The 60,948-nt window shown below is 47.2% G+C and overlaps 1 protein-coding gene across 4 annotated transcripts; it reads right to left on the bottom strand.

Moving 5' to 3' along the window:
• Positions 1-1,080: 1,080 nt before the first annotated feature.
• Positions 1,081-57,689, bottom strand: LOC119974748 (BICD family-like cargo adapter 1). 4 transcript variants are annotated; one of them, XM_038813940.1, is made up of 10 exons: positions 57,183-57,689; positions 48,762-48,977; positions 26,482-26,598; positions 21,666-21,812; positions 18,112-18,297; positions 17,782-17,940; positions 14,612-14,743; positions 13,186-13,316; positions 7,987-8,107; positions 1,081-2,258 (listed from the first exon to the last, which is right to left on the bottom strand). In XM_038813940.1, exons 1-10 carry the CDS (start codon positions 57,423-57,425, stop codon positions 2,079-2,081), a joined length of 1,632 nt encoding a protein of 543 aa, XP_038669868.1. In that variant the 5' UTR covers positions 57,426-57,689; the 3' UTR covers positions 1,081-2,078. The 4 variants fall into 4 exon arrangements, with proteins under 4 accessions (XP_038669868.1, XP_038669869.1, XP_038669870.1 ...); XM_038813941.1 differs by having other exon boundaries at positions 14,612-14,734; XM_038813942.1 differs by having other exon boundaries at positions 18,112-18,282.
• Between the last annotated feature and the right edge of the window lie 3,259 nt (positions 57,690-60,948).

Genomic DNA, 60,948 nt, shown 5'->3' with positions numbered 1-60,948 from the left:
CTTGGAAATATATTGTCCTTCCTTTATTAACACTGGGTCGAAGTCCTGGAATCCATGCCTAACAGTTGTCTGGGTGTTTCTACGGCTGGGTGGACTGCAGCCGTTCAAAGAGATAACTTACCACCACCCTCGCAAGAACAATTAGGGATGGGCAATAAATTCTGATCCTGCCAGCAATCCCCACGTCCCCATGAACAAATGGAAAATACATGCTTGGCATTCCTGAATAGTGAAAGCATCTGGCTTCAATGTTTGTAGCTCTTTCAGTGCTTTGTTGTGTTGAATTTGATGTGACCCGATGGCTAATGAAAGTCAGGCAAAGTCTAATCTCATCATGGGTGTGCACGTCGAAACTTTGTCATGGAAACTTGGCTCCACTCCATAGGTTTTTACTTATTGACTTCCTCATACTCGTCATTGCCTTTGCTTTTTTGAAAAAGCAATGTACGTGACTACCTGTTATAGACAATGAATATTTTAGATGCAGTGTTACAGATTTTTCTTACAGGCAGTATATATGGGTTTTCAATGATAGTCAGTGTATAAGTCTAACACTCGCAAACATTTAGATATAAATGTTAAGTTCTTTCTTTCTACACCAATATTTATTAAAAGTAATAGTCTTCCTTGTCACAAGTAGGCTTACATTAACACTGCAATGAAGTTACTGTGAAAAACCCTGAGTCGCCACATTCCGGCGCCTGTCCGGGTACACAGAGGGAGAATTCAGAATGCCCAAATTACCTAACAGTAATTGTTTCGGGACTTGTGGGAGGAAACCGGAGCACCCGGAGGAAACCCACGCAGACACAGGGAGAACGTGCAGACTCCGCACAGACAGTGACCCAAGCCGGGATTCGAAGCTGGGGCACTGGCGCTGTGAAGCTTCAGTGCTAACCACTGTGCTACTGTGCCACCCTTCATCCAGTGCATATGGTTGTCTTTCAAATTTAGAGCATGTATATGAGTGTCTGCATTATGTACTGTGTATATGGTTGACCATGGATATGTGACATACCAGAAACAATAATGTGTTTGTGTTTTTTACTCATCACTTAAGAATGCGATAATTGCACTTTATTATAAAGTAATAAATAACATTTTATTCAACAAACATTATACACCATCGAGTTATTAGAGAATTTGCAGACTGTGCTCTCAGCTCTTATCAAATATATATAACACATATATGTACTTATATATATTACAGTTTAAATAAAAAGGAAAAACTTCATATGCTGGAAATAAAAAAAACAGAAAAGGTTAAAAGGCCAGAACAAATTTGTCACACCTGCAAAAAGCAGTACAGGCTGGTAATTTGGGTACTAGCCTCCCTGTATAACACTTGAGTTTGGTTGAAGGTTCTTCACCCAAAATCTGTGATGTGGAGATGCCGATGTTGGACTGGGACGGGCACAGTAAGTAGTCTTACAACACCAGGTTAAAGTCCAACAGGTTTGTTTGGAAGCACTAGCTTTCGGAGCGCAGCTGATTCACCTGATGAAGGTGCTGCGCTCCGAAAGCTAGTGATTCCAAACAAACCAAAAATTTGAAAGCCCACTTCTTTACTTTTTACAGAAACCTTCATTAATCTCCGATTATGGAATTAAGTATTGAGCATCTCATCAGCTTCTCCCAGCCTGTCACAAAGCTGGGTAGATAGTGTTACATTGTTGTGTAAAATGAAAGCTTTTCATGTCCATTGCTGACTTTACAGCTCCTCCACCTCCTGCTGTTTAATAGTTTCTTTTGACACTTCTGCAGATCCCAGCCTGCAGAATCTCGGCATCACTTTTATTCAGTTTTAGTCTTTTTACATTTTTGCTGATTTTTTTTTTCCATTTCTTCTTTTCAAAGTAATTCTGCAAATTGCAGCCTGCATTTCTGGTTTCACATTTTCTCTTGATCAATAACCTCTGACAGGAAACTTAATGACAATATTCCATTGATCAATCTTGGAGACAGTCGTATTACACTCTGTGGAACAATCTTCCAGCCTCTCAGTCACATATTTTACAAGTGTTCAGGAAAGGCTGATAACAATTGTAGTTGGGAAAGATGTCTGAGGCAACCACTGCTCACCTCTTAAACAATGAAAGGAAGCCTTTCCCTTCGAGAATTGGACTCCTGGTCCTGCGAAGAAAGGAATGGCGAAGGTTGGAATCCGTAAACCCGTGATTTTGGGAGGATGCATTCCAAGCCTGTTCAGTCTGCTGCTGGGTTTTGAGTTGCTGGTTTATCACAAATTGCATGTCATCCTTTCAATAATAGAACAGAAATGGCAACAGTAAATCCTTTTGCCCATTAAGAAGCCAACAATCAAGCTATGTGTATCTATCAGTTCATAAGGTCTCTGAACCCATTTTTTATCAGTCCATCTCCATATTTATCAATCAAATCATCTATCAGTCTATCTAGCCAATATGTCAACACCAGCCCATAAATTATTTTAAAAGGGAATTCCTTGAAAAAGACAAATATCAGTGGAAAAGGAGTGAGATTAGAGTTGGTGTCTCGAGGAGAAAAACACCCAACCAGACTTGATAGATTTTGGTAATTGATGAGTTGGTGAGAATATTTTGGTCTCAATGGTTCCTCACATTACATTACTGAGGCGCCTGCGGCGATTCTTCAAGTGTAACTGGCGAGTTCCCGACGGCATGGGTCTCTCATGGTCCCACCCGTTGGGAACTCGGCGTGGCGATTGCGGACTCAGTCGGCGGCCTCCCTGGTGGGGGGGTGGGTGGTTGGATCCTTCACGGGTGGGCTCACAGACGGCCAGGCTATCAATCGGGGCCACCAATCCGCGGGCACGCGCGATGCCGGGGGCCTATCTTTTTGGTGCCCCTCCGCGGTATGGGTACGCCATGTCGCGCGTGGCGGTCAAAGCAGGCCGCCGCCGCCCGTGACATGCGCGGACCCCTAAGCGAACGTGCAGGGCCGCGTATCGACAGCCGGAGCTGCGAGGGCTACTCTGGGGCCCTGCTAGCTCCCTCCAAGTAGAAGAATCACTCTGGACTTTCTTCAGGAAAGTCTAAGTGATTCACCCGCGTTTTCACACGGGAGTGGGCACATAGCCCCATTATTGGAGAATCCCACGCTATACCTATGTTGACAGTAATAATTGTCAGTGCTGCACCGATCATCAATATGTCTGGAACAAGAATGACAACGAGCAGGACTCTCTGAAAATGGGGCTATGTCCCCACGACAGCAGGAAAACCGCCGCCAAGCACTCCGACGTCAACAGCCCACAAAAGTGAGGAATTCTCCACTTGCCCGGGGGCTGGGTAAATGCCGGAGTGGTTGGTGCCGCTCCAGCATGCGCGGACCGGCTGCTGTATTTCCACGCATGCGCGGGGTTCCCTTCTCCGCGCTGGTCCCCGGGCAATATGGCAGAGCCCTACAGGGGCCCGGCGCAGAAGAATGAAGGCCCCCCCACAGAACCAGCCTGCCCACCAATCGGTGGGCCCCCATCGCGGGCCAGGCCACCGTGGGAGACCCCCTCAGGGTCAGATCCCCTCGGCTCCCCCCCCCCCCCCCCCCCCCCTCCGACCGCCCTTGCACACTTACCTGCCAGGTCCCGCCATGTGTGAGGTGAGTAATTCATGCCGGTGGGGGCCAGGGCAAAAGCTGACGGCCACTCGGCCCATTGGGGCCCAGAAAATCACCGGGGGGGGGGGGGGGGGGCGCTGTCAACAGCCCCCGACTGGCGTGGCGGGAATCCTGACGACCCAGAAAAACGCTGCCGGAGAATAGGGAAGCCAGCGTCAGGGGAGGATTTGCGCCTTCCCCTGGGATTCTCCGACCCGACGAGGCGTCAGATAATCCCGGCCCAGAAGTATATTTCTACTACTGTAAATAAGGGCAGTGATTGTAGCCTAATGGTTTATGGAAGAGCGTCCTCTTTGTACCTTTTGTTTGTAGAAAATAATCAACAAATGGCAGACCAGGCCCCAAGTGGTATAGGCTACTTAGTAGAAATGTTACTGCTTATATAACACTAGTACAGAGTACAAGTGGTTCCACTTGCATCAAAAATATCACGGGTCATACAGAAGGAATGTTATATGTAATATGGGGACTAGAACCACAGATTATCTTCTGTTCCTCCATGATCTGAGTAGCTCAAATTAATGGTAAACCACTGATGTATACTCTGTTTATACAATACATAGGTGCGTACATCAGGAAAGCCCCAGCACTTACAGATCAGTCAGTTTAACATTACTAATGGGCAAGCTTCTAAAAACTATTATTCAGGATAGAATTAGTAGTCACACGGAAAAAAGCAGATTAATTAGCGAGAACCAGCATGAATTTCAAAAGGGAAATCATGTTCAACTAACTTGCTGCAGATTTTTGAGGAGGTAACAGGAAGGGCCGATGAAGATAATGCTGTTGATGTGGTGGATATGGATTTTCAGAAGACATTTGATAGTGACACACAAAAGATTTGTGATTTGTGAGATAAGTTATAGCTCATGGAATAAAAGGAGCAGGAGCAATATGGATTCAAAATTGGTTGAAAAATAGGAAGCAGAGAGTATAGGCCAATGGATATTTTTCAGCATGAGTTTTTGCCAGGGCGGTGTGGTGGCACAGTGGTTAGCACTGCTGCCTCAAAGTGCCAGGGTCCCGGGTTTAATTGCCGACCTTCGGTTCGGTTTGTGTGGAATTTGCACTCCTGCCGTATGTGCGTGGGTTTCCTCCAGGTGCTCTGGTTTCCTCCCAGAGTCCAAAGATGTGCGGGTTAATTGGATTGGCAATGCTAAATTTCTCCTTAGTGTCCAAAGTTTAGATGGGGTAATGGAGATAGGTGGGGGCGTGGACCTTGGTAAGGTGCTCTTTCGGAGGATTGGTGCAGACTCAATGGGCTGACTGGCCTCCTTCTGCACTGGAGGGATCCTATGATCCTATCCTATGATTTGTAGCAGTGTTCCAAAATTGGGACCTTTGATTTTCCTGATATTAATGACCTAGATCTTGGTGCGCACAAAACCTGGAAGTATTGTAAACTGTGAAGTGGAAAGTGCAGAACTTCAAAAGGACATAGGCAAGTTGGTGGAGTGGGCAGATAGGTGGCAGATGCAGTTCATAGTGGAGAAATGTGAAGTGAAGCATTTTGAACATAGAACATACAGTGCAGAAAGAGGCCATTCGGCCCATCGAGTCTGCGCCGATCCACTTAAGCCCTCACCCACCCTATCCCGGTAACGCACTAACCCCTCCTAACCTTTTTTTGGTCACTAAGGGCAATTTATCATGGCCAATCCATCTAATCTGCACATCTTTGGACTGTGGGAGGGAACCGGAGCACCCGGAGGAAACCCATGCAGACACGGGGAGAATGTGCAGACTCCGCACAGACAGTGACCCAGTGGGGATCAAATCTGGGACCCTGGCGCTGTGAAGCCATAGTGCTAATCATGTGTGCTACCATGCTGCCCAAGGAAGAATATGGGCAGACAATACAAAATAAGGGGTTAAATTCATAAAGCGATGCAGGAGCAGAGGGCCCTGGGTGTATATGTGCATAGATCATTGAAGGTGACAGGACAGATGGAAAGAGCAGTTTATAAAGGATATGGTATTCTGGGTTTTATTAATAGGGGCAAAGAGTACAAGACCAAGGAGGTTATATTGTACTTATGCAAGACACTAGTTAGACCTCAGCTGGAGTATTGTGCACAGTTCTGGACACTACACTGTCAGAAGGATATGAATGCATTAAAGAGAGTGCAGAAGGGGTTTACAGGAATGGTTCCAGGGATGAGAAACTTCAGTCGTGAGGATAGACAGGAGAGATTGGGACTGTTCCCCTTGGAGAGAAGAAGGCTAAGAGGAGATTGATAGAGAAATCCAAAATCCAGAGGGGAGTGGACAGAGTAGATAGGGAGAAACTGTTCCCATTTTTCAAGTGGTCAACAATGAGAGGGGGCAGATTTAAATTGATTTGCAAAAGAAGCAAATATGATGTGAGAAAAAACATTTTCACACGAGTGGTTCATGGTTGGAATGCAGTGCCTGGAAGTATGGTGGAGGCGCGTTCAATGAAGGCATTTAAGAAGGCATTAGATGATAACATGAATAGAAACAATGCAAAAAGGCAGGCGAATGGCACAAAGCCATGGTGTTTGCTTGGAGAGCTGGTGCAGACACTATGGGCCTATTGGTGTCCTTCCATGCTGTAACAATTCTGTGATTCTGTGACATGTTGCAGATAATGGCCTGTTTATCAATATTTAATCTTACTTTCTTCGGTTTACCATCCTAAATTCAGGGTGATTTGAGTGCTATCTATTGGCTGTTCACACCGGCGCACAGGTTTCCCGGCAACGAGGGGTACTGTCACTGGGAAATCCAGTTGACGATGGCAATGTTGGTAAATCCCACTGGTGTGCTACCTCTGCTGCCGGAAAACATGCGGCTGGATGGTCGGTAAATCCTGCCAACGGTCATGTTTTGTTCTTTCCTTCAAGGACTGATTGTCAGTTGGAGGCTAAACATTGGAGGGCGAAATCACTGTGCAGTTGTGAGGGGAAATAAAGATACCAGCATCTTATTGGCATTTCCCAAGCATTATATCCTGTTTGGGTTTCCACTGCTGAATCCTACTTTTCCTCTCCTCTCAATTGTCTCACTATCATTGTACTAAACAGTGCTTTCTTTCTGCTTTCTGCTACTGTCTTGCACTGTGTTGCTCTGTTCAACTTGACCTTTCCCTTGTAATCCTGCCTGGTCTCCTCATCTAACACCTTACATTCCTAATCGCTGTCCTTTCCACCCACCAACCACGTTGCTGTCCATACCTTTCCCCTGCTCGCTCCAATTCAACGCAGTGGAATGTAGGGCTGGATTCTCCGGTTCCCCAGCCGCATGTTTCTCGGCAGCATGTCGTTCGCTGGCGGTGCGATCCACTACTCCCGCCGCTGGTTAATGGGATTTCCCATTGAAGCCACTCCACGCCGCCGGTAAACCCATGGGCGGGGGGTGTGCTGCCGGTGGGAACAGGGAATCCCAACGGCATTATCTCATTCTTTGCCCCGTTTCTTGTTGGGACATTCTGTACCCGTGTGTTCAGTATATCATGGGACTATTATACAAGTTATGTAATGTGAACAACCATTGAGCACATTTTGGTATTTGATGAGTTGGAGAGAATTTTTCTATTAGGTCTGAGTCAGTGTTTTTCTCCACTAGGCACCAACAATAATATCACTCTCCTGCTCATTTCCTATATTTATTAATATTTCTCTTTTTCAAGGAACTCCTTTTTAAAAGAATTTACGAGCGAGCATTCTTCAAAAGTTTGTCGCCAGGAAGTCCACATTCTAACCATCCTCTGTGGGGAAAATAAACTGTTTTCCAAACTCTGCTTTGAATTCCTTTATTTTTTATTTTTTTAAATTTAGGTTACCCAATTATTTTTTCCAATTAAGGGGCAATTTAGTGTGGCCAATCCACCTACTCTGCACATTTTTAGGTTGTGGGGTGAAACCCACGCAGACACGGAGAGAATGTTGAATTCCTTTATGATTATGATTCCAATTCTCTTCCCACACCTGGTGCTGCTCCAAGGCAGACTTCCGTCTATTTCCATAGCTAGTAATTCCCGGAACAGGTCATTAGTTTGTTGCCAGGGGAAGCTTAAAGCTTGAGGGGCTTCATTGCACATCAAGTGTGGCTGACCAGGAGTCTGTACCATTCTTACCGCCAGCCATTGGTGTGTTTGGATCTTTAGGTTGACATCAACCTGTTTGGCTGCCTTATGAATGCACCCTCTTTGGCCATCAAGCCCTGGGTTGGGACTCAACGCTGGAGTTTCTGGCTCAGAGGCAAGTGCGCCAGCCACTGCATCAAAATACTTCCCTATCCTTACATCTACCCTCTCTTTATTACTCTAACAGCTAGTGGAAACTTTAAATCACTAGTTACTTTATCACAACCTTGAAGAACTCAATTAGGTATTAGCTGAAGACATGCCTGCCAAGCTTCCAGCTCCTGTGATAGGTACACTTTCTGTTGAATGGTCTCCAGAAGCTGGGAATTCAGTGACTTCATATCCATTTGACACTTGAGCAGCTCCACTTCTACAGCATTCTTCCTGTGAAAGCAAGAGCCGTTACTTATTGATTCTTCTGGGTTGAATGTTACAAGTTCAAGTTTCTCATTCATTCTGGTGTTCACTTAAATAGGCCTCTGCTCCTTTACCTTTCCTATGACAGTTGTGGTTCAGGTAGTGCCGCTCTTACCTCTTGATTGATATGGTTCCGTGTTCAAATCCCACTAGACTTGAACACAAAAATCAAGTCTGCCATTCCACTGTGGGACTGAAGGAGTGCTGCAATGTGGAGGTGCTATCTTTCAGGTGATATGTTAAACCGAGGTCTGCCCTCTCAGGAGGACATTAAGGATCATGCGGAGCTGTTTTGAAGCAGAGCAGGAAAGTTGTTCTGCCTGCCCTGGCCAATATTTATCCTTCAATCAAAATCATTAAAACCGATGATCTGATCATTATCACATTGCTGTTTGAGGGCTCGCTGTGTGCCTGTCATTTTCTGTGTTTCCTTTCTGACAACAATGACGATATTTCAAAACTAGAACATTGGCTGTAAAATGCTTTTGAGACATTTGGTCATTGTGAGAAACGCTGTCTGAATGTAAAAACTATTTCTTCTTTTATCTAATTCTTTTTTTTTAAATTTAGAGTACACATTTCTTTTTGTCCCAATTAAGGACAATTTAGCGTGGCCAATCCACCTACCCTGCACATCTTTCTTGGATTATGGGGGTGAGACCCACGCAGACACGGAGAGAATGTGCAAACTCCACATGGAGAGTGACCCGGGGCCGGAATCGAACCTGGGCCCTCGGTGCTGTGAGTGCTAACCACCGTACTGCCCTTTCTTTCGCCTAATTCTATTGGCCACATCTATATCAACATGACTTAAAAACAGCACAGCCTCGCAACTAAAACTCAATAAAAACCATCTTGGGATTCGACTTCGGGCAGGGGAGGAGAGCGGTCGCGGGCAACATTGCTCTGGTAATCGCGTCCCAATCCCCAAGGAAAAACGCGCAAACTGGCCGGAGTGCCCCCACTCCCCCTGCAAGGCAGGACTAAAGCGGGGGCCGAGCCAGTGGCGAGGACCGACTCCCCGGTGGCGACCACGAGGCAGGCGGCAGAACAAAGGAGGACTTCAGGCCCGACCAGAAGCCTCTCTCTCTTCCGACCCTCCTGACCCGGTGTGTGGGTGAGTGAGGGGAAAGGAACTTGCCCCCCCCATCCCTTTGTTTTAGAAAAAAGACGTTTTGCAAACATTTTGAAAAGAAAACTTTTAAGGAGAAAGAATTTTTTCTCTTTCTAATTTTTTGAAAAAGGGGTTTAAGAGAAAAAAAGTGTTCAACGAGAGAAGGGAGGGGGAAAGAAAAGGAGGAAAAAATGGCAGAAGGCAGCCAAAGCAGACGGAGAAACGGCACCAGCAGCAGAAGGGGCCGTGGGCGAGCCCGTTCAGGCGAGGTAACCGGCGCACGAAGCGGCGGAACGGAAGGTTCGCCGCAACATAAAAAACTGGACAGACAGGAGCATCTAGTCTTGGGCCAGGGGGGAACTGGAACTGGAAGGCAGCCTTTGCCGAGACGCTGAGGGAACATCAGCAGGAAAACAAGGCAGAGGCCAGAGCAGACATGGAGGCCGCAGTACAGGCAGCAATGGCCAAGGCCCTGGCAGAGGTGCAGCTCGCCCTGGGCGCCCAAGAGAAGAAACTGGAAGCCCAAGAGGTGACCATTAAGGAGCTGGAAAAAGCCACGACTGACAAGAGCGACCGGATCACGGCCCTGGAGAAGGAGGTGGCGAGACTGGGCACAACACAGGGGAGCCTGAAGGGCAGAGTGGACGATCAGAAAAACCGCTCGAGAAAACAAAATGTCAGGATAGTGGGCCTGCCAGAGGGGATCGGGGGTAGAAACCCCACAGCAAACGTGGCCGAGATGCTGGGCAACTTATTGGGGAGGAAAATTTTCCCCAACCCACCAGAAATGGGCAGAGCACATCGGTCGCTGCGCCCGAAGCCCAAGGCAGGGGATCAACCGAGGGCAGTAATAGCTAAACAGCACTGGTACCAAGACAGGGAAACAATCCTGCGCCAGGCCAGGCAAAACAAAACCTGCAAATGGGAAGGACACTTCATTAGAGTTTACGAGGACATTGGGGCAGACCTATCCAAGAGACAGGCCGAATTCAATGGAGCGAAAACAGCTCTTCACAAGAGCGACGTGCGTTTTGGTATGCTGTACCCAGCAAAACTCTGGGTCACATAACAAGAAAAAGAATACTTCTTCACAGCCCCCGCCGAAGCAAACAAGTTTGTCGAGGAACATGGGCTGGAAAGTCGACAACGAGGCTAGAAATAAGGGGCTCCTGGCAAGGGGCAACAGCACGCCAACAGGGGGTGGAGGGGTAAGGCAATGCCAGGCCTCCACACCTCCCGCCCCCCCCCCCTCCCCCACCCCCCGGCAAGCGCACCCTGAACCAAAAGCAAACTACTACCCGAGAGACCGCTTCAGGTGGGAGACCAGGCCCCAGCACGAGGGAACGAGAATAGCGGAGAAGGGAGAGCAAGCGAGAGCAGTGCAAGGTATGACGGGAGAAGAGCGGGCAGAAAACCACAGAGGTTGGGCGAGGGAGAAACGAGGCAGTAACCCGCATTAGCAGGAAAGCTAGCGCCGGAGGCATGCATCAAAGGAGGGCCGCAGCATGCCCCCAACAGGGGGGGGGGGGGGGGGGGGACCACTCAACAGAGGTGGGAGAGCAAACAGGGATAGGAAGATAGGAACAGGGGAAAGAGGAACAAAATGGGGGTATACGGGAAAGGGGGGAATAGGGGAGAAAGGGGTTTAACCGGGGCGGGGGGGGGGGGGGGGGGGGGCAGAAGGAAGGAGGGACAAACAAGGCTACAAAGAGAATAACAATAGGGCTACAAAGAGCAACAACCAAGGGCTCGGATCAAGGAATCGCTGCACGCATCCACCCAGTACAGTCTCTGGGCGAAGGGAGACTCCAGTGTCCAGTACCCACATGGCGGACGCACAGTGGGCAGCCATGTCAGGTGTCCCCGGGGCAAAGGGAAACCCTGGAGCGCAAGGACTGACCGCGTGGAGAGAGCAGTGACAGCGGCCATCCTGGACGGACCCCTAACAAAGAGAAACCCCGAAGGGCAGGGGCACGTCCACCAGGTAAGTATGGTTAATCCCACAGGAGCAAGGGGGCTGATGCCCCCCACCTGGAACATAAGGGGACTCAGCGGCCCAGTGAAAAGATCCAGAATCCTCACCCACCTAAGAAATATGAAAGCTGACATAGTCTTCCTCTGAGAGACACATCTGAGAGAGCAGGACCGACTGCGGGTAAGAAAGGGCTGGGTGGGACAAATCTACCATTCCTGCTGTGGGACGAGGGCCAGGGGGGTGGCAATACTGATCGGCAAGAGGACGAAGTTTAGGGCGACAAAGACGGTTACGGACTGGGGGGACGGTACATTATGGTCAGCGGGGCCCTGGATGGGGCACCGGTAGTACTAGTTAACGTGTACGCGCCCAACTGGGACGACACAAGCTTCATCAAAAAGATCATGGCAGAAATCCCCGACATAGCGACGCACCGACTAATCATGGGGGGGGGGGGAGGGGGACACGACTTCACCTGTGTACAGGATCCATCGACAGACAGATCAAGCTCCAAAACGGGAAAAACCTCAAGCATGGCAAGGGAATTCGGTCACTTTATGGAACAGATGGGAGCAGTGGACCGCTGGAGGTTCACCCACCCAGGGGAGAAGGAGTTCTCCTTCTTCTCCCCAGTACATAACGTATACACCAGAATTGACTTCTTTGTGGTGGGGAAAACGGTGCTTCCGGGGATAGACAAAGTGGAATACTCCGCAATTGTGATATCCGACCACGCTCCACACTACATGGACGTGAAGCTGGAGATGGGCAGGGCCCAACGCCCCACATGGAGATTGCACATTGCCCTACTAGCTGCCGCTGACGTCACTGCCGGCGCATGCGCGGACCGGCGAAAGCTTTTCGGCCAGCCCCGTTGCCGGGGGGCGCCGGTCTTCTGGTCGCAACCGCTCTGGCGCAGGGCTGGCCCCCAAAGGTGGGGAGAATTCCCCACCTTTGGGGAGGCGCGACCCCTGAGTGCTTGGCGCCACTCCCCTACTCCGGGACCCTCCGTCACGCCGGGTAGGGCAGAATGCCGCCCCAGAATAGTGAAGTCCACAGGTAATAAAGCATGGGTGAGGGTTTACAGTAGCAGATGAGCTGAGATGGGAAGTGTTATGAAGGTGGAAACAGGTGGCATGAATATACAATCCCTACTGTGTAGAAGAAGGCCATTCGGCCCATCAAGTCTGCACCGGCCGACCAAAAGAGCACCCCACCTAGGCCCAATCCCCCACCCCATCCCCATAACCCCACCTAGGGGTAATTTAGCATGGACAATCCACCTAACCTGCACATCTTTGGACTTTGGGAGGAATCCGGAGCACCCGGAGGAAACCCATGCAGACACGGGGAGAATGTACAAACTTGACAAAGGCAGTGACCCAAGTCGGAATAGAACCCGGGTCCCTGGCGCTGTGAGGCAGCAGTGCTAACCACTGTGCCACCGTGCTGCCCCTAATGATTTGGTCTTGAGCACGGAATATCTGCTGACACTGTAAGTGCAGTACTGAGGGAGTGCTGTACTGTTGGGATGCTGCTTTTTGGTAAGCATGTTAATCTGAGGCACTATCTTTCCTCTTATGGAACTGTTTGAACATCCCATCCCCATAACCCCACCTAGGGCCAATTTATCATGGCCAATCCAGCTAAACTGCCATCTTTGGACTGTGGGATGAAACCGGAGCACTCGGAGGAAACCCACGCAGACATGGGGGAACGTGCAGACTCCACACAGACAATCACCCGAGGTCGGAATCGAACCCGGGTCCCTGGCGCTGTGAGGCAGCAGTGCTAACCACTGTATCATCGTGCCGCCCCAATCATAAGTGCAATTCAGAGTCAAATACAACACCAAGGTAACTCAGAAACACCTCCGATAATAACAAGGGGAAAAAAATCATATAACAGTGAGAGAATCTGTCTGGAAACTGAAAGAAATTAAGCTCTGACACTCACTTCATTAACGCTGTGTCCCGTTCACGAATTGCTTGTTGGAGGTTCCAATCACCAGAATCATTCGCCAGGCTGCTCCACAAGCCATCATTTTCCTTCCTGTGATTCGCGAGATCAATGCTCTGCAAATGCAACTGGAGAATTCAATCACATTACATTGTCGAATGAAAACACAACCTGGACTCTGCATGCATCAAAAATTATCTCACTACATCCATCCCAAACTAGATCATCATGTCAGCCTTTACCGGAAATGTACACTGCACCAAATGTACTCTACTACCTCAGTCAATCAGAAATTGAAACTGCTATTCAGTTTTTTTTTGTTTTTTTTATAAATTTAGAGTAGCCAATTCATTTTTTTCCAATTAAGGGGCAATTTAGCGTGGCCAATCCAGCTAGCCTGCACATCTTTGGGTTGTGGGGACGAAACCCACGCAAACATGGGGAGAATGTGCAAACTCCACACAGACAGTGACCCAGAGCCGGGATCGAACCTGGGACCTCAGCGCCGTGAGGCTGCAGGGCTAACCCACTGCGCCACTGGGCTGCCCTGCTATTCAGTTTTAAATGGGAGTGACTACCTGGTTAGAATCACAGAATCTCTACAGTGCAGAAGAAGGCCATGCAGCCCATCGAGCCTGCACCGACCCGCCAAAAGAGCACCCTATTTAAGCCCACTCCCCCACCCTATCCCCGTAACCCCACCTAACCTGCGCATCTTTGGACTGTGGGTGGAAGCCGGAGGAAAGTCATGCAGGCACGGGGAGAACATACAAACTCCACACAGTCACCCCAGGTCGGAATTGAACCCGTATCCCTGGTGCTGTGAGGCACTGTGCCACCGTGCCGTTAGAGGGACATTTCAGTAAGGACTTTTCATGGCCTCAATTTGAGACAAATATTACCGTTAAGAGTCCTGTGTTAAATGGCTTTACTCTTAATCTATTTCCATGCCCAAAACACAAAATGAAAGAATTAAGTCAGCAATATCATTGCTAGGTTGGTAACTGAAATGGAAAACTGTCACACTGGTGCAAAAGAGGGTTCATTTCTGACATTAATGCACGGTGAGCAATGCAATTGAAGCTTTAATCTATGTGTAGTTTAGTATTTTGGGCAGAAATATAGATCCATTCTTTTACAACAGTTACAATTTCACTAGAAACTGCACAAAAGCTGGAACTATTCCGAACAGTGTCTTAACTGTAGATTCTAGCTCTTCAGCAGAATAGTAAGTGAGAATAGGAACCCTGTATAGTTTTGTTCTTCCCATTCCCAGAGTCCATTTCACATCTATACTGTCTGGACATTGACTCTTGAACTTTGCCAATCACCATACTATAGCCAAGTGGTTTATTTATTGATCGGGTGGCTAGGGAACCTGTCTGTGTTGTGTGGCCACTTCACGGGCAGTGTGAAGCATTACCTGTCTCTGAAGCTCCTCAATGATCTGCTGCTTCTCTTTGCTCATTGCCTGTTCCGGCTGGAATTGTGACTCTTCCCTCTTCAGCTCCTTCTGAAATTCCTTCTGATCACCTTCCAAGAGAACCTTATGTACCTTATGAAAATGCCAGTTAAACAACCATCAAAAAAGGCATTTAGCAGATATATCCCAACATGTGTCACAGGGATATCAGTGAGCGTGTTCCAAGACATCAGTCTTATTTAGTAGGATTACATTTTTATGGGAGTGTTCAGTTTAGGAACTCCAACATTAACTGTTGCGCCCTCAGCTATAAAGAGGGTGGGGCTGGTGAGACAATCTATGCTTCCACTTGCCAATCCTGTTGGCAGATTCATTTCTGCTACTCAGCTGACTGATCAGCTCTTTTTTTTGGCTCACAGTTTCCCACACACCTAGCCTTCACCACAAGAATGCTGCTGGCTGCATTTTAATTTTAATGCTGCATGGACCTCAAGCTCTGCGAAATAGGCTCCGGGCAGCTGATGCATACATCTTTGGTGTCATTATTACCAGCAGATGATGTCTGGTAATCTGCCCATATCCTGCTACTGGCTTGGATCCTTCTTCCCTGTGCGTTAGCAAGACGCGAGGCCTGCACTGGAGGGGGTGCCTGGGATGAAGCATTTAGGTTACGAAGAGAGGTTGGATAGGCTTGGGTTGTTTTCGCTAGAGCAGAGAAGACTGAGGGGCGACCTGCTCGAGGTGTACAAGATTAAGAGGGGCTTATGGACAGGGTGGATAGGGAGCAGCTGTTCCCCTTAGTTGCACAGGCGGCACGGTAGCACAGTGGCTAGCACCGTTGCTTCACAGCGCCAGGCTCCCAGGTTCGACTCCCGGCTTGGGTCACTGTCTGTGCGGAGTCTGCACTCTCTCCCCGTGTCTGCATGGGTTTCCTCCGGGTGCTCCAGTTTCCTCAAGATATGCTGTTAGGTACTTTCGACATTCTGAATTCTCCCTCCGTGTACCCGGACAGGTGCTGGAATGTCTCGACTTGGGGATTTTCACAGGAACTTCAATGCAGTGCTAACGTAACCCTACTTGTGACAATAAAGATGACTATAATTAATTAATTAATTAATTAATTAAGGTTCAGTCTGGAGGGGACACAAGTTCAAGGTGAGGGGTGGGAGGTGTAGGTGGGGGGATGTGAGGACAAACTCTTTTACCCAGAGGGTGGTAATGGTCTAGAATGCACTGTCTGGGAGGTTGGTAGAGGCAGGTTGCCTCACATCATTTAAAAAGTGCCTGGGTGAGCTCTTGGTACGTCATGACATTCAAGGCTATGGGCCAAGTGCTGGTAAATGGGATTAGGTAGGTAGGTCAGGTGATTCTCATGTGTCGGTACAGACTCGATGGGCCGAAGTCATCGTGCTGCCCAGGCTGAGGTAGCATTTTGGAACAATTAGAAAGCTCAGCCATTGTTGGTTAGGCACAAACAAGAAAGAGCCTTCCCTCGGAGGGGATGAGAGGACAGGCAGTGTTCTGTCTTGGGTAGGGATAATGTGAGGGGTGGGGAGGGGTGTGGGGCTTCCTGGGGATCATGTGACAATGAAAACAAGTCCGAAGCCTGCTGCAGCACCTTTTCCCTTCTCCTATGGGACACCATGGCAACCAGTATTTAGCTCTCCCACTGATAGAGGCAAGCTAACACCTCACTTCCTTTTCTGACAGATCACAGCAAACACAGAATGCTTGAGAAACTTATGAGCTGCCGGCTGAACTATTGGACTTTTCATTTTCAAATGAACAAGCCTACCTAACAGGTGCAAGAATAGAAAGGTGGAGGAGAAGGACGTTTGTTGAAACAGTTTCCATTGCAATTATCCACTATCAGCATGAGGAATTCCCAGATCACATATGGAGCTTCAAGATGCTGAAGTAAAGTTCTTCTTCCAGTCCTCAGCAATATGTCTCGACTCCTCAGCAGACTGGCCTTATGGTGTCAGCTATGACTCAATGGCAAGCACTCTTTCCTCTGAGTCAGAAGCTTAGTGATTGAGCCCAAAATTGGCTGACACTCGAGTGCAGCATTTAGTGAGTGCTACACTACATGAAGTGCTGTCTTTCAGATGTAATGTTGCCTGGTTGTAATGCCATCCAGGACAAAGCAGTCTGCTTGATTGTCACCCCATCCACCACCTTCAACATTCAGTCCCTCCACCACTGGCACACAGTAGCAGCCTTGTGTACTATCTACAAGATGCAATGCAGCAACTCACCAAATCTCCTTCGACAGTACATACCAAACCTCCGACCTCTACCACCTAGAATACAAGGGCAGCAGATACTCTTTTTTTATTTTTATAAATTTAGACAACCCAATTATTTTTTTCCAATTAAGGGGCAATTTAACGTGCCCGATCTACCTAACCTGCACAGCTTTTGGGTTGTGGGAGTGCAACCCACGCAGACATGGGGAGAATGTGCAAACTCCACACAGACAGCAACCCAGGGCCGGGATCGAACCCAGGTCCTCAGCACCGTAGGCAGCAATGCTAACCACTGCGCCACCATGCCGCCTGGGCAACAGATACCTGGCACACCCACCAACTGGAAATTCCGCTCCAAGTCACTCACCATCCTAACTTAGAAATACATCACCGTTCCATCATTGTCTCTGGGTCAAAACCCTGGAACTCCCTCCCCAACAGCATTATGGGCATATCTACATCACATGGACTGCAGATGTTCAAGAGGCAGCTCACCACCACCTTCTAAAGGGCATTAGGGATGGGCAATAAATAAGATCATAATGCTCACCTAGCCAGCAATGAATGAATATATATTTTAAAAAACGAATGGGGAACTTGCAGTAAATTGTCTGCTGCATTGCAATATCCACTACACTTCAAAACAACTTAATTGTGAAGTGCTTTGGGGTGTACGAGGTGTTGTAAGCGGCTATATAAATGTATGTCTTCTGCTATGGTGAAGTGATTTTCCTCTCCAAGTCAGGGGATTGATGAAATTCTCTGACATCCAGCCAGAAACATTTATTCTCTCAGCCCAGGTTCAATTTGAAATCAGGTCCCATAAGTGATCACTCACTAAGAACCCTGTGCAACACTCCCATTGGTCCATTCCGTTGCCCCACTGAAATGAATGCTCCATAGGTTGAAAAACGTTCATACCTGTGTCATTGGGCCATGTACCAGACTGTGTACTAGATTCTTCAGGTGCGAAAGGGCTTCTTGCACACTGTACATCTGATGCTCCATCAAACTGTCAGACTGCTTCCCACCTGTCAAGCTGAGTAACTGCTGATGGATGTTCACAATTTCATTTTTTACCTACGACCAGTTACAGAAAATTATGTCAAATTGGTTGCTTAGAAACCGCAAGTTCATCAAATCCCCTATCTGGGGAAGGGATGACATCAGCTCCAAACTGCTACAAAATATAAAGCACTGTAATACGTAAATATGAAACGTCAATACATTGGCTCCAGAAGCTAACTATACCTGATCTTTCTCAGCCTCCCAGGTCTCAGACTGGATCTTCAGACTGTGCTCAATTTCTGAGTGAAGGGAATCATTGTGATTTGTAAATTCCTGCATCATCAGCTGCTCGCTCAGCTCCTGTATTCGGCTCCGCAGCTCCCTGATCAGAGCCTGAACTTTGTTGACATTCTCCTGTGACAGGGTTAGCTACAGGTTGAAAAGAACAGTGAACACATCCAGCACATTCAGAAAGAAAATTACATTCTTCACGATATGTGGCATTATTGTAGAGATATCTACGTATTGCATAGGATTACAGAAGCTGAGACAGATTAGACAAGAGAAGGCAATCTACCCTATCATGACCACCACTTCTGAACAGCGATCAAAATGTTCTCTTTTCCCCCACCTTCCTCCAACCTGAACGCTCTCCGCCTGAAGCTGCTGACTATTTCTTGGGGATATTCTATGGATAGAATCCGAGTCAAATGGCCATTCCTGATGTTCAAGGCTAGTATCACCAGGCTGTTCAACTATAAATGGCATCTCATCAGGCCCAAAGCTTTTCTCAATCAACACTCGCATTCCAGTAGGCATGACTGGATAATTGTTAGGATCAGTCCGGAATACGTACTCTTTTTCCCAAGCCCAGGGGAACCAAGATAAATTGCAACAGAGATCAGCCAGCAGCACAGGCTAATGTTCAAACACACACAAACAAACACACTATGTGCTAGAACATTGAAAGTAACCTGCTGATTAAACAGCAACTCCACATAATCGCATAAGTAACTGAGAAGTCTACTGGCCTCACCTTTGAGCTCTACATATCGGATTGTTCTTAATCTCAGAAACACTATGAAGGGCTGCCTGGAATGTGAATGAAGGCACTCTGTACAGCTAACCATCCGAAATGCAAAAACTTCCTAAAGTCCACTTCCTCTCCAGAGAATTAGCTGGATCTAACTGACTGGCAACACTAGCAGAAAGCTGTGTGTGCACAAGTCATTTATGTGCATATAATTTAATTGTATGTTTGCATGCACAATATTATGGTTATGTGTGTATAAAATAATTTTAGGTGTGTATGTGCATAATATCATGTATGTGTGTAATTTAATATTATGCATATGTGCATTTATGTGGGCATAATTTATTTCTGTGTTTGCATAATATTGTGTGTGTGGTTGTGCATATTATGTGTGTGCATAATATTATGTATGTGTGTGCATAGTATTATATGTGTGTGTGTTTGTGCATAATATTGTGTGTGTGGTTGTGCATATGTGTGTGTGCATAATATTATGTATACTGTGTGCATAGTATTATATGTGTGTGTGTTTGTGCATAATATTGTGTGTGTGGTTGTGCATATGTGTGTGCGGTGGTATGTGTGCATAGTATTATGTGTGTGTGTTTGTGCATAATATTGTGTGCATAGTATTATGTGTGTTTGTGCATAATATTATGTGTGTGTTTGTGTATAATATTATGTATGTGTGTGCGTGTGGTGTGTGTGCATAGTATTATGTATGTTTGTGCATAATATTATGTGTGTGTGTATCATGAGGCTGTTTAGCTCACAGGGCTAATCGCTGGCTTTGAAAGCAGACCAAGGCAAGCCAGCAGCACGGTTCGATTCCCGTAACAGCCTCCCCGAACAGGTGCCGGAATGTGGCGACTAGGGGCTTTTCACAGTAACTTCATTTGAAGCCTACTCGTGACAATAAGCGATTTTCATTTTCATTTTCATGTGTGTGCGCGTGTGGTGTGTGTGCATAGTATTATGTGCGTGTGTGTTTGTGCACAATATTATGTGTGTGTGTGTTTGTGCACAATATTATGTGTGTGTGAGTTTGTGCATATGTGTATGTGAGTTTGTGCATGTGTGCATGTGGTGTGAGTGCATATTATTGTGTGTGTGTATAGTATTATGTGTGTGTGTGTTTGTGCATAATATTACATGTGTGTGTGCGTGTGGTGTGTGTGCATAGTATTATGTGTATGTATTTGTGCTTAATATTATGTGTGTGTGCGTGTGGTATGTATGTGTGTGCAAAGTATGATGTGTGTGTGTATTTGTACATAATATGTGTGTGCGTGTGGTGTGTGTGCATAGTATTATGTGTGTGTGCATAGTATGTTTGTGTTTGTGTATGTGTGTGCATGTGGTGTGTGTGCATAGTATTATATGTGTGTGTGCATAGTATTATGTGTGAGTGTGTTTGTGATTAATATTATGTGTGTGGGTGTGTGGTGTGTGCATAGTATTGTATGTGTGTGTACATAGTATTGTGTGTGTGTGTGCATAGTATGATGTGTGTGTGTGTTTGTGCATAATATTATGTGTGTGTGTGTGCATGTGGTGTGTATGCATAGTATTATGTGTGTATATAGTATTATGTGTGCATGTGTTTGTGCATAATATTATGTGTGTGTGCCTGCATAATATTATGTGTGTGTGCCTGCATAATATTATGTATGTGTGTGTACATATGTGGAGGTTGTGATTTGGGTGCCTCCATGTGGGAGGCTTGCACTTACTTCTGCAGGTATGAGTATTTTTGTGTGTACATTACAAGATAGGCACAGTTATCTTAATTACACTCAGACAGAAAGATCCAACGGTTTCCCAACACTGCACCCAGTTATTTCTTGTTACTTTTCCTGTTTTTTTTTGCACTGGCCACTCCATGTGAAGAACTTCAAAAACATGCCTCTCTTTCCTCCTTTAAGACACTTGTTGAAACCTTCCCCCTGGTTTGGTTTCACGCTTGGGTTTTGTAACACTCTTGTGAAACGCCTTGGGACATCCCATCACATTAAAGGTGCTGTATAAATATAAGTTGCTGTTGTTGATGGAACCTGTCCCTTAATCTATACACCTCTTCCCAAATACTTGCTTGCAGTTGTGTATACTTTGTATTTGTTCATTCACGGGATATGGGCATTACTGGCTGGCCGGCACTGTTATTGCCAATCCCTGGAGGTGGGAAGCCACTGTCTTGAACACAATTGGAAGGCGCACTAGGCTATTTCTAAGGGCAATTAAGACACACCAACATTTCTGTGGGTCTGAAGTCATATTATAGGCCAGATCTAAATGAATCAGATAGTGACCCTCCCGGTGTGTTTTGCAACAGCGGAGGTGGCCTGTTGTGACTGGTGGTAGGATCTTCTGGTCCTGCCATTGTCGACGGAGTTTCCCATTGTTCACACCCTCCGCTGCCTGGGATCCTGTGGTGGGGGGTCACCATCTGTGCTACCCTCTGATCCTTCCAGCGGGAACGGCCTGAAAGTCCCCTCCCAGAAGTCTATCTCATTGATCTCACCTTTTTTTTTAAATGTAGAGTACCCAATTCATTTTTTTCCAATTAAAGGGCAATTTATCGAGGCCAATCCACCTACCCAGCACATCTTTGGGTTGTGGGGCCGAAACCCATGCAAACACGGGGAGAATGTGCAAACTCCACACGGACAGTGACCCAGAGCTGGGATCGAACCTGGGACCTCGGCGCCGTGAGACAGCAGGACTAACCCACTGCGCCACCCGGCTGCCCCCTCATTGATCTCACCTGCTGCTGCTGCTCAGTGTTCTTTTGTTGGAGCTGTGAGAAGTTTTCTTGCATTGCGTCAATGCAGCTTTTCAGTGCCAAGTTCTCCTTCTGCACGTTGACTGCCTGCTGCTCCAGACTGTGTTTCTGCTCAGACAACAGAGCTATCTGTCAAGTTACAATGAAGAAATTCATCAACACTCCAACTGTGCCCACCTTAACAGTGCCTCATTAAGATACTAGTCAATCAATCCTGGGCAGCGTGTGGAGCAAGACCTTAAAGGTGTTTATCAATGTTTCCTCTGGTCCGTATTTCCACGCTCTTTCTAAAAATGAAAGTCAGTAAAAAAAAAAAAATTCTTCACTTTATCTCTCTTCCCACTAGTCTGCAACCAGAGACTATAGCTTGAGGGATACCCCTCTGTTGCAAGCATGGTTAACCAGGAGACCAGGTCACTCTTACCACCTGCCACAAGCATATTGGAAGGAAGTTTACAGGTTGACAATGTAAACTTGTATAACTTGTTTGGCCAAGTTATGATCACACCTCCTGTGCTCATCAAGTCTTAGAGTGGGAATTGAACCTGGAGCTCCTGGCTTAGAGGCCTACTGTGCCACAAGACTTTCTCAGTAAAACTACTGACCACAGGAACTGTTGACTGACAAGTTTTTAATCACTTGCCCAAACAGTCAGCTCTTGGTGGTCCACAATTTCATGTAATAATAAACTAATAATAATCTTTATTACAAGTAGGCTTACATTTACACTGCAATGAAGTTACTGTAAAAAACAAATCCCTAGTCGTCACACTCCGGCGCCTGTTCGAGTACACGGAGGGGGAATTCAGAATGTCCAATTCATCTAACGAGCACGTCTTTCAGGACTTGTGGGAGGAAACCGGAGCGCCCGGAGGAAACCCACGCAGACACGGGGAGAATGTGCAGACTCCGCACAGTGACCCAAGCCGGGAATCGAACCAGGTCCCTGGTGCAGTGCAGCAATAGTGCTAACCACTGTGCGACCATGTCGCCCATTGTCAACTGTTCTCCACAACTCAATTCTATTAATCTACATAAAAGAAAGACTTGTATTTAGATAGCACCTTTTATCACCCCAGGAAGTCACAAAGTCCCAGCTACCTGGTGACAGTGTAAAATAGCATGCAACATTCATTTGATGTCAGCAGCAAGTATCAGTTAATCATTCCCAGCTTAACAGTTCTAATGCATGCTTACACTTTGAAAGCCATCTGATATAGGACTGATGATACCTCACCCGTAGCGATTCATCACCTCACTGATCTGCAGGAGAATATTCTCTTGCTCATTGCTAGATGGAAATGTGGGTGGGCTATGACAGAGATCCTGGTGAAAGAGGGCATGGAAATGAGGGTTTGGCTCAAAACATTTCCAATTTCCACTTGTTGCCCCATCCCACTCAGTCAATAGTCCTCATGCTGCCTAATACCCAGATGGTCATGTCTGCCCATGCAGCCTCCGGCAGGCCTTCCATAGACTCCAAAACCAAGAGAATATCAAGCGAGAGCATCTTTGCTGATAGAATAGAGATTTGAACAGCTTGTCTGCTGAAGACATAGGGGTTGGACCAGGTAAATGTGCAAGGAGGAAGGGTATACAAATGGGTGTGATACATAATGTTAGACTGTTAAGTTTCTGTTTTTTATTTGAAGCACATAAAGATTAATTTTCCTGCCATTTTCCACCTTGTCCCTTTCTTGTTGCTGAAAGTGTTCTTTTTGCTTGTGATGAATGGGAAGATTTGAATTGACACCGAGCGCTGGGCGGCTCTGAAAGTGAGGCTTGGCCGTTTGCGGGACTCTGTAAGTTGGGTGGATGGGGAAAAAGTGACTTTTGCATGTGACTGGCAGACAGGTGAGGCTGGAGAAATCCAAATGAAGCTCACAATAATGAGGGTATCCTGGGTAGCAATGTACTCTGTTGCTGATGCTTTGGCCACATCGCGCCCTGCGTCTTCCAGCACAGAATCACCTAAAGAGGTCCTGTGCTCTGCTCTTTGTTCATGCTGCAGGTCCAAACCTTGCTGCTGGGCAATGTTGCACAGAGGGCAGCACACCATGACCATCTTGAGATCCTGGCTGATACGTACTGAAGCACACATCCAGATCTGTCCAGGCACCAGAAGAGCATCTTGAGCATGTCAACTGCTTGCTCAATGACACATCTGGTAGCCATATGTATCATTGTACTCCTATACTTCAGCAGTTGGGCTACTCCGAAGTGTCATCAGCCATTTTGTAAGTGGGTATCTCTCGTCTCCGTAAGTCTGCTTCAAGGTGTGAAGAGGTTAAGAAAGGTGGAATGGTGCAAAATGTAGGCATCATGGTAGATGCCTGCGAATCTTGTGCACACCTGCACAAACAATCTTTTATTGGTTGGACACCAGCTACGCATTGATGGACCGGATGCCTTCTGGTTGAGGAACACTCTGGGTGATCTGTGCCTTCATTGTTACATGTGTACATTGATGACACTCTGTGGGATGACGGCTATGGCAAAGACTCACTCTGACCGGCTATATCGGTCAGAAAGTCGACTGAATTACCTACCCTGGCAAACGAGGCACCAGTCACCTGTCTTCTGCATTTACGGGTGGCTGATTGTGAGATTTCAATGTCTCTAACAGAGCCTTGGTAGACACCCGAGTTTTAAAAAAACCTGAGGATTGTGATGACTTGGACAGCTACTTGTGAAGAATGGCAGTGTGGATTCACTTGGCAGCAGGTCTTGATCCAGCAGGCAGCAAATGTTGAACGGCACCTGACAGAAGGCCGATCCTGAGATGGTGGCAGGTTGAGAAATCTCACCAACCCTCCTGCGTTCTGGCTGAGGTCTCCCGAGAGTCTCACCTCTCTCCTCACTGTCTCTACCATGGTGAAGCAAGCTGTTGCTGTTCCTGCTGGTGTTCCTTTGAGTGCACTTCCTGCTGCTCCTGTTGATGGTGTCATTTTCCTCCGTCCACACCTGAGCCCCGAAGTAAAACAGCGAGGGCTGAAGCCACGCTGATCTCAAAGCCCCAAAGCGGAGCTTCAGTATACAAATTTCCAAAATTGTGGCAGATACCTCTCAGCACAAGCACTGTAAACCAGGCCTTTCACACAAATGGGCAAGAACATAGATGTCAGTATTCAGTGGGCTATTTTTCGGTCATATACCACAACTGCCGCTGTGTTCTTGTCTGGCTTTCATTTGTGACTTTCAGGAATCCCGGGTTCGCTTCTAAATTGCAAATATCCTGTTGGCCATAATTGAGGAGTTGACATATTGAAATGGACAACCAGTCTCCCCTGAGGGGATTGTTCACGAGCAGCCTCACACACTGCAGCTAAACATGGAAACAGCAGCTTAGAGTCAGCTTTCTGATACTCTGTACATTTCGCTGCATTTAATCTCCCTCCTGCTTCAAATACACCTGTTCGCCAGAATAAAACTCAGACCCATATGTTCCTCTCTATTTTGTTCCATCCTTGCATAATCCCACACATGTCTATCAAATTATCCTTTAAACTCATGTACAGATCAGGAAATGTCACTTCCTGGCCTGTGTTGAGTTAGCTGAGCTCCATGGAGGCAGCAATGAGAATTGGCCTCAACCTCGGTGTTGGGATAGGGGCAAATCAGCCAGGTTTGCTCCTCCTGATCTTTGGCTCCTTCTGTGAGACAATGCATGTCAAGTGAAGACAGGATTGAGCTTGGTTTCAATGTTTCCCTCTAAGGAACAGCCTGTCACTTGTTACATAGGTTTGCATAACATAGTGGGATGCTGGCACCCATGTACCTTAGCGTTCACCTGTGCCTGTGGGTGTACTGTGCAATGGGGACTCCGCCCGGTCTACAGGCTCTGTACCCACTTGGACGACAGGCTCTGTATCCATCTAGACTACAGGCTCTGTACCCATCTGGGCTACAGGCTCTGTACCCACCTGGACTACAGGCTCTGTACCCACCTGGACTACAGGCTCAGTACCCATCTGGACTACAGGCTCTGTACCCATCTAGACTACAGGCTCTGTACCCATCTGGGCTACAGGCTCTGTACCCACCTGGACTACAGGCTCTGTACCCATCTGGGCTACAGGCTCTGTACCCACCTGGGCTACAGGCTCTGTACCCACCTGGACTACAGGCTTTGTACCATCTGGACTCCAGGCTTTGTACCCGCCTAGAGTGCAGGCTCTGTACCCATCTGGACTGCAGGCTCTGTACCCATCTGAACTATAGACTCTGTACCCGCCTGGACTATAGGCTCTGTACCCATCTGGACTACAGGCTCTGTACCCGCCTGGACTATAGGCTCTGTACCCACCTAGACGACAGGCTCTATACCCGTCCGGACTACAGGCTCTGTACCCACCTGGACTATAGGCTCTGTACCCATCTGGATTACAGGCTCTGTATCAGTCTGGACTACAGGCTCTGTACGCACCTGGACTACAGGTTTTGTACCCATCTGGACTATAGGCTTTGTACCCACCTAGACGACAGGCTCTGTACCCATTTGGACTACAGGCTCTGTACCCATCTGGACTACAGGCTCTGTACCCGTCTGGACTACAGGCTCTGTACCCGTCTGGACTACAGGCTCTGTTCCCGCCTGGACTACAGGCTCTATACCCGTCTGGACTATATTCTCTGTACCTGCCTGGACTACCAGGTCTGTACCCACCTGGATTATAGGCTCTTTACCCATCTGGACTACCAGCTCTGTACCCGCTTAGACTACAGGCTCTGTACCCACATAGCCTTCAGGCTCTGTACCCGCCTGGACTACAGGTTCAGACTCAAGTTTCATACATACCTCAGTGTGGAGGCTCTCTACCCTTGTTGCATTCTCATTCCATAGAAATTCCTTTCCCATGAATCTCTCCCTCAAAGTATGGATCTCGTGGTTGAGGGTCTGCTCCACTTTTGCTGCCTGGATAAAGAGATAAATTAGTTACTCGTGTGTATAACAAGTACATCCATTCCGTCTTACTCAATTCTCAAAACCATCAGTTTCATTTCATGCAAAACATTTCTTGAAAGGAGATTCAAATATATTATGAATGTTGTTATACATGCTTCGAACTCACATTTCTCACTACTGTGTCTATGGCTGTCCATAAGCAATATTGAACTCTACAAAAGTTAATAGAATGGAGTTGCCGATGACAGGTGTTTAAAGGCACTGTCATGTGTAATATTGAGCCACGCAGAGTGAAGATCTCGATCCCAATCCCAGACCTCAGTTAACTGATTTCAATTAAATAGCAATTGAAGCATCTCAACTGAGCTCAGCACTCTTAAAACACTCTTTGAAGTCCAAAAGAGTACCCAGAATGCTGGATCAAGACTAAATGGTTCTTTGGGAAGAGTCATTTTGGTTGTATTGGATAATGATTGGGCCATGGTGTACAGTGTTGGCTGTGTAACAAGACCTGCCATTGCTTACTGCGAAGACACTTCTGGTGGATCAGGACCTTCAAGATGATCCTAGCATGAGAAAAACCATACTCAGCGTACCCTTGCTCAGCATGAATCAGCACATTCAGGAGAGTAAATTGAAAAAAAAAGTAAACAAACACAGAATGGATACAGTGACCAAACATGGAATCAACACAGCAACAAACACGGAATGGATACAGTGACCAAACATGGAATGGATACAACCACCAAACACGGAATGGATACAGCCACCAAACACGGAATGGATACAGCCACCAAACACGGAATGGATACAGTCATCAAACACAGAATGGAAACAGCCATCAAACACGGAATGGATACAGCCATCAAACAGAGAATGGATACCGCCATCAAACATGGAATGGATACAGCCATCAAAGACAGAATGGATTCAGTGACTAAACGCGGAATGGATACAGCCACCAAACACAGAATGGATACAGCCATCAAACATGGAATGGATACAGCCATCAAACACAGAATGGATACAGCCACCAAACACAGAATGGATACAGCCACCAAATACGGAATGGATACAGCCACCAAACACGGAATGGATACAGCCACCAAACACAGAATGGATACAGACACCAAACAAGGAATGGATACAGCCATCAAACACAGAATGGATACAGACACCAAAAAAATAATGCGTGCTTGACCAAACATAGAATTGATACACGGAATGGATACAGCCAGCGAACGCAGAATGGGTACAGACACCAAACACGGAATGGATACAGCCACCAAACACAGAATGGATACAGCCACCAAACACAGAATGGATACAGCCATCAACATGGAATGGATACAGCCATCAAACACATAATGGATACAGGCACCAAACACGGAATGGATACAGCCATCATACACGGAATGGATACAGCCACCAAACACATAATGGATACAGCCATCAGACACAGAATGGATACAGTGACTAAACACGGAATGGATACAGTGACTAAACACGGATTGGATACAGCCACCAAAGGCGGAATGCATACAGTCATCAAACATGGAATGGATACAGGCACCAAACACAGAATGGATACAGTGACTAAACACGGAATGGATACAGCCATCAAACACAGAATGGATACAGCCATCAAACACGGATTGGAGGGGCAGCACGGTGGCCTAGTGGTTAGCACAACCGCCTCACGGCGCTGAGGTCCCAGGTTCGATCCCGGCTCTGGGTCACTGTCCCTGTGGAGTTTGCACAGTCTCCCCGTGTCAGCGTGGGTTTCGCCCCCACAACCCAAAAATGTGCAGAGTAGGTGGATTGGCCATGCTAAATTGCCCCTTAATTGGAAAAAATAATTGGCTAATCTAAATTTATAAAAAAAAACACGGATTGGATACAGCCACCAAACACAGAATGGATACAGGCACCAAACACGGAATGGATACAGTGACTAAACACGGAATGGATACAGCCATCAAACATGGAATGGATACAGCCATCAAAGACGGAATGGATACAGTGACTAAACACGGAATGGGTACAGCCATCAAACACAGAATCCATACAGCCACCAAACACAGAATGGACACAACCACCAAACATTGTATGGATACGGCCATCAACATGGAATGGATACAGCCATCAAAGATGGAGAGCGTACAGTGACTAAACATGGAATGGATACAGTCACCAAACACGGAATAGATACAGCCACCAAACACAGAATGGATACAACCATCAAACACAGAATGGGTGCGTGACCAAACATAGAATTGATACATGGAATGGATACAGCCACCAAACACGGAATAGATACAGCCACCAAAAATGGAATAGATACAGCCACCAAAGACGGAATGGATACAGCCATCAAACACAGAATGGATACAGCCATCAAACACAGAATGATACAGTGACTAAACACGTAATGGATACAGCCACCAAACATGGTATGGATACAGCAATCAAACATGGAATGGATACAGCCACCAAACATGGAAAGGATACAGCCACCAAACATGGAATGGATACAGCCATCAATATAGAATGGATGCAACCACCAAACACGGAATGGGTACAGCCATCAACATGGAATGGATACAGACATCAACATGGAATAGATACAGCCATCAAACATGGAATGGGTACAGCCATCAAACACAGAATGGATACAGCCACCAAACACGGATTGGTTACAGCCACCAAGCACAGAATGGTTATAGCCACCAAACATGGAATGGATACAGCCACCAAACACAGAATGGATACAGCCATCAAACACGGAATGGATCCAGCCATCAACATGGAATGGATACAGCCATCAAACACGGAATGGATCCAGCCATCAACATGGAATGGATACAGGCACCAAACACGGAATGGATCCAGCCATCAACATGGAATGGATACAGACATCAAACATGGAATGGATACAGCCACCAAACACGGAATGGATACAGCCACCAAACACGGAATGGATACAGCCACCAAACACGGATTGGTTACAGCCACCAAGCAGAGAATGGTTATAGCCATCAAACATGGAATGGATACAGCCACCAAACACGGAATGGATACAGCCACCAAACACGGAATGGATACAGCCATCAAACATGGAAAGAATACAGCCATCAAACATGAAATGGATACAGCCATCAACATGGAATGGATACAGACATCAAACACGGAATGGATGCAGCCATCAACATGGAATGGATGCAGCCATCAAACATGGAATGAATACAGCCATCAAACATGGAATGGATACAGCCATCAAACACAGAATGGATACAGCCACCAAACACGGAATGGATACAGCCATCAAACATGGAATGGATGCAGCCATCAAACATGGAATGGATACAGCCATCAAACATGGAATGGATACAGCCACCAAACACGGAATGGATGCAGCCATCAAACATGGAATGGATGCAGCCATCAAACATGGAATGAATACAGCCATCAAACATGGAATGGATACAGCCACCAAACACGGAATGGATACAATGACCAAACACGGAATGGATACAGTGACCAAGCATAGAATGGACCCAGTGACCAAATACGGAATGGATACACGGAATGGATACAGTGACCAAACACAGAACGGATACACTGTATCCGAGTGACCAAACATGGAATGTAGACAGTCACCAAACACGGAATGGATACAGCCGCCAAACACGGAATGGATGCAGACACTAAACACAGAACGGATACACTGTATCCGAGTGACCAAACATGGAATGTAGACAGTCACCAAACACGGAATGGATACAGCCATCAAACATGGAATGGATACAGCCACCAAACACGGAATGGATACAGCCAGCAAACATGGAATGGATGCAGCCATCAAACATGGAATGAATACAGCCATCAAACATGGAATGGATACAGCCACCAAACATGGAATGGATACATCTACCAAACACAGAATGGGTACTTGACCAAACATAGCATTGGTGCATGGAATAGATACAGCCACCAAACACGGAATGGATACAGCCACCAAACACGGAATGGATACAATGACCAAACACGGAATGGATACAGTGACCAAGCATAGAATGGACCCAGTGACCAAATACGGAATGGATACAGTGACCAAACACAGAACGGATACACTGTATCCGAGTGACCAAACATGGAATGTAGACAGTCACCAAACACGGAATGGATACAGCCGCCAAACACGGAATGGATGCAGACACTAAACACGGAATGGATACAGTGACCAAGCGCAGCATGGACCCAGTGACCAAACATGGAATGGACCCAGTGACCAAACATGGAATGGATACAGTGACCAAACACGGAATGGATACAGCTACCACACATGGAATGGATACAGTGACCAAACACAGAATAGATACAGTGACCAAACATAGAATGGACCCAGTGACCAAACATGGATTGTATCAAGCGACCAAACATGGAATGAAATTGGAAACAACACTGTCGCTGTGAATAGAATTGATTTCTTTCATGCTGAGTAATTATTTCTCAGTGTCTGTGCAAAATCCCAGTTCTGCACTTTGATCTCCCCAGGCAGTATCTCAATTTCATGACTCACCACAAAGGTTTCTCTTTGGTTGAAGTTATTGTTATATCTCTCTCGGGTCCATTTAAAAAAACAACAGCACCCAATGTAACCAGCTGTTTGCTCTGATATTCTTTGTTATCACGAGGACAGTGTGTCCTGTTCTGAGCAGACACAAGGGAGAGGTTTCTGGGAAGCAGGACGGAAAAACCTGTGTGTACATAGACAGTCTCTAATAGAAAGTTGAACTGCATTTGCTTAATATAGAATATATAAAATTTACAGTGCAGAAGGAGGCCATTCGGCCCATTGAGTCTGCACTGGCTCTTGGAAAGAGCACCCTACCCAAGGCCAACACCGCCACCCTATCCCCATAACCCAGTAACCCCACCCAACACTAAGGGCAATTTTGGACACTAAGGGCAATTTATCATGGCCAATCCACCTAACCTGCACATCTTTGGACTGTGGGAGGAAACCGGAGCACCCGGAGGAAACCCACGCACACACGGGGAGGATGTGCAGACTCCGCACAGACAGTGCCCCAAGCCGGAATCGAACCTGGGACCCTGGGGCTGTGAAGCAGTTGTGCTATCCACAATGCTACCGTGCTGCCCGCTGGCTGGCTGGCTGACCAACACCAAGAAGGGTATTAATTTCCAATTTCATCAGTAGTTTATCCTATTCTGTAATATTCCCTCATTGCATGGTGTTTCTGTCATCAAGGCCCAGCCAGCACTTTTATATCTACATTCAAAGGATCATCAACTGTGCTTATATTTACATAGTATCCACCTACAGGTACCTACTCTTATATCACATCTCACCTTATACTGACCCGAATACCACAGCTAAAGAAATATCTGCCCCATACCAACATTTTTACATTTATCTATCCCTATAATCACACCTCGATGGGTGCCTGCCCCTATAGTACACCTCGACAAGGTACCTGTCCCTGTATCCCACCGCTATGGGGACCAGCTGCTATAGCTACAGCTACCTTCTACAGCTACCTTCCCCTATATCACAGTTCTGCAGGTGATTTCCGCTGGTGAGGACTCTGTGTTATTAAGCTGAAGATTATTTTGCTTGGGAAGTAACCACTCTTCGACCATCCTCTTTTCATATTGAAGACTCTCAGAGCGGATGTAGCAAACTCGAATACAAAATAAATTCCCTGTCCTTTGCCTAAACTTCAAACTGGCATCCCATTGGACTAGTGTGGCATTTTTCCATTTCCCGCTCCAATCATCCTTGGCTGGATTCTCCGTTCCTGAGACGAAGGGCCGACGCCGTGGCAGGATTCGCGGACTTTCACAACAGCAAAACCGGCGCCGAATCTGAACTGATTCAGCAACTCTGGAGGAGCTAGCATTGGCGCCATGTGGAGCACAATCGATTCCAATGAAAAACGGTGCGGGCGTTACCAGGTCCGTGATTTACACTCGGGAGGCTGACAAGCTTCAGCCGCATTTACACATTACAATCCCCACACACACTCATTCCAGCCAACAAGATGGCACTGGTTGTGCTGGAGCACACCCACACAGTTGATGGGTTGTCTGGGGCCAGTGGGCACCTAAGGGGGCTAAGTTCACAGTGGGCAGTCAGCGGCATGCGCAGCTACATGGCTGCCTTTCCAACTGCGGCAATGGTGTTCTGTGCGCATCCACCCCAACTCCACAGGCCACCTCATGACCACCCCCCATTATTCCCCCCTGCCCTGGCAGAAGCCCCTCCCAGCCAGCGGCACAACTGTCAGTAAGATATGGCGCTGTTGGACACTTTGTGAAACCCCTCTCTCTCCCTCAGCAGCCAAGATTTTCACAATTTTTTTTTATTTAGAGTACCCAATTCATTTTTTTTTTCTAATTAAGGGGCAATTTAGCATGGCCAATCCACCTATCCTACACATCTTTGGGTTGTGAGGGTGAGACCCACACAGACACGGGGAGAATGTGCAAACTCTACATGGACAGTGACCCGGGAGCGGGATCGGTCCTCGGCATTGTGAGGCAGCAGTGCTAACTATTGCACCACTGTGCCGCCCAGACTTGCATGATTTCTAAAAGCACAAGTGAACTGCGCCGTCGGGAACTCATCCCATCGGAGGCTGAGTATGACGGAGGCCGTGGAGAATGCCTTGTCATGCCCGCTAATGATATGCAAACGGTGTTTACTGTACATGCATCCTGGACTGCATTGATGCCGCTGTCGAGGTTACTGAGAATTGCGATTTGCCGTTAAATCGGCCCGCCGCAATTTTGGCATTGGAACCTATTCTCCCAATCGCGTTTCCCTGCTTTGGCATCAGCCAACGGGGAATCCCGTCCCTCTGTTTTTGTAGTTGAGGTTGTCAATAAATGCTATCTAATATTGCTCTGGGGAATTCTGTGCTGTGGTGAACTCAGGATTGGATTGAGATTAGTCAAGTCCTTCCATATAAGACCCTACTGTGTATATTTAGTTAGTTAAATGTTCAAGACAGAACTACTTTAGGAATACTCAGATTTACTTAAGTGTATCAGCTTTTTTCAGTTACATTCTCATTGAGTCACAAGGTTGAGGCTTCAAGGCACATTTCAGAACTAGAGGGGGTAACTTAACCTGCCAAGTCCATGCACATCGAAGGCTGATCACAATAAAGCAGCACCTCCAGGAAAATTCATCACGAAGAGTACAGGTTACACAAAAATAAAATAAACAGACAGTTGAAAAAGGCGCTTTACTTGGAAACTGAATACAAATGTAATGCAAGTCATGATGAAACAGAAAGTGAAACTAACAGTGACAAGAGCAACTGTATTGCATTCAGTCTGATCCAAAACTAGATGAAGGACTAAAAGTTGGCATTGTCTGTAATGGTAAATTGCTTGAAATGGAGGTTGATACTGGAGCATCTGTTTCTATTGCTTCAGAGATGACATGGGTGAAAAGTTTCAAGAAATGGGCATTGGAGAAAATTCTCAGTCGAGCTTGGCACCTACACTCATCAAACAGAGTATACTTGGAAAAATGTCACTTCAAGCTAAGTATGGAGATAGCTAAGTTGCCACTTATCATTGTGAAAGGGGATCACCCATCATGTATGGGCAGTAACCGGCTGAAGAAGTTTGGTTGGACTGGAGTAAAATGAATAAAATACATGCCAACCCCATGTTGCAGGACTTGTTGGACAGGTATGCTGATATCTCCAAGAAAGGCATTGGAGTTATTAAAGACAAACTTCTCCAAGCCGAAGCTTCTCCAAGGTTCTTCAATTCATACTCAGTTCCCTACTCGATGCGACAGAAAATCGATCTGGAACTAAGACGATTTGAGAGCTTTCAGATACGTTGATTATGCAGAATGGACAGTTCCCATAGTCCCAGTAGTGAACCATGGCAGGTCTGTCACAATATGTAGGTGACTATAAAGTCACCATTAATCCTTTCCTGGAAGCGAATCAGTACCTGAGGACTTGTTCACTTCTGTAAATGGAGGTGAATTATTCAATTACAATGACCCACCGCACGCTTCCTTGAAAATGCAGCTAAGTAATGGTTCCAGGAAGGATACAACAAAAAACACACACAGAGGTCTGTATCAATACAAACAACTTTTTTTCAACAGTACAGCACAGAACAGGCCCTTCGGCCCTCGATGTTGTGCCGAGCAATGATCACCCTACTCAAACCCACGTATCCACCCTATACCCGTAACCCAACAACCCCCCCTAACCTTATTTTTTAGGACACTACGGGCAATTTAGCATGGCCAATCCACCTAACCCGCACATCTTTGGACTGTGGGAGGAAACCGGAGCACCCGGAGGAAACCCACACACACACGGGGAGGACGTGCAGACTCCACACAGACAGTGACCCAGCCGGGAATCGAACCTGGGGCCCTGGAGCTGTGAAGCATTTATGCTAACCACCATGCTACCGTGCTGCCCAACTACCGTTAGGAATTGCGTCTTCACCAGTCTGATTCCAGCAGCCATGGGCAAAATAATACAAGGCCTCCTTGGTGTAATCTGTTTTCAAGATGACATCTCATCATTGGATAAACCTTCTAACTCATTTAGAGAATCTAGCCAGGGTCCTGTGTAGACTGGAAAAATACAGCATCTGTTGTAAGAAATCCAAATCCTAATCCTGAAGCCTTCAGTGGAATACCTGGGACATAGGTTTGACGAAACTGGCCTCTCACCTTCACCCAGAAAGGTGGAGACAGTTGTAAAAGCACCACAGTGGCCAACCCAAACTCATGAAGGAGCTTTGTCCACTTTTTGGACAAGTGAATTACTACAACAAGTTCATGGGTGGCACGGTAGCACAGTGGCTAATATTGTTGCTTCACAGCGCCAGGGTCCCAGGTTCGATTCCCGGCATGGGTCACTGTCTGTGCGGAGTCTGCACATTCTTCCCGTGTCTGCGTGGGTTTCCTCTGGGTGCTCCAGTTTCTTCCCACAAGTCCCGAAAGACGTGCTGTTAGGTGATGGACATTTTGAAGTCTCCCTCCATGTACCCGAACAGGCGTTGGAATTTGGCGACTAGAGTATTTTCACAGTAACTTCATTGCAGTGTTAATGTAAGCCTACTTGTGACAATAATCAAGATTATTATTATTTCCAGCTTGGCAATCAAGGCAGAACCAAAAAGGGGTTGGTCACAAGCCTGTCAGGTTCAAGGAACTCAAGCAAGAGCTAACTCCTGCTAACGTCCTGGCACATTTCAATTGAAACGTGGTTGTCAGCCTGGGCTTGTGCTGAATCTGGTTATGGTGTTGGAGTTGTCATCTCCCAGACATTTCCTGAAGGCAGTGAAAGGCCCATTGCATACTCCTCATGCACATTGCTGAAGGCAGAACAGGATTGAGACGGAAACTCTTGGACTAATCTATGGAATTAAGAAGCTCCAGGCGTATTTGCACGGGGATAAATTCATGTTAATTACAGACCAGAAGGCTTTGAAGTGGATGAACTCACAAACCCTGACACTTGCCGCTGCACACCGACAAAGATGGGCACTAATCCTATCTGCTTACCAGTACAAAATTATACTTCACTCCACTGAGAATCATGGAAATACAGATGCACTTTCCAGGCTTCCATTACGCCACAGCTCCACAAACTGAAGTCATTGCTTTCAACCAGATAGACATGGTACCTGTTACAGTGGATCAAATTCCACTTGAAATGCCAAGGGATGCTGTGCTCTCCAAAGTTTGCCTGTACACGCAGTAAGTTAAAACACCCCAAGAAGTGACTACCGAGCTCAGACCTCGCTATGTGCATAGAATTGAACTGACTCTGTAAGGCGGTTGTTTGTTATGGGGAATCAAAACAAAATTCCAAACACAAGTGATAGAAGAATTTCACCTCATGGGAATCAACAAAATGAAAGCATTGGCTCGTCAACATGTATGGTGATGGAGACATTGAAATCATGGTCAGTAATTGCTTTCCATGCCCAAAAATGTAGAGAGCGATCTACCGGCCTTATCCTGCCCAACTCGGAGACACGAGGAGGTCGTGAAATCAAACCAGAAGCATCAGTTGCCGTAGAAACCAAAGTCAACTCTAAATAGTTTGAACTGGTCTCCATAGAGAAAGCACCAGGGGCTGGATTATCTGTTTCGGGGACTATGTCCCCGCGATATAGATAAAACTGTGGCCTTTTACGCCATGAAAACCGGTGTCAAAAGGCCATAAATTTACAGCCCTGCAGGGGGCTAGTAGGCAGCTATCATGGAGCTCGCAGCTCCAGCTGTCAATACGGCCCCCCGCATTTCCAGGTCAGATGCGGCACATACGACCGGCGGCGGCCTCCAGCAGCCGCAATGTGCTCCATGGCGGATTCAGACCGCGGACCTGGACCGTGGAAATAGTGCCCCCGATCGGCCGCTCGCCCGACCCGGATCACCCGCTCAAAAATACCCCAGTCGCGAATGAGGACCCCCCTGCCCGTCAACCGGCCTGCCCCTGACTGTGAGATTCCCAAACGGCTGGGACCACATTAGAAATATGCCGTCAGAGGGCAGCATGGTGGCACAGTGGTTAGCATTGCTGCCTACGGTGCTGAGGACCCGGGTTCGAATCCCGGCCCTGGGTCACTGTCTGTGTGGAGTTTGCACATTCTCCCCGTGTCTCTGTGGGTTTCACCCCCACAACCCAAAAGATGTGCAGGATAGGTGGATTGGCCACGCTAAATTGCCCCTTAATTGGAAAAAATTGGGCACTCTAAATTTATTTTTAAAATGAAATACGCCGTCAGGGATTTGGCCGGTCGGAGGTTGATAATAGCGGGGCAGGCCTCTGGCAATGGCCTCAGGTAGTGGACACTCTGCACAGTACGCCGCTTTTCGGGGGGCAGAGATTCGCCAAACCGGTACCGGTCCCGATTTCATGCGGGAAACTGGATTCTCGGCCCCGTCGCCGAACACGATTTCGACATTGGGGTGCGGAGAATCCAGCCCCACAGCTGCAGTAGGAGGAAGACATTCTGCAACTTGTATTACTCTTTGAGAGGCAGATCGATGAAGGAGGTGGTCAGACCACCGCTAACAACATTAACCATGCAGCCAGAGGAAGATATTCTGGATGTTGCACTACCTTTTAAAAGAGAGGATAAGTGGATTAGCCACGCTGAATTGCCCCTTAATTGGAAAAAAATATAATTGGGTACTCTAACTTTATTTTTTTTTAACTTTTTAAAAAGAGAGTGGATCACAATCAAAAACAAGTAATGAGTGTTGACCAGAACATTACTGATGAATGTGACCAGGGTGTCAATCCACTTGACTATTCTGGTAGACACCAATAACATAGAACAACCTGGTGCAGGCATTGGGCGGGATTCTCCAGTCGGCGATGGTGAAATTGCGTTCAACGATAGGCCGGAGAATCAAAGTTTGAGCCGAAATCGGAGGCGATGGCGCTTTCGCGATGCTCCGCCCTGCTCCCTCCAAAGCGGCGTACTCCAGGAGTACACCACACGCCATATCGACGGCCTCAGGACATTGCTTGAGGCCCTCCCCCAATGCTCTGACCCCGACTAGCCGAGTTCCCGATTGCGTGGGTCTCTCATGCTATTATTTGTCGGAAATTCGGCGTGGCGGCTGCAGACGCAGTCCAGTGCTGCCACAGTCGGAAGAGAGCCGATCCGCAGGCAGGGGGGATCTTTGACAGGAGCTGAGGGCACAGTTGGGAGGTGGTCTGAGGGTCATGAACCGGTCAAAGGGGAGCACTATTTGGCAGGGCGGGTCCGCGTGCGGCTGCCGCCGTGTTGCGCAACGCGACCGCTGCAGGCTGCCGCCGTGCGCATGCACAGCCACAGACCCGGCAATTCTGCAGCCGTATCAGCAGCTGGAGCCGAGTTCTCTACACTGCCTGCCTGCCAATCCCAACCAAACGGAGGATCGTAAAATGCCACCGTTCCCACGCCGGCGTCAGGACATAGCCTGAACATCAGAGAATAAAGTCCATTGACTTTCACCAAAAGAAACCAGGAACAGGAGCTCCAATAATGGCCAGTGAGAGAAGCACAGAACAAAAACTTCACTCCCAAACTCTGACTCAAGGCTGAAGAGGTAATGACTGAAACTGCTGATATATTAGTCACTGATCTCACACAAATTTCAGATGTACAAGGAAGTGTAACTTCTCTAAATCCAGTGGAGGTAGCAAAACAACAACTTGACCCAGTAAGAAATGTTTTAATCACAGAACCTGAGGCGGCATCCAGTCCTGTCCCAGATGTTACCTCCACTGCCACTGCCAACTCTGTAAATGCCAATCCCAGATGAACAATAAACTCACACTGACGTGAATGCAGCGTCTGCACAGGCCAAACAAGCACAAGCAGAAAGACAAAATCCCACAGTATTGACAGAAAGATCAGTAACCCCACTTGAGAATTTTCTTAATTCTTATGTTTGTCCATCACAGTCGTTCTTGAATGCAACTTCATCCAGAGTGCAGGAATCATTGAATGTACTTAAGCAACATCTACTTTCATCGAGTAACAACATTGGCTGGGTCAGAAGATCACAGACCCACTGCAGCTGTGCACCCCTTAGCAGAAGCAGACAACGTTGAATCATCATCTTTATACATCATCTTTACACCCAGAATCAGGAATATTCATTTACTGATTCAAATGTGTTCCAGGAAGAATATGGGGAACATACTTCCTACACATCCTCTGAGAGCACCGAGAACGTCATCAGAGATTGGTGTCATGGGCACAAGAGACTGTGGTGAGACATGGGGTGGGGATGGAAGGCAGGATGTGTAAATAGTTGATACTAATAAGTAGAATTTGGGGGGCGGGAGGAATATATAGTATAAAGGGTTAATCGCTATTAAACTAATAGCTAACATTCATCATCATTTATATTAGATTAGATGCATTTGGCACTCATCTCAAAAGAGATATCTCTGGGAGAAGCCTCATTCCTATCAGCCCCTGTACATAGTTACGGTAAAGTCGCCATAGTCCCAGATGACCACAGGCTGCTTTCCCCTTTGAGGGGGAGAGCTGACTGGTGGTGATTTAACCTAAGGGTCACCACACCTCAGGTGAGAGACAAGGTTGAGAAGGGGGGCCTTCATGAATAACCTCAACTGGTACCGGGATGAACCCATGCTTTGGCCTTGTTCTGCTTCACAATTATTTCCCCCCCCCCCCCCCCCCCCAACAGAAACCACCAACTACAGGCACCACCCACAGAGACTCCTAAGTAGAGGGATACCCCACAGGGATTCTCTAACTAAAGGGACCCCTGAACAAGTTGGACTCCCTAAGAGAGGTAAGTGCATTGCAATCACATGTATGAGTGATTGGAGTGCACTTAGTGATTGGAATGCACTTACCACTCTTTGATGTGGTTGGTTTATAAACATTGGGGTTTCAGCACTTAAGAGTCACTCACCAGAGCAGCATGTGGCACAGTGGTTAGCACTGCTGCTTACAGCGCTGAGGACCCAGGTTCGAATCCTAGACCTGGGTCACTCTCCATTTGGAGTTTGCACATTCTCCCCGTGTCTGCCTGGGTTTCACCCCCACAACCCAAAGATGTGCTAGTTAGGTGGATTGGCCACACTAAATTGCCCCTTAACTGGACCTGATCCTGTATGTTTCTGACCCGTTAGAGGGGATGGGAAAGATCATGAGGATTTTAGGAGAATTTGGTTGTTTTTAAGGGTACAAGTTGAACACGGGGAAAAGCGAAATGTTTGCAATCCAGGCAAGGGGGCAGGAGAAGAGACGGGGAGAGCTGCCATTCAGAGTGGTGGGAGGTAGTTTCCGTTTTTTAGGGATCCAGGTGGCACGAGACTGGGGGGGCTATTATATAAACTAAACTTGACCCCGTTAGTGGAACAAATGAAACAGGACTTCCAAAGGTGGGATATGCTCCCGTTATCACTGGCGGGGAGGGTACAGACAGTAAAAATGATGGTCCCCCCGAGATTCCTGTTTGTTTTTCAGTGCCTCCCCATCTTTATCCCAAAGGCCTTTCTCAAGCGGGTAAATAAGGTGATCTCCGGTTTTGTTTGGGTGGGTGAAACCCCACGAGTGAAGAAGATGATGCTGGAGCGTCGCCGGGGAGAGGGTGGGCTGGCTCTGCCGCACTTCAGCAACTATTACTGGGCGGCAAATATAGCCATGATTAGGAAGTGGGTGGTGGTAGAAGCCATGATTAGGAAGCCGGTGTGGGAGCGAGTAGAGGCAGCAACTTTTAAGGACACGAGTTTAAGGGCATTGATCACGGCACCTCGCCGGCCCGGTACTCCACAATCCCGGTGGTAGTGGCGGCCTTGAGAGTCTGGGGCAGTTGAAGAAACATGTGAGAGCAGAGGCAGCATCAGTTTGGGCTCCATCTATAGCAACTAGCGGTTTGCCCCAGGGAGACTGGATGGAGGGTTTCGGTGATGACAGAGAGCAGGGATCAGGTGGATAGGAGATTTGTTTATAGATGGGAGCTTCCCCAGTTTGAGGGAGTTAGAGGAGAAGTTTGGGTTGACGGGAAGGAATGGGTTTAGATATCTTCAGATTCGGGACTTCTTGCGAAGGCAGGTTCCAACCTTCCCGCTCCTACCGCCACGGGGGATACAAGATAGGGTAATTTCTAGAGCATGGGTGGGAGACGGGAAGGTCTCAGATATCTATAAAGAACTCATGGAATCAGAGGAGCTAAAGCACAAATGGGCGAATGAGTTAGGGGGAGAGACAGAGGCAGGTCTCTGGGCGGATGCAATAAGCAGAGTCAACACGTCAACATCTTGGGCCAGGCTCTGCCTGATACAACTTAAGGTCGTCCACCGGGCACACATGACGGTGGCCCGCATGAGCATGTTTTTTTGGGATTGAAGACAAGTGTGCAAGGTATGCGGGAGAGCCATAGATTTCATAGAATGTACAGTGCAGAAGGAGGCCATTCGGCCCATCGAGTCTCCACAGGCTCTTGGAAAGAGCACCCTATCCAAGCCCACACTTCCACCCTATCCCCATAACCCAGTAACCCCACCCAACACTAAAGAGAATTTTGGACACTAAGGGCAATTTAGCATGGCCAATCCACCTAACCTGCACATCTTTGGACTGTGGGAGGAAACCGGAGCACCCGGAGGAAACCCACGCACACACGGGGAGAACGTGCAGACTCGGCACAGACAGTGACCCAAGCCGGGAATCTAACCTGGGACCCTGGAGCTGTGAAGCAATTGTGGTAACGACTATGCTACCGTGCTGCCCTAAACATGTTCACAGATTTTGGCCATGTTCGAAGCTCAGGTGATTCTGGCAGCGGTTTGCAGATGTCATGTCCACGTTGGTAAAAACAAGGGTGTCACTGAGTCCAGAGGTGGCGATTTTCGGAGTGTCGGAGGACCCGGGAGTCCAAGGGGCGAGAGAGGACGACGTCTTGGCCTTTGTCTCTTTGGTAGCCCGGAGAAGGATACTGTTAGCTTGGAGGGACTCGAAGCCCCCTGGGTCAATGACACGGCTGGCTTCCTCAGTCTTGAGAAAATCAGGTTCGCCCTAAAAGGGTCAATGCTTGGGTTCGTCCGGAGTTGGCAGCCGTTTGTTTACTTCTTTAGCGAAAATTAACACGCAGCAGGGCGGGGGCGGGGTTAGTCTAGATTGCTGTTCTAGGAAGGTGGGACCTGTGAGGGAGGTACAGGGTCTTTATAGTTGTTTGTATCTGGTTTACTGTTTTTATTATAAAATCACAAATGCTGTAATAAAATATTTTACAAAACAAAATTGTTCCTTAATTGGAAAAAAAACATAATTGGGTACTCTAAATTTATTTTTTTAAAAGAGTCTCTCATCCATGAAGGGAGATGAATGAAGCAAGGTAGCAGCTATTTTGTGGAAGCTATCAATCACAGCCCACTACTAGAAATTAATGATTGGCTTACAGCCACAGGACCTGAGGGGTTTAATCACAGGTTATATCTGTGCTCTTTCTATGACTGGACACTGTGGTGCTTCCAGGTAAGTGTTACAATTTTCATTTCTGTCACTGCCCTGTCTGGACTGCTCCCTAGCTTCCACACAGGGGTCTTTTTCCTGTGAGGGTTTGGGGGGTTCTGCTATTTAGGGGGTCTCTGTGGGGCATCCCTCTAATTAGGTGATCCCTGGGGGGGGGGGTCCCTCTTGTTAGGGGTCGCATTAGTTGTGGAATCCCTGTGGAGGGTCATCTGGTTAGAGAGCCTCTGTGGTGGGGGGCCTCTATTTGGGGGCGTTCCTGTGGGGGTCCCTCGAGGATTTCCCTGCAGGGGCTTCCTCTAATTTTGGGGTACCTCTTTTTAGGGGTCCCTCTATTTAGGGGATCTCTATGGGGGGTTCCCTGTGGGAACCCTCTAGTTAGGGGATCCCTCTAGTTAGTGGGTCTATGTCGGGGGTCCCTCTAGTTAGGGGGTTCCTTGGGAGGGTCTCCTGATCAAGGGGGTCCCTGGGGGGATCTCTCTATTAAGGGGGTTCCTTGGGATTTCTCTAATAAGGAAGGCCCGGGGTGGGGAGTTTTGGGTCACCCCCATATTTGGGATAAGGGGGCACCCAGAAAATCCTGGGATGGGGGCCTGTGTTGCAGTGTGTGGGGTGTTGGGGAGCTGATTGGCGGTGTGGGGGGGGGGGGGGGGGGGGCAGGTTGGGGACTGATTTTTGGTGAGGGGGGGTGGCCTGCTGTGAGAGTTTGTGATCGGGCCATCAGCACAAAATGGCAGCCGATAGAGGGATTACCTCGAAAGTCACTCTTATTCCTCGCCATGCAAATTTTTGCAAGGCGAGGGATACTGAATTGCCTCCTGATTTGCGCACCCAGGAGGAACACGTCGATAGCAATTCTCCTCCAGCTGGAGAACTCCGGACAGGATTCTCCGTTGCCCGATGCCGATATCGTAATCGGCGATCAGGCAGAGAATCCACTCCGGAGCCCAAATCGGAGGCGTCGGTTTGCCGCCGGTCAGACATGCCCTCGCCCCCTCAGAAGTGGGCGTAATCGCTTTGTGCGCCACACGCCATTCCAATAGCGTTTGCGCGTCATCGGCAGGCCTTCCTGCCGCAATGCTCCGCCCCTAATGGCCCGAATTCCTGACCGTGCGGTTGACGTGTGGTCTCAGCGGTCGGGAACCCGGCGGGGCGGCTGTGGACTATGTCCAGCGCCGCCACACTCGCCGGGATCCGTGCCGCTGACCGGAGGGCCTTCCACAAGGGCTGTGGGGACGAGTGGGGGGTGGCCATGGGGAGGCCTGTGGGGTCGCAGATGGCGGGTTGGGTTCGCGCACGGCCGGCGCCATATTGTATGGTGCGATCGCTGCAGGTCGTCACTGCGCGCATGCGCGGCCACGGACCCGCCCACTCTCCGGCCATTTTCGGTGTGGGAGCCGGGGCTTTCACACCTTTAGCCTCTCACCGGTCCCGGAATCAGGTGTCGCCGCCAATTGTGGCGTCGTAAATGCCCCCGAATTCCCCGTTTCAGCTGGCACTTAGCTGCTGAAACAAAGAATCCAGCCCATTGTCTCCCAAACAGAGAATCTTGCGCAATGTTTCTGAATATGAATGTTTTGAATCATCAGCTATTTGTGTCTTTTGCCGTTCCACTTCCTTTTTGATCATATTCCCAGAAGGGAATTAATTGAGATTTTAATTAGAGCATAAAAGATTTTTAAAATTCATTCATGGGACATGGGCCTTGTTGGTGAGGCCAGAACATATTGGGCGTGATTCTCCGATGCCACGCAAGCGTCAAGGCCCAGCGGCCGAGTTTCACGACGGTGTCGGAGGCCGCTCCTCACACCCTATTCACCCCCCGGTGGGCACCGATCACGGGCCAGTCACCTCCCGAGCACAGTCGTGGTGCTCGTTCTTGCTCCGCCCCCCCCCCACAGGCCACAAACTTACCAAACGCGCTGGCAGCGACCAGGTGTGGTTGGCGCCGGTGTGAACAGGTTGGGAACGGCAGGCCACTCGGCCCATCCGTGCCGTGAAAAACGGCGAGTGGCGATTCCGCGACACGCCATTTTGGGGGGGTGGGAGAATCGCGGGGGGTGCCAGGGCGCGTGTCGTGATTCGCCCGGCCCTCCCGCGGTTCTCCCACCCGGCATGGGGAGCAGAGAATCGCGCCCATTGCCTATCCCTAATTGTCCTTGAGAATGCTGCCTTCTTGACCAGCTGCAATCCACGTGATGTAGGTACACCCACAGTGCTGTTAGGGAGGGAGTTCCAGGATTTTGACCCAGCAACAGTGAAGGGACAGTGATATATTTCCAAGTCAGGATGGTGTGTGGCTTGGAGGAGAAGTTGTAGGTGGTGGTGTTCCCATGTTTGCTGCCCTTGTCCTTGTGCATTTGGAAGGCACTGTGAGGAGCCTTGGCATCAGTGCATTTTAAGGGGGGTGAGGTGCAATGGTGTCGTCACTGTCAGTGGATTAGTTTTCCGGGGTATTGTCTGGAAAATCTGTCATCCTTACCTGGTCTGGCCTAAATCTTAAATGGTCTAGCAAGCCACTCAGTTGTATCAAACCACTAAAATGCAAAGAGGCTAAAGGAAATGGTGCCTTTTTCCTCAATTGCAAACTAAATTGAAAGGAAATGTCCTGGGTTATACAGCTGTTTGTGTGAGAATTAAGCACTATGCTGATCCTGCTATCACCATTAGGTGCTGTCCTTTAAATGATTCAAATACAGGACTTCTTGGTATGTGCACAATTCCCCCAGCAGCCACACCTGCACTATTTTAAACTTACGTAATGAGAAAAAACAGGTCAAAGTCTTGCCTGGAGACAGTTTACATTACAGTACTGGGTGGGGAGCGCAATGTGAGCAGCTTTGTGCGATGACGTTCACAGAATTAATCAAGGCGAAAAAGCATTTAACACCATGACGTTACTGAAGATCTTTCAGTACAATAACATATTGTGCAACCCACACACGGTGGACTTGACATCCATTAAGACTCATGAGTGAAGCCAACACAGAAACTCGTGAGAGACTGGTTGGCCAGACGGAGCTGCCAGGAAAATGCCAGCATGAGAGCAAAATGATTTACTTCAAAGTGTCCATTCCCTAATGGGAGTTAATGATGGAATCTCCACTGGAATGCACTTAATTAAAACTCATTTCCTTATGTTCCTGTTACTCCAGCAATGCACGATTGCACCCATTCAGACAGTTTAGGATCAAGCTGGACATGAAAGCAACAGGAAGCAGTTACTCTTTTCTGCATGTACAACTCGCATGTCTTCTCCTTTAGCTTACTAGATAAACCTCTCCCAGTCCCTTAAAATGTGCACAGAATGTCCCAGAGCCAGCACCAAACAATTAGTTACAGTATACCGTCAGAGCAAGATCACCTTCTCAGTTAGAACATGATTTAGATCAAACACATTGATTAAGATATTTTTCTATGTCTGCATATATGATGTCATTTGAGGATAAGCGGACTGATTGAATGGGATGGAGATAGGTTATTGTCTTTGGTATTGAAGAACAAATGACACTGACCACTATGCTGTTCATCAGTAAATCTCAAAGTGGGGAGCGACCTTCTACACCACCACCTTCTACAGAAGACAGTGCAAATAGTCAAGTCACTTGAAATACAAAACAACAACTTGCATTTACATTATGCTTTTAATGTAGAAATATGTCCCAACGTGTTTCACAGAGGTTTCAAAAAAAAAAAATCGATGCCAATTTAAAGAAGGAGATATCGGAGAGATGACCATAAACTTGATCACGTAGCTGGGTTTAGGGAGATTCTTAAAAGATAGGCAAATACAGATGGGCTTAGGGCGGGACAGCACATGGCCCCATTGGTTGAAAGTTTGGACACTAACAGGGTGAAGGGACAGGGATATTCAGTGAAACAGACAGTTCTGGGGAGCGGGGTTGGAGGTGATGGGGGTGCTATGTTGCTAAAGGGCATTACAGAGATGTGGAAAGATCAGGCCACAAAGGGACTTAAACATAAAGATGAAAATTGTAGCTCCAGGTTCTGAGGGACCAGAAACCAATGCAGGACAGAGCTGAGAAATGAACAAGAGTTGGTGTAGGATAGGGTAGGGGCAATACAGTTTTGGATGAGCTGACGTTTACAGAGAATTACGATAGGAAGTCGGACAGGAGGACATTGGCATTGCGGGTCTTTTGTTTACAAAGATATGGAAAAAACTTGATTATTTGAGTTAGCTGACAACATTTGGCAGAAGGCAGTTGAAGTATTGAAGTCCTGAATCATGAAGAGGTTGCACTGTTAATTTGGTTATTTGAACTCTCAAGGATCACGTACAAAAGTCAAAGGAAAAAAAAATTGCAGCTGGTCAGTTAGTGGCCTTTGAAACCAGTAAATGTTTGTTGCAGCTATCCCCATTAATACCACAAGGTATTTTGTGAGTAAACATGATAATTAGATAAACATTACTTTGGATGCAAATAATAACCAGATGCGATTGTTGGAGTTAAATGCAGCCACTACCAGAAAGTACTTCTTCACATAAAGGTTAGTGGAAATGTCCACTAAACACGATGGTTGCTGGGTCAAGTGAAATTTTCAGTCGGGAGATGGGTAGACCTTTGTTAGGTAAGGGTTAGGTAAGGGTATCAGGAGATGTGTTTTAAGAGTTGGTAAATTTCTTTAAGGTACAGATCAGACCTGAATAGTAGAACAGCCCTAAAGGCTGAATGACATACGCCTGTTCCTCTGTCAGGTGTTCTTGTATTAGTCCAAAGATGTGCAGGTTGGGTGGATTGGCCATGACAAATTGTCCAAAATTCTATGATTAACCTAGGACAAAAGTTCGGCGCAACATCGTGGGCCGAAGGGCCTGTTCTGTGCTGTATTTCTCTATCTATCTATCTATCTACTCATTCGAATAATACCTTTTGAAGAAGTATTTATACTTGAACACCTGCTTACGGGCTGGTTATCAAGTAGTTCCTCTGCTTTGGACACAAGTACAGCAGGATTATTTAGTGAGCTTCATTCAGCTTTTAGACAAAAGGATTTCTTAGAAGTAATATTCATCGAAAAAGGAATAAAATTGATTATTCGACTCCCAGCTCTTGAACGAAGCCAAGGGGCGGGATTCTCCCAGCCTCCACGCCAAAATCGCGCTCGGTCCCCGGAGAATCAGTGCAAATCGCGCGCACGCGGCCTACGTGGTGCGAGTAGAGAGTAGAGGGCCATTGGCAGAGGCCTCCCCCCCACCCCTCTGTGATTCTCCGACGAAAATTGGACGAGTTTCCGACGGTGTGATTCTAACCACGTTTTGCCTGTCGGGAACGGCCAGTGGCGGCTGCAGAGTCAGTCCACAGCCGTCATGGAGGGGGGAAGGGGGATCCTTCACGAGACGGGCCTCACGGACGGCTAGGCTAGCGATCGGGGGCCACCGCTATCCGGGCGCGCACAATCTCGGGGAGGCCTATATTTTGGGGTTTGGTCCGCTGTTTGAGTCTGCCATGACACGCAGGGCGGCCGCCTTTGTGCGCATGCGCGGGCTCCCGATCGGAAGTGCAAGGCCCCGTATCGGCAGGCAGAGATGCGGGGAATACTCTGGGACCCTGCTAGCCCATTTCAGGTCGGAGAATCACTCGCCTGCGTTTTGACGATGAAGTGGGGACATAGCCCCATTATTGGAGAATCCGGCCCAAGGTTATTTCGCACTTCAATCCTTCAATCTCAAGGAGATTGAATCTTGTTGCTTATTCTCTCTACCTGTCTCAGGTTCTCATTTCATAGAACTCTGACCATGGACCTAAGTCTTAACTCTGCTCAGTAACCATGTGCTGCTGGCTACACTGCTATTAAATGTCCACTGCCTGTTGTGACCTTTCCATTCCATCCTGACCATGTCACTCCAGCAATTTGTAGACTTGCATTGTTACTCCATGCCTAAGGATTTGTTGATGTCCACCTTACAGCCACGGCACACTCACTGTGATAGAGACATACTCAGTTTTAGGAGGGATCAGAAAGAACTGTGGCAAAGGTGAGATATACCTGTCCTCAAAACATCCCACGTCGCCCTACCCAGCAATTGACTGAAGTTCCTGGAAAATTGGTAGCTCAAACTCATGATAATTAAATTGTAGATTAAAAGACACCTGTTTAATGCATCCAAGTCTTACTTTGTTCAGTTGCTCCACGAGTCTCTGGTTTTGTTCACTTAGCTCGCATTCCATGCCTAATTTGACCTTCTCAACTTCCCATAGGTCTTGTTGCTTCTTCTGGAGCTCCAGCTGTAAGCATTGCATATCACTTTCCAGTTCTGCTACTTGAGCCTCCCACTCGCTCATTCGCCCCTCATGCTTCAGACGTGATGCATATTTCTCCTGCTCCAGTTCCTGAAATAAAGATTTTCACAATGTGGAGGCTTAAGCAAATGACATAAGATTTCATTATTGCTGTCACCACACATTAAATGCAAGGACTGGTGCTGAAAGAATGCATTTTATCAGATCCATGTTACACAGAACTACTTTCACCAAAACAGTCAGTGATCTTATGAACAAACTGAATACCTATTCTTCTTGCTGATTATTAATGATGAGATAATTATATTACAGCGCCGAGGATCTGGGTTCGATCCCAGCCCTGGGTCACTGTCCGTGTGGAGTTTGCACATTCTCCCTGTGTCTGTGTGGGTCTCACCCCCACAACCCAAAGATGTGGAGGGTAGGTGGATTGGCCACGCTAAATTGCCCTTAATTAGAAAAAAAAATGAATTGGGTACTCTAAATTTATTTATTTTTTTAATTATGAGATAATTGTGGACAAAGAAAATAATTTGACCCATCATAAAGGGGCAGCACGGTAGCATTGTGGATAGCACAATCGCTTCACAGCTCCAGGGTCCCTGGTTCGATTCCGGCTTGGGTCACTGTCTGTGCGGAGTCTGCACATCCTCCCCGTGTGTGCGTGGGTTTCCTCCGGGTGCTCCGGTTTCCTCCCACAGTCCAAAGATGTGCAGGTTAGGTGCATTGGCCATGTTAACATAGAACATAGAACAGTACAGCACAGAACAGGCCCTTCGGCCCTCAATGTTGTGCCGAGCCATGATCCCCTACTCAAACCCACCCTATACCCGTAACCCAACAACCCCCTCTTAACCTTACTTTAATTAGGACACTACGGGCAATTTAGCATGGCCAATCCACCTAACCCGCACATCTTTGGACTGTGGGAGGAAACCGGAGTACCCGGAGAAAACCCACGCACACAGGGGGAGGACGTGTAGACTCCACACAGACAGTGACCCAGCCGGGAATCGAACCTGGGACCCTGGAGCTGTGAAGCATTTATGCTAACCACCATGGTACCCTGCTGCCCCCATTAAATTGCCCTTAGTGTCCAAAATTGCCCTTAGTGTTGGGTGGGGTTACTGTATTATGGGGATAGGGTGGAGGTGTTGACCTTGGGTAGGGTGCTCTTTCCAAGAGCTGGTGCAGACTCGATGGGCTGAATGGCCTCCTTCTGCACTGTAAATTCTCTTACTCATCTAACCAGAAAGACCATATTGTCTTCCCTTTTCAGTATCCATTTTATATTTAATTATTTCAAGGCCAACTATTGTTTTTTGGATGTCCACTTCTGGTGGTGATTGTTCTTTGTGTGAAGAACTCCCTTATATCTGTCTTTAAAATCCTCGTTTATTAATGTCAACCTGGCTCTATTATGTGTAATTTAATTCTGGATTTACTTTTTCCATTCCCTTCACTATATTATAAACCTGTAAGATTATTTCTTAGATGCCTCTTAGCCAGACACCAAAAAACAAATTACCCCTATCTATAATCACCACTCAACCTCTAATACTCAGGGTCAGCTTTGAGGTTTTGCTATGTACTGCATGCTGTGCCAAATTGCATGCGGAATCCAGTTGGGCACCTTTAAACTCCCTGGCATTTTACTCTGTTCATTTGGTAATGCACATTTTTTAAAAAAATATAAATTTAGAGTACCAATTCATTTTTTTTTCCAATTAAAGGGCAATTTTGTAATGGCAAATCCATCTACCCTGCACATCTTTGGGTTGTGGGGCAAAACCGACACAAACACGGGGAGAATGTGCAAACTCCACACGGACAGTGGCCCAGAGCCGAGATCAAACCTGGGACCTCGGCGCCGTGAGGCAGCAGTGCTAACCACTGCACCACCATGCTGCCCTGGTAATGCACATTTTCTAACCATCCATCCATTCACCCAAAGCCCAGGCAATATCACATGTATGACATAATGCAGCATATTACCACTGGACTGACTTCAATTCTATATAAAGTGATGGATCAGTTATGAGGATCAAACTTGAAGATTTTTTGTATAATAATAAATGAGTAAGTGGAAGCCAACATGGTTTTGGGATGGGAAGTTTGTACAAAATAAACCTCCAAGCCCTTTTGCGTGCAAGCTTCAAACCAAATGAACAATGGGAAGCCTGCAATGTGCTTTAGGAGAATGGGGCCGAGGTAAACCATCGAGTCTCCAGTCTGTTTGGCAATTCAATGGAATCAGAGCTGATCTGTTCCTTTATTCCATCTGCCTACCTTGGCTCCATAATCTTTACTACCCTTGGTTGGCAAAAAAAATATTGATTTCAATTTTAGATTATTAGTGGAGCCAGCATCTACTGCTTTTACTGGAAGTGAGTGCCACATTTCTGCCACCTTTTGTGCAAAGATGAATTTCCTCACTCCCCTTCTGAATGGCTACAATTTAAAGATTATATACCCTTGTCCTGGACTGCTCAACAGCAGAAAAAGTTTATCTCGACTTACCCTAACAATCAAATCATCTCTTAACCTTCTATATTCCAGGGAATACAAGCCTCTTTCATGTATTCCCTCCTCATAATCTAATTCTTGGAGGGTAATATTCTGGTTTTCTTACACTTCCAATAAAGCTACTGATTGGGTTCAAACCTGTGGGAATTCCAGGAAAAGGCGAAGGAAGTCAGGATTTATTTATTTATTTGGGGAGGGAACTGATTGACATTCTCCAGAATATGAAGGTGGCTAATGAAACTAATCCAGGCCAATTATTCACTGTGAGGAAGCATTTGTGTCCCAGGGACACCAGTTGAAAATAAGCATGTTAGGAATAAGAAGATAAATTACCGAAAGGGCAAGAGATCTGCAAGATGTTTTCAGAGAAGGATCTTTACACAATGTGAGGGTCATTTCTTCGATATTCTCTTGCATGCAATAGTAATTGTCACTCCTGCAACCGGTATGAGCATCTTAAATTTGTTGGGGGTGGGGGGGGGGGGGGGGGGGGATGTGTCCATATTCCCCAATATCTGATCAAATAATGTGATCAAAGGTTGTAACAATAGTTCACTTCATGATCTGAATTTTATATTTATATCATCTGGTGCCCTTCCAATCTCTTTGAAATAAGGTGCTCCGGTTTCCTCTCACAGTACAAAGATGTGCAGGTTAGGTGGGTTGGCCATGCTAAATTGTCCCTTAGAATCCAAATGTTAGGTTGGGTTAGCGGGTTAAGAGGATAGCTTGGAAGCATGGGCCTAGGTAGGGTGCTCTTTCCAGTGGTCGGTGCAGCCTCGATGGGCCGAATGGCCTCCTTCTGCACTGTAGGGATTCTATGAAGATGGACCGAGGAAACATTTGGTTGGAAGATGCCAGGTTCAAAAGTATGAAATGTTTCATTTTACAGCGAGTGAACATACCAAACAACAGTAATGATCAGATTAATTTTGTTCAAATAGTGCAGCTTGTCACTGCATAATAATACAAAAATAATAAACATGCTATCCTTCCTCTCATCAGCAAACCATCTAACCTCACTTAAGCAGAACCAACTCTTCACTGCATTCCACATTTCCCTTCTGAACCACCCTAAGTTTCCCCTTGCCACCTTAAAATCTGGCTGATATTACAACTTTTGCTGGATCTCACTAATAGGCTCTATCGCCATATTTTCTTTTCCTTCCTCTCTTCACTACCAGACCATATCAGAGATTTCCCAAAATAAGGTGAAATGAAAATCACTTATTGTCACAAGTAGGCTTCAATGAAGTTACTGTGAAAAGCCTCTCCTGTGATGTACTTATCAATTACCTTCATAATCTAACAAATTGTTTCCCCATGGGGAAACAGCATCAAAGCTTTGCTCAGTGGCATTTAAGTCTTGTTTTTGTTAATAAATTTAGAGTATCCAATTCTTTTTCGTCCAATTAAGGGTCAATTTAGCGTGGCTGATCAACCTATCCTGCCCATCTTTGAGTTGTGGGAGTGAGACTCACGCAGACACGGGGAGAATGTACAAACTTCACACGGGCAGTGACCCGGGGCCAGGCCCGAACCCGGATCCTCGGTGCCGTGATGCTGCAGTGCTAACCACTGCGCCGCCGTGCTGTCCTTTTAAGTCTCATCTTAAGTGCACATCTGTGTCATGTTTTAAAATTTGTGTGAATACGTTTACTTAAAAAAAACACTGAACAGTAATTAATTTTCTCCAAATCTTTTCTGTATAAAATTAATCGATAACCCCTAAACGGGAAAAGACATTAAAGTTAAAAGATAAAATATATTAATAATTGATTATCTTTCTGGAGAAAGGGATAAGAGGGATAAGTGAGGAAATCCAGGGACAATGGTGGGCTTGTAGGACCTAATGGCTTTTTTACTCCAAACAATTCTTTGATCTTGAATGTCTGGAAGTTAGGTAATTAAATTCTTCAGTAAATAATTTTTTTCTTTATTGAGGCTTCGACTTCTCCTCGGCTCCCCAGGCCAACCAGAAAAGCTAAGCCTCAGGTTGGGTGATATAGTCTGAATGTTCCCATCTCAAGATATTCCCAAGTCCCAGGAAGAGAAACACACTGTAGAGTCCAGCTGTGGGTCAACTTCATTGTGCCTGTGACAGCCAGTGCAGCAATTTGAAACTGCAGGTGTCTATTCCCTCTCCCTGGCTCTAGTTCAGAGGTAAAGTGGCTGCTGTGAAATGATTTTCCATTTAAGGTTCATAGTAGCAAGGAAACCTGGCCATCACTTCCAATTAACCTAAGACTCAACACTAACATCACTTGCCCTAATTGGGTGGCATGGTGGCACAGTGGGTAGCACTATTGCCTCAGGGACTTGGGTTCGATTCTGACCTCGGGTGACTGTCTCTGTGGAGTTTGCATGTTCTCCCCGTGTCTGCTTGGGTTTCCTCCAGGTGCTCCGGTTTCCTCCCACAGTCCAAAGATGTGCGGGTTAGGTGGATTGGCCATGATAAAATTGCCTCCCGGTGTTCAAAGGTTAGGTGGGGTTACGGGGATAGGGTGGGGGATTGGGCCAAGGTAGGATGCTCTTTCGGAGGGTCAGTACAGACTCGGTGGGCTTAATGGCCTCCATTTGCACTGTAGGAATTCCATATTCTGATTTGAATATAGCTGATAAAATAGCGAAGGTCTTGGAAGCAGATTGTGGATTCCAGTAACTGCTGGCAGAATTTCACAAGCAGCAGAATAGTTTGTTCTTGTTCCTGTTCCTTGGGGTAAATCATTCCTTCTACAAGGCCTGAGCAGTTTTACCAGTTATATATGAACTAGAGCTAGCTATGCCCCTTTTCCTTGTAGTTTTTTAAATATTGTTTCAACATACAGTTTTTGTTAATTTGAAGTACCCAATTCTTTTTTTCCAATTAAGGAGCAATTTAGTATGCCCAATCCAACTATCCTGCACATCTTTGGGGTTGTGGGGTGAGGCCCATGCAGGCACGGAGAGAATGTGCAAAGTCCACATGGACAGTGACCCGGGGCCAGGATCGAACCCGGTTCATCAGCGCCATGAGGCAGCAGTGCTAACACTGCGCCACCATGTTTCAACAAACTTTTTTTTTAAATGTATTTTATTGCAAAAATGTATGAAAAAAGGTTACAGCAAATAAACACCCCGGGAAGCATACTTCTCAGCAATCAATTATACAGTCTGTATAGATTTGTACCCTTTTTAACACCCCCCTCCCCCCGCGACAAACAGCTCCTCAAACACAGTCACAAATACCCCCACCTTTTCTCAAACCCCCTGCAGAGCCCCTTAACTCATACTTTATCTTCTTCTCCAACCACAGGAAGTCGTACAGGCCACCCAACCAAGCCACTACCCCTGGTGGGATTGCCGACTGCCACTCCAGTAAAATTCGCCACTGTGCAATCAGAGAGGCAAAGGCCACGATATTCGCCTTCCTCCTCTCCATGAACTCCAGCTTCTCTGAAACCCCGAATCTCACCACCAAAGGGTCCGGCTCCGCCTCCTCCTCCACTACCCTGGCTAACACCGCAAACATTCCTGCCCAGAATCTTCCCAATTTTCGCAATCTCAAAACATGTGCTCGTGTTTCGGTCGCCCCCACCCACACCTCTCACACTCATCTGCTACCCCCTGAAAGAACCCACTCATTCCCGCCCGAGTCTTATACACCCGGTGCACCACCTTAAACTATCATGTTCATCCTTACACAAGAGGTCCTGATGACCCTGCGCAGTGTCTCACTCCTTACCTGTTTCAACAAACGTAAGCAATCATTGAGAGAGCACATGGGGACAGTCACTAGAAGACTGACATGCACTATGTTGTATGGATAATGGCAGTGTATTTTAATTCATGGCTCCTCTCCCCACACATAAAGTATAACTAATATTACAGTGTGCATTCCAATGCTATGTTGTTCAGGATACCTATGAAACGCTGTTGTTGGCTGTTCCAAGACAGATGTGAGCCATCAGACAATTAAGCCAATGCAGTAGTGAGGAGGCATCAACTGAGCCAATCAAGGCCGGTGAGGGTCTGTGCCAGTCTGGGCTTCCAGAGGAACACAGCCTCACTAAAGATCCCACAAATATCAACAGAGAACTTGCTTCAACCAGGATTTTACATAAAAACAGAATTTTCTCATCAACTAAAGAGACTGGTTCTTTTGATTGTGAACTATTCTAACTTCAGTAAGGGAAAGGCAATATTTTAAAAACTATCTTTTGCTGAACCTTCCACTTGACACGTATCACCTTTTGGCAAATCAAAATGCTCAATGCTCCCAGTTGGATTTCAGTCACCTCCATGCCCTTCCAGGGGCAGAGAAGATGTTTCTTTCCATTCTCCAAAGATATTTCCGTCAAGTCTTAAATGAATCTAACCAACAAAAGCTGATTAAAAATTGAAAGTTTGGGAAATATGCAATTAAACGATACTGGACAGATTTATGGGGTTTGATCCTCCGCAGTCCCGCACCAAATCGCGCTTGGTGCGGGGAGGAGAATCCATTTTGACACGAGGATCGTGGCTGGCGGCGCTCCCACGATTCTCCGGTCCCCAGAGAATTGCTCGCACGCGGATTACGTGGCCCGGCTGGTCGGCTATTGACATTGAATTCAGGCAAAACTGGCAGAATTCCCAACAGCGTGGTTCTAACCACATCGGGTGGCGGCTGCGGACTCAGTCTGCGGCCATCCTGGTGGGGAGCGGGGGGGATCGAGCAGCAGGGGGCGGGGGCACATAGGCGGGGTGGCGAGCGGGCGGCTCAGATCCACGGGCGTGAGCCATCTCGGGGGGAACCTTCATTTTGAATGTCACTCCACGGTCCGAGTCCGCCATGTCGCACGGTGTGGCCGCTGCAGGCCACCGCCGTGCGCATGAGTGGACTCCCACCCAGATGTACAGGGGCCATTTTCTCAGCCAGATCTGCGAGCATCTTCCAGGGCCCTACTAGCCCCCTGCAGGTAGGAGGATCGCTCTTGACTTTTTGAAGGAAACGCCAGCGACATTACCCCATTATTGGAGAATCCAGCCCAAGGTGCCTCGGGGGTTAAAACTTGTCCAGATGAAGTGCCAACCATCCACATGGTTACAGCGCAGACGGAGGCCATTCGGCCCGTCGTGGGCTTTGCATCACCATCATCGGAGAGAAGGGTTGCACTTGGCCACTGGATCCAAGCTCTACATCTTTCACCGCCAATTCCTCTCTCAATATAACTCGCTCTGCTGAAGTTAGCCGGGTCTCGCTTTGGAGACTCATTCGACTTGACAAGGACTCAGGCACTTGCTTTTGATTTCTGTAACAACCCAACACAATTAACCTCCTAACCCCAAACCTCTCCCCTCCAAAAAAAAACCCCAGCCTCTTTCATCGCTACACCAGCTCACTCGGTAGCTGAAATCTGCAATCGCTTCACCTCCTCGGGAGGTTAAAACAATAAAATAACATTAAAGCGAAGGACGGTGACTTACCGTCTGTGGGGAAGGCGAGAGAGAGGGAGAGAGATCAAGTTGGTACCAAGCTCCAAATGTCCCAGAAAGACTTTAATCGCATTGCTGATTGTACAACACATAAAATACAACCTGACTGTGGGAGTGAGACTCTGAGAGTTTACATAGTGTGCTGGTGTGACTAACTCTACCAAAATGTAAACACAGCACTTCTTCCTGCAAGGAAGTGATGTTTTATTAGATTTGGAGAATGGGAAGACTTATTCCAGCTGAATTGAATGATAAATATATATATATATACATACAAAAAGCTTCCCTCCTCCAGGTCCATTTTCCACTCACCTCGAGTTTCTGACTGAATTCCTTCTGTAGTCTCTCGTTTTCCCTCTTCAGGTGCTTGTTGTCTGCGAGCAGGGTTTTCCCCAGCTCTGCCGCCACCTGTACCTCCTCCTCCCTCTGCCTGAGGAGAGACAGCAGCTCCGCCGGCTCCACCAGAGCGGACACATCCCCAACATGGTCCCGGCGACTGAACGGGAACAAATCTTCCTCCGGGGGAGTCTTCATCTTCCAACGCCCGGTGCTCATATGCAGTAGGGGTCGTGGGGTGGGGGTGTCAAGCGGCCAGGGTCCTGAGCCTCACAGCCCAGCAGCCATCCTCCCAAACTGGCGTCCCAAACTTCCCCTTCTGAAAGTTTCCTCCACAGGGACCGGTTAGGAGGCTTCGGGCGAATGGAAATGAGCGTCTCCCTGCTGGCGTCTTCCCCGGGAGGGAGCCAGATGGTGAAGTGAGAGATGGAGTCAGTTGTGAGGGGATCAGACCAGCCCAGGAGCTGCCAAATCCCCCGCACCTTTCAGAGGGGGGGGGGGGGGGGGGGGGAGTTTCGCGCGTTGGTGGGAGTGACTGAAATAAACAAATCACAGCCTGGATTCGGCGGCAGGCAGCAGCCGCCAGTCACCTGGAACAACACATGGGCACTGAACCTTGGAAATGAATGTGAAAGCCAGACACGCCCCAGATAGCGTCCAAAACAGAGTAACTGAGTCCCAACAGCATCTGATTGAGATCAACCCCCCCCCCCCCCCCCCGGCTCCACAACAGCCAGCATGGATACGCCATGGATCAGACCATCCGCTGTCAAAAAGCCCCTCTCCCCACTAACCTCCACCTCTACAACAATGTACATTGGACATCTCAGCATCATTGGGAGGATGCACAGGAGATGGGGGGGGGGGGGGTGAAAGCACAGGAGATGGGGGGGGGGGGGGGGGTGAGGCACTTGAGCTCCAAGATTTGGTTGGAGAAACTGGGATTCCTTCCCTTGGAGTCAAAGGAGGTTGAAGGGTGATCTGTTAGACCTGCCAGGTTGAGATCAGGCGGGCAATGAAAAGTTGCTCCCATCAGCTGGTGGTAGGAACACCGATTTTTAGGTTTCAGTCAAAAGACATAGAAGGGGTTTGAAGAAGAACTTTTTCTTACGCCCATGCGTGATGTTGGAAGCAGTGTCGGTCAATGATCAGAAAAGGAAATTGGACGTGTGCTTGAGGGAAATAAACTTGTAGGGATGAGGTGATGGACTGGGGGGATTGAACTGACAGACGTGCTCTCCAGACAGGGACCCGATGGGTAGAATGGACTCCTTCTGTGCCATAATACTGTAATGCCATGATGCTATCTGCAGCCTCTATTACTGTAAATGAGGTTCTAAGCTTTGGCCTTCCCTGAATCTTTCTGACCCTATGGGCGGATTCTTCCCATCCCACCAACGGTACACCCCGGGTTCCAAGCAATGTGGGGTGGATTCAATGGGGGATTGGCACCAGAATACATTCTCACTCCACAGTATAAATACTTCCCACTTTGTCTGTTAGCTTTGACAAAGAGTCATCTGGACTCAAAACATTAGCTCTTTTCTCTCCCTCCAGATGCTGCTTGACTTACTGAGATTTTCCAGCATTTTCTCTTTGGTTTTCAGATTCCAGCATCTGCAGTAATTTGCTTTTATAAGAGTAGGGAAGTCTTGTTGAAACTGTACAAGATACTGGTGAAACTGTATCTGGAATACTGTGAGCAGTTTTGGTCCCCTTATTTAAGGAATGATATTATTTCATTGGAGGCAATTCAGAAAAGGTTCACTGGGATGATCCCTCTTATGGAGGGATTGTCTTATGAGCAAAGGTTAAACAGGTTGGAATTCCACTCTTTGGAATTCAAAAGAGTGAGAGTTGATTTCATTGAAACTTATTGGATTCTTAAGGGGCTTGACAGGGTAAATATTGAGAAGATGTTCCCCTCATGGGAGAGTCTTTCTTTAAATTTGGAGTACCCAATTTTTTTTTCCAATTAAGGGGCAATTTAGCACCTCCCATTCTCATCGTTTTGGGTTGTGGGGGTGACACCCATGCAGACATGGAGAAAATGTGCAAACTCCACAAGGACAGTGGCCCGGGGCTGGGATTGAACCCGGGTCCTCAGGGCCGTAGGCAGCAGTGCTAACCACTATACCACCATGCCACCCTCATCTCTACCTTCTTGCGCATCTCTCTCTCACCTTTCACTTTGTCAATTGTCTTCAGCCGCTTAGTTCATACTCTGGAATTATTTCCCTAAACTCCTTTATCTCCCCACTTCCCCCTCTTCCTGTAAGACTACTCTTCAAATATCATTTTATTGTCCTTATCTCTTCTTTGGCACAGCATCAACAGCTTTTATGATGCAGAAATGTTTTGGATTACTTTTCAATGTCAAAGGCATTGGGTTGGATTTTGTGTTCAGTGGTGAAGCAATTGTACTCATTAATGACCACAAAGAAAGTTGCCCACAGAGATTTTTCAATCTCTGTAGGCAACTTTCTTTGTGGTCATTAATAAAGATTTTTCAATCTCTGTAGCATGGATTTCCTCTTTGTCAATGGCAGTTTAAATCGATCGCCAGACATGCAGCAGCAGAAATGTCATAAAGTATGGTCAGCAGCCAATCATATTGAAGTATTCTCACCGATAGCAAATAAGAAAAAAGAACATTTAATCCTTCAATTTTCTTTAAATCCTCACCTGTCATTATGGGTAGCACGGTAGCATAGTTGTTTGCACAATTGCTTCACAGCTCCAGCATCCCAGGTTCGATTCCCAGCTTGGTTCACTGTCTGTGCGGAGTCTGCACGGTCTCCCAGTGCCTGCGTGGGTTTCCTTTGGGTGCTCCGGTTTCCTCCCACAGTCCAAAGATGTGCAGGTTAGGTGGATTGGCCATGATAAATTGCCCTTAGTGTCCAAAAAGGTTAGGTGGGGTTACTGGGTTGTGGGGTTACGGGGATAGGGTGGAGGCGTGGGCTTGGGTAGGGTGCTCTTTCCAAGAGCCGGTGCAGACTCGATGGGCTGAATAGCCTCCTTCTGTACTGTAGATTCTATCATTACTTCATTGTCACTGTCAGCAACTTTGGAAATTTGGACATGCGCAGGATAATGTGGAAGTCCAAAGTTTTGGCCAGTGGGCTGGATTTTATGGCTGAAAATCAAGCAAGCTACCCCTCCTCCCGACACCACCACCCCTCCCTGCACTTACACAAAATACGGTGTGATGGCGGCAGTTCGACTATCTGACTTCATCCCACCAGTGTCTGATAATATGGAAAGTGAGCAGAAGCCTGCCTTCCATTTTGAACGAAATAATTAATAGGCTATTGATCTTCTTAAAGAGGCAATTGATTTCACTGTTACATTGGCTGCTCCATCTTTCAGTAGTCACATGGGAAAAACGTTGGGAATGTCTTAGGCCAGGTATGGCGAGTTGGTATGAGCGCAGATAAAAAGCCCTGTAAGTGACTCATGTCGCAGCAAAGTGGTGAAGTTGGCAAATTTTGGTTGGCAGTAGACTTAATTTCTTCACTGTTTTTAGGCTAACAACAAAGAAAAAGAGAATGAGAGAGAAGAAGGTCTGGAAATAGGGCTACCCCAGAGGATGGGGGCTCCACTAGAGAAACTGAAGCTCGGAGTCTCCGTGGGGACTGGTCACTCTGGAGGAAGCTCTTCCTGGTGAGAAATCTGAAGGTTTAAATTAAAAATGAAGGATTTTAAGTGTTTTAACAAATATAAAATTAACTTTCCCGAGCCA

Source organism: Scyliorhinus canicula, chromosome 12 (genome assembly GCF_902713615.1).
Source record: "Scyliorhinus canicula chromosome 12, sScyCan1.1, whole genome shotgun sequence".
Taxonomy (NCBI): domain Eukaryota; kingdom Metazoa; phylum Chordata; class Chondrichthyes; order Carcharhiniformes; family Scyliorhinidae; genus Scyliorhinus; species Scyliorhinus canicula.
This window is presented reverse-complemented; position numbering and strand designations above follow the sequence as displayed.

Excerpts from the sequence above, each read along its gene's own strand:
- LOC119974748 (XM_038813940.1), bottom strand. The coding sequence starts at position 57,425 with ATGAGCACCGGGCGTTGGAAGATGAAGACTCCCCCGGAGGAAGATTTG. Across the intron at positions 21,813-26,481 it reads TAGAGAGCCTCCACACTGAG|ATAGCTCTGTTGTCTGAGCA; the intron begins GTATGTATGAAA and ends GTAACTTGACAG. Across the intron at positions 2,259-7,986 it reads AGGAGCTGGAAGCTTGGCAG|GATGACATGCAATTTGTGAT; the intron begins GCATGTCTTCAG and ends TATTATTGAAAG.